The sequence below is a fragment of the Triturus cristatus genome, chromosome 10, assembly GCF_964204655.1.
Source record: "Triturus cristatus chromosome 10, aTriCri1.1, whole genome shotgun sequence".
Lineage (NCBI taxonomy): Eukaryota > Metazoa > Chordata > Amphibia > Caudata > Salamandridae > Triturus > Triturus cristatus.
Window position 1 is genome coordinate 922,720,348 of NC_140593.1, and position 72,089 is coordinate 922,792,436.

The window sequence follows — 72,089 nt, forward strand, 5'->3', positions numbered from 1 at the left end:
TGAAACCTATGGTTTTTTCAGTGAATATATACATATATATATATATTTCGGCACACTGCCTTTTTAAATTCTGGTGAGTAGTGTCAGTTTGTATTTCTTTTTTCAAGAAGTGCTGTTTAACTAACAAATCAATGAGGAGCTTTCAACTTGTGCATGATTTTAAAAGCACTCTTAAGTCTTTCAACATTATGAACTAATGCTCAAATTAGGCTCACTGTGATTGTGTATGCATATTGGCTCAGTTTGGGAGGGAAATGTAGTCCCCTTTCACTGACAAACAAACGTTGTCCAATGGGCAGGGGAATGTATTTGTAATTTATGCAGCATTCTATGACTAAAAGGGAATTGTTTTGACCTATACGGTGTCCTCCCTTGTGTCTGCACAATGCTAAACCTCTTTGAAGAGCTATAATGATAGCAAAAAAAATGTCAGGGATTGCTTTTATTCATTCCGGGTTGCCTTGGATGGTATCTTACCATTCCAGAGCTGTAATATTTTGCCAGGAGTGTTAAAAGGGTTTTGTCATTTTACAGCTCTACGTGGATGGCACTGCGCGAATCCTTTGCTTAAAGACTTGGCTGTTCAAATAGCAAAATACCTTGTCCTTTTCTATCTCGATGAGGATGGCACTGTGATAATCCTATGCTTAAAAACTTTGATAGAAAAGCAGACATTTGAAGTGAGCAAACTCAGAGTGTCATGGTGTTATAGGTTGCTCTATACATGTGTTGCTATCCTCCTAAACTTGGAACTTCCCACAGTTCCCTGTTTCTTTTTCGTATAATTTATGTGGCACTCTATGCCAGAAAGGGTATTGTTTTGAGATCTAAATGTACATGTATTGGTGGTAAAACATTTGGATTATTAATAAAATTAATATGCATATAGATATATATAAAAAACAGTGGCAGATGCCACTGTGCAGTTACAGTTAGGACCATTGTTCAATAAGAAATAGGTTTTTTGGTTTGCTGATATTGTTGGAGCATTTTTTGAATCTTCACAAGACTTTCAAAATAAAAATGGCTTCCACCTCAGCTCCTCCCCTGAAAGATTTAGTGTGATCCCTCAATTGATGGCTAAGAAAAAGGCAGGGATTCAAAAAGACAGTTTCTCCATGCAATATCCATAATGAGTTTCAAACAGGACTGGCTGCCAACACAATACCATGAGAGATGCCACATTTTGTTTTCTATAGTCCAGGGGACAGCCTTTAATAATTTATCTCCCCAAGCTGAGGTTTGGCCCTGAAGGGCCCTGCTGAAGGCCCATCAAGACCCAATGCAACGCTACCCAAGGGATAACATCCCCAGCACAGAGTTATGGTCCCTGCCTGCTCTTGAAGGGAAACAAAGCTCTGCTGTCTCTGGCAGGAGCCAAGACAAAAAGCTGCTCCCACCCAGTGAGCACACAGCAAATGTTGTCAGCTCATACGTGACCCCATAGGACAAGGGCTGCTTGCAAGGAAGCATTAGGCTCGCTGAGGGCCTTGGTGCTCCTGCCTCTGCCCCAACAATAATATAAATAGTGGGTGTACTGGGTGGGACCGGGCACCCAAAATGGAAAAAAGTGGCCAAAAACTAATAATAAATGAATGGTCGAAGATGTCATAAGTGATGTCATCAATTAAGTCATTGAACATGTCATGAGTGATGTAATAAGCAGTGCACTGTGATCGCATGAGTTATACTTACTTCAGGTAACTATAACTAGTGAATTTCAGTGTGTTTTTTAGTTTCAAATGTAATGTTTTAACAGATATTTTCATCTAACTATAACATCACTTTAACCTTTGTATTTTTCGGTGATTTTCTCTTTTTTTCAGCTAATGTAAGATATTATAACCTTTTCTAACTGTAACATAATTTTACCTTTTTTTTTTTTAAGTGAATCTCTACGGTTTTGTAACATAAATAATTATTTTATTAACACACCTAACTAGGCCTAAGGTGTGCAAGTCATGGGGTTGGCAGCAGGGCCTGGCTCTTGGGCAGGCCCTGCAACCAACCCACCTTGGGCTGTCAATCCCCACCATGCATTGCTCTTACCCTGCACCCTTTTCCCTGCAGACGACCAACCCACTGCCGCACATGGTCTTCACCTGAATGCGCCGTACAGCCCACAGGCAAGCAGGCCATGGCACCCCTACCCTGCCCCCTTATTTCTTATTTGTATTTGTTTTATATGACACAGGGTATGGGTTCCAGAGTCATAAAATGTTGGCCAATGCCTTCTGTTCATGTTTCAGTCAGCCAATCAGATTGCATGTGTTCAAGCTTTCAGTACCGTGGTACTCCATGGTAGTACAGTGAATGTACTGTGAACTGATATATCTATGCTATTCCACTTTATGCAAGTCCACTCTGTGACACTAAAGTTCAAGCTATTGTACTCCATGCCACTCCACTGTACGCCATCTCAGAGTACTTCACTGCACTATACAATATTTCAGTGTACACCACTCCACTCTACACCACTCTATTGCACGTCACGTACAGGGGGGGTGGTGTAGAGTGGAGTTGCATATGGTAGAATAGTGCACATTAGAGTAGCACACACTGAAATAGCATACAGTGGAGTAGCTTATAGTGGAATTGCATACACTGGAATGGTATACAGTAAAGTGGCAAAGATTGGAATAGCATACACAGGAGTGGCGTAGAGTCGAGTGGTATACAGTGGAGTAGCGTACAGTGGAATAGTTTATGGTAGATTGGAGTACAGTGGAGTGGAGGTAGAGTGGTGTGACATTAAGCCAAACAGTGTAATTTTCATTGGCATAGAGTGTAGTTGCATACAGTGGAACACTGTATAGTGGAGTGTCGTGGAGTGGAGTGGTGTACAGCGGAGTGGCTTAAAGTAGATAGGCATAAAGTGGAGTGGTGGCACACAGTGGAGTGTTGTAGAGTGTAGTGCCATATATTGCAATGGGATACAGTAGAATAGCGTTCAATGGAGTGGCATACACTGGAGTGGCATAGGATAGAGTAGTTTACAGGGAAATTATATTTAGTTGAGTGTGATTGACTGGATTGGCATACTTTGAGTGGGGTAGAGTGAAATTGCCTATAGTGGAGAGGGGTACTGCAGACTAGCGTAAGGTGGAGTGCCAGGAAGTGGAATAGCATATTGCCAAGTTGAGAAGAGTGGAGTTGCACACAGTGGAATAGCATAGATTGGAGTGGCGTACCGTACACTGCCATAGAGTGGAATAGCGTACAGTGAAGTAGCATACAGTTGAGTGGCATACACTGTAGTGCCATACAGCAGAGTATGGTAGCGTGGGAAAACATAGTGGACAGTGTATAGTGCATATGCATATAGTGAGATGGGATAGATTACATTGGCATACAGTTGAGTAGTGTACAGTGGAGTGACATAGACTAGAGTGGCGTACTGTTGATTATAGAACAGTGGAGTGGCATAGAGTGGAGTAGTATACAATGGGATAGTATATAGTGGAGTAGCATGCCAGGGAGTGGCGTGAAGTCGAGTGGAGTGGCATAGACTGGAGTGGTGTAGACTGGAGTGGTGTAGAGTGGAGTGGCATACAGTTGAATACTGCATAGTGTATGAGCATACAGGGGAGTTGTGTAGAGTGAAAAGTGGAGTGACATTCAGTAGAATAGTGTACATCAGAGTAGCATACATTGAAATAGCATACAATGGAGTCGCTTACAGTGGATTGGCATACAGCGCATGGCACACACTGGAGAAGAATATGGTAGAGTGGCATAGATTGGAATAGCAGACCCTGGAGTAGTGTAGGGTGCAGTGGTGCACAATGGAGTGCTGTAGGCTGGAGTGGGGCCCAGTGCTGTGGAGTATGGTACAGTGGAATAGCATGCAGTGGATTGGAGTACAGTGGATTGGGGTAGAATGGAATTGCATAGAATTGTATAGTGTAGAGTTCAGTGGCGTAGGGTGTAGTTGCGCACAGTGGAATACTGTATAGTGGAGTGGTGTAGAGTGGATTGAGGTACAATGGAGTGGCTTAGCGTGGGTTGACATAAAATGGACTGCCATAGAGTGGAATAGTGTACAGTGGAGTTTTGTAGAGTGGAGTGGCGCACAGTAGAACAGCACGCAGTGGAGAGGTGGAGAATGGAGTGTGTTAACATAACATGTATATTTGTAAAGTGCACATTCAACCAAGAGTATTTTGGCATTGAAAAACAGATGTTTATTGTTATCCAACTCAATGGTAATCATTTTATTGACCTCAGAATTATGTAATGCCGAGTGGATTCGCTGGGATTTGAACCTGTGACCATGAGGTCACACTCAGGTCACTACAGGGGTTGCATTAGTCCACTAAGCCACCAGACCTAGTAGTGTATAATAGCATATAGTGTAGTAGGGTAGAGTTCAGTGGTGTAGAGTGGAGTGGTGTACAGTGGAGTGTGGTACACTATAGTGACATACAGTAGAATTGTGTGGAGTGCAGCATCATAGAGTGGAGTGGTGTAGAGTGGAATAGTGTATAGTGGAGTGGCGTATAGTGAAGTGACATAGATTGGAGTGGCATAGAGTGGAATAATGTAGAGTAAAGTTGCGTACAGTGGAACAGCGTAGATTGGAGTAGCATAGAATGGAGTACCATACAGTGGAGTAGCGAACAGTGTAGTGCAATACAGTGGAGTGGCGTACATTGTATTGTATAGGTGGGAGTGGAGTGGCTTAGAGAGGAGCGGGGTACAGTGGAGTTACTTATAAAGAAATAGCATAGAGTAGAGAGGCAGCGAGTGGAAAAGCATCGAGTGAGATAGAATAGAGGGGGGTGTCATACAGTGGAATAGTGTAGAGTGGATTAGCATACAGTGTATTGTCATACAGAATAGTGGCGTAGACTGGAGTGTCGTACAGTGGAGCAGCATACAGTGGAATACTGTACAGTGGAGTGGTGTGCATTGAAGTGGGGTAGAATGAAATGCGGTAGAATAGACTGTCATACAGTGGAATAGTGTAGAGTGAAGTGGCGTAGAGTGGAGTGGCATAGATTAGAATGGTCACAGTGTAGTGGAGAACAGTGGACTTGTGTTAGAGGTGAGGGAGATAAAATGTAGTGGTATAAAGTAGAATTGCATAGACTGAAGTGGCGTCGATATGAGCAGCATACAGTGGTGTCGCAGACAGCAGAATAGCAAACACTGGTGTGGGCTAAAGTGAAGTGGCACAGAGTGGAATACTGAAGTGTGGAGTAGCATGTACTGGAGTAGTGTAGAGTCAAGTGGAGTGAGATACTGTGTAGTGGTGCATAGTGGAATAGCATAGAATGGAGTGGCATAGAGTGGAGTGGCGTAGATTATTGTCATGTAGAGTGGGGTGTTGTAGAGTGGAATACCGTATAGTGGAGATTTGTAGGGTGGAACAGGGTAGAATGTAGTGTGGTACACTGTAGTGATGTGCAGCATAATAGTGTACTGTGCAGTGGTGTACAGAGGAGGCTTGTAGAGTGGAGTAGCACACCATGGAGTGACGTACACTGGAGTAGCATACACCAGAGTGACATAGATTGGAATAGTGTACCATGGAGTGTAGTGGTGTACAGTGGTGTTGCATATAGTGGAGAAGAGTACAGTGCAGTACCATACAGTGGAATGGCAGGGAGTGGAGTAACTACAGGATAGTGAGCTAGAATGGAATGACATAGAGTAGAAAAGCATAGAGAATATTGGCTTAGATGGTAGTTATTTAGAGAAAAGTAGTGGATACTGAAGTGGCGAAGAGTGGAATGGGGTACAATAGAGTTGCATAGAGTTGAATAATGTACAGTTGAGTGGCACACAGTAGAATTGCATAGAGTGGAGTGGCATATAGTGGGGCAGCATAGAGTAGAGCAATGCACAGTGGAGAGAGGTACATTATAGTGGCATACAGTAGAATAGCATTGAGTGGAGCATCATAGAGTAGCGTGGCATAGAATGGAATATCGTATAGTGTTTTGGTGTAGAGTGGAGTGTCGTTTAGTGGAGTTGTGTACAGTGGATTGGCAGAGTGGAGAAATGTAGAGCGGAGTAGCATATAGTGGAGTAGCACAAAGTGGAGTGGCATAGAGCAGAGTAGTATAGTGTGGAGTGGCATCCAGTGGGGTGTCACAGAGTGGAGTGGGGTAGAGAGGCATAGAGTGAAGTGGGGTACAGTGGAGTGGTATACAAAGAAATGGCATATAGTAGAGAGGCATAAAGTTGAGTGGTATAAATTGAGATGAATGTATGTTCTTATCCCGCAGTCTTTTTCCCCGCAGGGAATCACAACACGGTCGTTACAACGACCGCGTTGTGATTCCGCATACCATTACTCCGCAAGTCGGAACAACGACTTGCGAGGGAGGGCGCTGGATGTTGGAATAGTATAAATTACAATTCCAACTCCAGTCTGTGCGGACAATAGGGAAGGTGTTGGATTTTAAATCCAACACCCCCCCACAAGTCGTTGTTCTGACTTGCGGAGTAATGGTATGCAGAATCACAACGCGGTCGTTGTAACAACCGCGTTGTGATTCCCTGCGGGGAAAAAGATTTTTGGTAAGCGTTGTTTACCATTGAGATAGCATAGAGTGGAGTTGTGTACAATTGAGTTGTGTACAATGGCATAGTATAGAGTGGATTGGCGTACAGTGTATTGGAATACAGTGTAGTGGCATAGATTGGAGTGTCGTACAGTGAAGCAGCATAGAGCGTAGTGGCATAGATTGGAGTGGTATACAGTGCAGTGGAGTAGAGTGCAGTATGGTAGAATAGACTAGTATAGAGTGGAATCACATTGAGTGGAGTGGGGTAGAGTGAAGTGGCATAGAGTAGAGTCGCATACAGTGTACTGGTGTAGAGTGGGCTGGCAAGTGCACCCTACTCTGTCCCAATACACAAAGTCCTGTCTGAGAGGTAATCCCACCTCCTTGTGACAGGAAACCTATTGTCCTGCCTTCCCCTGCGAGAGCTTGGCTCCGCACCAGGAGGGCAGATTCGTGCCTCTGGTAAGAGTAGCCATAGTTTGCTGTCTGGGTCTAGATTCCTGGTACTGGGAGCTCTGAGGGCCTCCCGGAGGAGCTTTACAATGCATGGAAACATTCCTCCAATACCGTTTACGGTGTTGGGGAATGCGGTGTTGGGGTATGATTCCAACATGTTTGATACCAAACATGACTGGGTTGGTTACAGCCAGTTTAGAGTTAGCCATTGCGTAAAGACGCTTGGCCCCTCTATATATCATAATGGCTGATGCACTTACAACCTGGCATAATGGGCTCTGTGGATTGTAGCGGTGTCCTGCTCATGTAGGGGCACCCTCACACTCACAACTGAGCACCCTGCTTTCAAGATTGAAAGGCTTGGATTAGGGGTTACTTATAAATTTTAAGTGCAGTGACCCCAGATATAAGAACACATATCTGTTGTAAGTGGTGCTAGCACCAGCTTACACAGGCTGCAATGGCAGGCCTGTAGTCATAATTGGAGCGGTCTCCCATGGGTGGCAAATACATGCTTCAATCCATGGGGACCCTGGTATACCTACGCCCTTTGTACCTTAGTACCACATAGTAGAGACTTAAAAAGGTACATCAGTAGCCAATCTGGGGGTACCTAAGTACTCACTATGTCAAATTTACGGAAGAAGTACAGAGACTTGGGTCCTAATTAGCAAGATCCCAGTCAAACTAGTCAGTAAAACATAATGACACCAGCAAAAATGTGTGGATGACCATGAAATCAGATTCTACTTTCCTACAAATGGTTTAGAGTATAATAGTGTAGAGTGGAGTGACGTAGAGTGGAGTGGTGTAGAGTGTAGTGTGGTGCTTAAAACAGATGTAGCATGAAAGTGTTTGTACAGATGTAGATGTAATGTGTCAAGAATGTGCATTATGAGGTGTAAATGGTAAAGTATTCTGTGAATAGTGTAAGTAGTGTTAAAGTTTTTAGTTTTTAAAAACTTAGTTGCAACTTGGGCCATGTTATTCCATGACAAGTTTGCATTATACCGCAGTACATTTGGTACAAGTAGATAAATAGTCAGACTCTCATTGGTTAATGGCTGTGTTTAGCAAAGGCAAAAGGCAGCCATGCAGTTTTTAGCACAGTTTGAGTTACTCTCTTAGATATGGGAGGGCAGTAGGTTTTATTGTTGTTCTCTACATAATACCACTTTATTCAAGTGTTAGTAGATAGAGAATTATATTTATAAATTTCTATATATCTTTACAGCAGTTTAGAGAGAACTGAACATTTTGTAAAAACAATTGTAAGTTGTGCGGGCATTTGTAGGTATTACCATAGACCGCTGTAGACCTTTCTGTGCATATTTAAATATGGTAAAAATGAAAGACACTGAAGTAGACTATATTTGTAAAATATAGTTTATTATAGTCGATTTTTTTTTTTTTACATTTACAAAACTTTATTTTGAGTACCACAGTACTCCAGAGGCAGTACCACGGTACTCTGAATAAAAAATAAAAAATATGGATACTTAAATATTTTTCCCTACCTATTATCACCTTAATAAAGTGGTAATCGGTTGGGAAACAATATCAAACTTAATATTTACCTACACCTGAATGTGTAACGTGGAACACAGCCAAAGTATCCCTAAAAACAACATGGCTGCCTTCAACTTTTGTAAATGTAGTCATTAGCCAATCATGTATTGCCTTGCCTTCGCTATGTACTGCGGTACTTTCAAGAGATACCACAACATTTTGTGAAAGCACTGCGACTACAGAGGTCATTAAGTTAAGGTTAAAATGCTTTATAACTTACAGCATATTTACAATACTTACCTGCACTACACCAAAGGTTCATATGCACACCATATTGTATAACCCTGCCAAATTTCATGCCGATCTCTTCAGCTGTTTTGCTACATCTGTCCAAAAAGTCCATTGAAAATGAATAGAGAAAAACGTGTTTGGTGACAGCGCCCCGCCCCCCTTTATTTTGCTCCCCTTAGGTGAATTACCACAAAAATATGTGTCCTCCATCAGTGTAGAAAAAGCAAGTTTAATTTGTTTGGTATGTAAATGTGGTATATAGTTTAATTCTTATTTTATTCCATTGTAATCTATTTAACTTCTTCCTTAATGGAGGGAAAACTTCGCTATTAATAAAATAGAACTGTTTGGCAAGATAATTCTATGGCTGTTGTAATGTCGTGCCTGTGACGTAACAGACACGCCACGTTGGGTCATGTGACCCGTGTTTAATAAAAAAGGTCTGCACGTACGTACGCCAGTCAGGTGAACGGCGAGTACGACCACTGACCAACAAAAGTGGCTCCTGTGTTCATTAGTGTGTCACAGCCCTTAGTGAAGGCCGAAGTGATTGCCCTCGTGAGGTCGCTTCATACACAATCCTCACAACACCACATTGGCGACGAGGGGTGGGTGTGCCCCGCGCTTGCACCGAGTGGTGACCGCGAGGGTGTCCTACCTGCCCTACGGTACTCGTGCCACGGTGCGCAAGTGCTTCTGGTGAGGACGGCACCGCACGCTGGGCCTGGCGAGGAGGTCAGCCGCCGGTGAAGTATCCCGACGTGAGTGAACTGCTCCGCTCCCCACCATGTTCCAGCACGCATCGGTGCACACGCGCGCACTCGCCCACGTGTGCTACACCCGGCATTACATCAGCTGGTTTCCCCGGCGCTGTGAGGCTCGCACATGAGAGAGAGCGTTGTGCAGCTTACAGAGCCCTGCAATGCACACAACACACTGAAACAAAACAAGAAAAAACGAAAGAGAAACACACAGGCACAGTAGAGGTCTGCATAGCAGTGACTGCTACAGCAAAAGGGCAGAGAATTAACTGCAGGTCGGGGGGCTCCGAATACTATTGAATCAGCCAAAGGAAAGACAGAATAGCAGGGTGGTAATGCCAGTGACCCCTGATAAATCAGTTTGGGAGAAGAAAAGCACCACAGACAACTGATCGCTGTGAAGCAGCAGGGGACTTAAACGGAAAGTCAAGTGAGGGGGGACAGCAACGCCAGCAGTCAGGTGAGTGCCCCCACCAGAGTGCCGCCACCACGCCACAGGCAACATAAACCACCGTCATTAGTCACTGCAGGACACCATGTCCACAATTCCCCCAATAGAACCTTTCATTGTAGAAGGCTCCACGTCTTCGCTCGCCCCTAAATGGAACGGCTGCTGATTTTCTTTGAAGCCACCAAGGTACACAGAGGTCAGAAAAGAGCTATGCTGCTACATCTCGGCGGTAAAGATATACACATCACCAAGACTCTCAATGAAGCCACGCCAAAGACCCACAACACCCTGATAAATGCTCTCAATGGCCATTTTGAGCCGGTGGCCAATCAGAACTATGAGCGGTTCATTTTCCGACAGGAGTGTCAACTCCCAGAGGAGTTCCTTGACACGTTCCACGCCCGTCTTAAGAACTTGGCGGTGACGTGTGGCGTCCGCGATGAGACGGAGGAGATTCGGGGACAGATCATCCAGGGTTGTGCATCTGCCAAGCTCCGTGAAAGAATCCTGGAGGAATCGGGAAAGCCCCTACAGGACATACTAACACTAGGGTACACAAAGGAACTATCTAAGGCTCGGGCGGCACACATGGAAGCGGCTCTCCAATCTCCAGTCAAGGCGGAACCAGTGAATGTCGTAGCGGCAAAACCGACAAATCGCTGGATGAGAAAAGACGTGGGCGCAGCACCCCAAGGGCAGATGAAGACATGTGGCTACTGCGGAGGACCACCCCACAGGGCAGCGGACTGTCCAGCAAATGGGAAAAGGTGCTCAGTGTGTGGGCGATTCAACCACTTCGAAAAAGTATGCAGAAAGCGATATCAGAAACCTCAGCAAGTGGTAAACATGGTCAAAAAAGGGCTCAGTGATATGGACGATGATGAGGACGAAGAACGAGTAGTCCACAAAGTACATATGATCGGAACTGCTACCTGGAAAGCGCGACGGCTACCTCAATGTCCTATCCAGATGGGCACTCAGGATGTGCTAGCGGTGGTGGACACTGGGGCTACCATCAACATTATGGCTTCTGCAATGTATGAAACTTTGCAGTCAGCACCCCCAATTAGTCACACAGGCATTGCAGTGTTTGCCTACGGTCAAGACTCACCCCTGAAGATGAGAGGCAAGTTTCAGACTCTGATAGCTTATGGGATTCGCTCAATCACTGCCAATGTATATGTCACTGAAGATGGACAGGGCATGCTCTTAGGATGCTGGGCCGCTGAGGACCCGGGGGTCGTCAAGTTTGCATTTGGAGTACACCAGGAGTCCGTGCATCACATATTAAAGGAATTTGCAAGTGTGTTTGAAGGAATTGGCAAATTCAAAGGCAAAGAGGTGCATTTATACATTGACCCCGCATTGACCCCACAGGCGGATAGCCTTCTATATACGTCCTCTGGTGGAGGAAGAACTAAAAAAGTTAGAAGCAGCAGGCATAATTGAGAAGGTCTCGGGGCCCACACTGTGGGTCTCCCCAATCGTTGTCACCAGAAAACCAAAGCAACCGGGTGCAGTGAGGATCTGCGTGGACATGAGGCTACCAAATGCCGCCATTAAGAGGGAACAACATATTACCCCGACTATAGAGGACCTCATTGGGGAAATGGCGGGAGCCTGTTGGTTCTCCAAATTAGACCTAAGGTCAGGGTATCACCAACTCGTACTGGACGACTCCTCTCATAATATAACCACCTTCTCAACTCATGTGGGCCTACGGTGATATAAACGCCTGAGTTTTGGGGTATCAAGCGTGGCGGAGGTATTCCAAAACACGATACATGAACTGATCATGGACATACCAGGAGTCATAAATGTCAGTGATGACATCATGGTGCATGCCAAAACAATACCAGAGCACAATGTCGGGCTAACTCAGGTGCTTCATCGTATTCAGGATGCTGGGCTGACACTTCACCGGGAGAAGTGCGACTTTTTAAAAACCAAACTACTGTTCTTTGGATATACTTTCTCGGCAGAAGGTGTAAATCCCGATCCAGAAAAGGTTTGTGACATCAAGGATGAGGTGGCCCCCACCAATGTAACGAAAGTCCGAAGCTTTCCCGGAATGGTAAACTATTGTGGGCGCTTCATTCGTGACCTCACCACACTCACCCAGCCATTGAGGGAACTCACGAAAGATTCCATGCCGTGGAAGTGGGACCAGGAACAAGCCAAAGCTTTCAAGGACATTAAAGAAGCGCTGTCAGAAGCAACAACCCTAGCGTTCTTCGATCTTAGGAAAGTGACTCAGATCGCTGTGGATGCTGGCCCCACAGGGTTGGGGGCTGTACTTCTACAACGACGAGGCCCGGAAGAAGACTGGGCCCCGTGGCTTTTGCCAGTAGGTCTCTCACAGACATGGAAGAAAGATACACGCAAATCGAAAAGGAAGCCATAGCAATACACTGGGGGTGCCGTCATTTTCATTTATATGTGTATGGCAAGCCCTTTGTTGTAGTCGCGACTGACCATAAACCTCTTGTCGCTCTCTTCTCCGGGACATCTTCCAAGCCGCCGCCTCTCATTGAGAAATGGATGTTGCAGCTTCAAAACTACAACTGCAGGGTGGAGTATCAGCCAGGGTCCCGGAATCCTGCGGATTACTTGTTGCGGCATCCCCGAGCTGCCACGGCTCAAGAACAGGAAGAGGCTGTGGACACGGAGGAGTACGTGAGGTGCGTCATGGCTCGATCCTGCCCTAGTCCTCTTTCCATGAATGACCTGAGAATTGAGACAGAGAAAGACGACTGTCTGCAACGGGCAAAGGTGGCATTGAGGCATGGACACTGGCATAGAGCCAAAGAGGAGTGGAAAATTCTGACTGTGGAGGCCCAGCGGATTATGGACAATTTATATCATGTTCGAGAAGAGCTTACAGAGGATTCCTCAGGGTGCCTATTGAGGGGACACCGGCTGGTGATTCCGACCACCCTTACGGACAGGGTTGTCCAGCTAGTTGTTCAGGGGATGGTCAAAACTAAGTCCAGACTCAGAACCAAGGTATGGTTTCCTCTCATGGACGAGCTGGTAGAGGCCACAGTTCGGTCTTGCCTGTCATGCCAAGTGACGGGGGATACTCCCCGCCCTGCTCCCATTATTACGGAACCCCGGCCATTGACGCCCTGGACATGTGTCAGTCTGGATTTCGGCAGCCTACCTGATGGCCGACACCTATTTGTACTTATTTATGACCATTCCAAATATCCGGAGGTCGAAATTGTGTCATCCCTCAGTGCTGCTGAGGTAATTCCCAAGCTCGAAAAAGGTAATGGCTACCCATGGCCTCATTCAGGAGTTGAGGACAGATAATGGACCCCCTTTTCAAGGGCAAGAGCTGATAGTGTACCTCAAATCATTGAACATTCGACACTGGAGGATCACCCCAAGATGGCCACAGGCCAATGGGGAAGTCGAAAGGTTCATGCGAACCTTGAACAAGGTAATAAGGATTGCGTCAGACGAAGGACAGTCCATAGAACTCGCGATCTTCTCATTCCTACGGAGTTACCATCAGACGCCCCACACCACCATGGGAGTGGCTCCGGCGCATTTGATCATGGGTAGAGTCGTTCATGATTCCATCCGCCATCACCCTCAGTGGCGCCCTGACGTTCCTGTTGATAGTCAAGTGGATGCTAGACGCTTCCAAGCTCACGCTCAGGCTAGTGAGAAACGACGTGCGAAAGCTAGATGGCTGGCCTGTGGGGATCTGGTGCTGCTCAGAAACCGGGTAATGAGTGGCAAATCCCACCTGCCCTATGAAAAGAGTCCCTGGAATATCGTGGGCGTCAAAGGTAAAGGATTACTGCCAGGCGAGGAGGAGAGAATGTGAATAGAAACATATCCTTCTTCAAGAAGTACCAGCCTCCGCTCTCACCGTCGGAGGCCAGATATGGCGATCCAGACTGGCAAGGAATGACACCCACAGCTCCCCGTAGGGACCTCAGTACTGGGTCAGAGTCCCCCAGTGGTCAGAATGGAGAACCGGAGGGTAATCCTGCTATGGAGTGTGATTCCAGAAATGACACCTCTGAAGATGAGACAGGCACCGCTGCCAACGGAACCGGTGTCCTGCCGGCTGATGGAGCTGTCTGAGAGGCTGAGGGACGCAGCCAGGTCCGGTATCGTCTGCGAGAGAATACTGAGCCCATTCGCCGGCTGAGGGACTACTTCACGTAAGACTGTTCTCATTTATGGGGTGAAATGTTAATTCTAGAGAGTTAATGGAGAAGGACGAACTTTGAACTGGTGGTGTTGAAATTAATATTGTCTCATTGGTTTTATGCTTTTTGGGGAGGAATGTAATGTCGTGCCTGTGACGTAACAAGCATGCCACGTTGGGTCATGCGACCCGTGTTTAATAAAAAAAGGTCTGCACATACTTACGCCAGTAAGGCGAACGGCGAGTATGGCCACAGACCAACAATAGCGGCTCCTGTGTTCATTAGTGTGTCACGGCCCTTAGTGAAGGCCGAAGTGATTGCCCCGTGAGGTTGCGCCATACGCGATCCTCACGACACCACAGCTGTATGGCTGCATTTAACCTATTTCAAGGTCAAGGGCAACAACACAGTGTCGAATATGTCATTTTATACTGAGACGTTTTGGGTTAATGGGTAGAAACAAAATATGTAACTATGCCTCCAAAAACAAGATAAATAAACATGTACTTAGTCTTTTTGATTGGTCTATTTATTAACAATAATGCTCCTCATTTCTGAGATAGAAAACCTTGACAACAGGAAAAAAATAATTTGTGTTCCCAATTGATTGATGAACACCAAGTCGAAGAGGCCCTAATGTTTCATTAAGAGCATGACAGAATTAAGAATTAAACTGTAACACTGACCACTCACTGTGCCTTGTTATTGGTTGTATTACTGGCAATTAACATCAGCATCAAATTGAAACAGCATACATTTAAACTTCTTATGTTTACTTGCAAAGTATTTGCCACCTGCAAAATTCTATATTTCTTTACTGCTTCTTTTTCACAGTGACCCATTACCATTACCATGGTATGCAAACATGCACTTGATTTCTGAGTAGGTGTGCAGTACATCCTCACATGCAACTCCTCTCTCTTCATAGTCATTGTAAAGATGGGGTTGATCACACACCGAGAAGGGACCCCATAATGTTCTAATACATGAAAAAAATATTTTCTTTACTCACTATTGTACCCGCCATCACTTGTGCTCATAAATAGTTCTTCCTTATCACTCTGGATGATGTATGTGTTCTAGAAGTTCAAAGTGTGTAATCCATTGGAATCAACATGTGCACCCACTAGGGGTGGGCGGAATTTGCGAAATCCACTTTCGCACATTATCGCGAAAATGTTTAAAATTATCGCAAACAAGCAGAAATATCGTGAAGATGCGGAAGTTTTTTTCCCGCATGTTCGCGAGATTTTCTGCATGGTTGCGGCTCGCCAACTTACCCATGTGGTTGCTCGCGGGCGCGGCAATCTTGTTTTCAGTTGTCTAGCGGTGCATGATCGCGAGAAGAAAGAAGTGATCGCGCGACGCATGACGTCACTGCGGGCGCGAACTGTCGCGAGACAGCGCAAATGGCTAAAAACAATACAGCATCTCATGGAGAACGCGACCGGATCGAAAAAACTTGTCGGCGAACGCAGGGATTCAGGTAAGGCGAACGCGCGCGCGCGAGAATGTATTATTTTACAGCGCGACCAAGAAACAAATTATCGCCAAGCTGCGGAATGCGGAAATTTTGACATTTTCACGCTCTCCGCGGAACGCGAAAATGTCAAATTATCGCAATTTCTGCGAACGGAATGAAATTTTCGTCCAGGCCTAGCACCCACCCACTGATGTGTGAGATGTCGAGGATGCTGAGGTTCTGGTGTCATGTGAGTTGACTTTTCATGGTGGTGGCCCATGTTGTGCTTAATGCGTAACTTAATGTGGCAGCTGGAATAGGAAGTCGTTTTCCCATTTGCTTTGTCTTAATCTCGCTGCCTTTCTCACCATCTATTTTATATAGGGGCATTATTCGAAGTGCATTTGAAGTGCTGCCTTGGTAGATCAAGGTGAAAGGTAAGGGTAAGTGCTGATGATGAAATAATTCCTCCTATGTGTCACACGATTTGTGTTTTATATTAAACCAACAGGTCACCTCTTAACCTCTTTTGAGTAGCTCTTGTTGTTCAGGAGGGGTTTCTTCATCTTCCTGCTATGAAAAGACTCCAGAATGTGGACTCGGGAAAATACATCCTCAGGAAGTATTGTTTTACTTTTCAGCCAATTTAGGGTCTTCTGCTGTCAGAAATTGCTGCTCCTTCTACTGGTAATGCATTCTTTCAAGGCTAGAGATTCACTTTGGCCTCCACTGCAGACCTACAGAGCTGGGTGAATATTTTGCTACAGTTCGCAATAAGTTGAAAAAAAACCAAAAGCAAGTCTGCCTTTTAGGACGCCACTGCGTCAAAACCTTACTCCTGCCTCATGGCAGGCGTAAGAGTGATGCAGTTCCATAGGCACAGGCCTACCTGATGCTTTGCTGGAGTTGCATCATGCTTGTGACCTAACTCGAGAAATGCGTGACTTTTGCGCCAACAGATACGTCAGGATTCCTGACGTATCTGTCATTCCTTGCAAAATAGAGCGCCGGACATGAAATACGGTGCATCGATTGTGTCACAAGGAGGGTGCACTGAAAACTGTTGCATTGTTGTTTTATCATAGCGATGCAACAGTTTTCATAAATGAGGCCCATGATCTTTAATGGAGTTACAGCTATTTCTAAATAGTTATGGCTCTGGAACAGGTAGACAATCTCCATATAGAGGCTTATTAGTTAAAGACACAATTTCAGAACACTGCAGGAGCCCCCTTTATGAACACCTTGTAAAAACTTTGTAAGTATTCCAAACAGAGGAAAGGTCAGTCTGGTTAATGACTGATTCCCATCATCACTGAGCCAACAGAAAAGACAGCATTGTAGACCAGTTTTAAGTGAAATAGCCTTACTTATTACTGGGTACCTCATATGTATTGAAAGTACATACACTAACAACCACAATTCTACTATACTTCAGACCAGTTGGTGTTAGGGATCATCAACTAGGTTATATGTCGTACAGAATGCCTCAAACATTTTTGGGCTTCAACCCAGCAGAATAATTTAGCTCAGGAGAGGTATTGTTAGAAATTGTGTTACTGGTTGACTGGGTGTGAGCCTGGTCAAGCAGCAACCACAATCCTAATCAGGGTAAGGCCCAAGCAAACCCCAAATGAACCTGTGCTCAACGCCCTGGTAGCATGACACAGGTAAAAACCAGGCTTATCTTAGAGGCATTGTGTAAAGTACTTGTGCAGCACTTCAAATAGTACAACAGTGAAAAAAGCCACACAAAAAGATGCCACAACAGGTTAGAAAAATGGAGAAAATTGAATAAATTAAATGAGACTAAAACAACAAAACTCAGAATAACCAGAGTTATACCTTTTTAAACAATAAAGTGTGTAACAGTGCCTAAAAGTGCTGGGCTGAGTCAAAGTCAAATGTTCAGGATGACAATGGTGGAGAGCAGGCTGGATACAGTCCCAAATTAGTCCCACTGAAATTTTACCTTCTCAAGTTTTATACCAAGTGTCCCTTTTGCATCGGATAGAATCATAAGGAGAGCATAGCAGACAGCGGTTGGTGTGTTGTGAAGAGCAGGCTGGGCATCACGGATGGGCAGGCTGGAGCTTCATGTTGGCGGTCCCCCCTGGGCAATTGATGCCTGCTGTGTGAAGTGACTAGCTGCTAGTGGCTCGCGTTGGTTTTCGGTGTGAGCGACGCTGTCTCAGTGCAAATAGGACCGTTTGCTGTCATGAAGAGCCCAAAAGCTTGACTTAAGAGCCTTTGAGAGACACCAAGGGTTCAAGACCTGTGAGGCACCACTTGGGGGTCAGGAACTTGCAGCAGCTAGATCCAGGAGCTGGTTGGGGAGCTTTTTAAGTCCCTGAGGATCAGATCAGGAGGCCAGAAAACTAGACCTTGGAGCCACTCTGAGCTCCTGGGTTCAAGGTGAAGTTGCTGGTCCAGTTCTTCTTCCCCAGGCAAGAGTGCAGAAGGCAGCATGGTAGCACAGCAGAACAGAAGCTCCTTCAGAGTAGCAATCCAGCAGAGTGGCAGTGTTTACAGAAGCATATCAGTCCTTCTTCCCGGCAGAGTATCCACAGGTTCAGACTTGTGGTGAAAAGTTGGTGTCTGAGCTCCTACTTTTACACCCTGGTGCCCTGGTTCTGGAAGATGAGAGAAACTTCTAGGCATTGGCTTTAAAGTGCATGTAATTTCCTGAATCCCCTGCCTGGCTCCAAATTGTCTGAAGTGACAATGCAGAGTCGTTAGGCCCTTTGTGTGAAGGCAGAGCACAGGCAATTCAGTTGTAAGTGGGGTTGTGCTCAGCTCTACCCCCTAATTCTGTCATCAGACGGCTCATTTAGGCACACCTAATCCCTCTATTGTGTGACTGTCTGGGAGGAATTCACGAAGTCTGTCAGTTATACCCAGGTATGTGACCCAGGCCAGACTATTGGCACAAAATAACAGAGCAGACAAATGGCAACTTTCTATGGCAGGATTTTTATAATTAATATCAAAAAGCTGACTTTACCATTACATTGGGATCTTCAACGTAATTCCAAAAAAAACAAACATGACATAGCTACCAGCTCCCTGTTGGAAAGTGCAGATTAATAAATATAATAAAGAATCCCCAATGTTATCCTATAGGAGGGGTAGCCCCCCCAGTAGTGAATTGTTTTTTTTAGGGGTTGTTCATTATCAGGACATGTAAAACCTATAAGTAGATGCCCAACTCTTTAATTACACAGCACTCTGCCCTATGGACAGACTAGGGCCTACTTTAGGGTGACGTGTATGCAATAATAGGGAAGTTGTTGGTAAGGGGACTTAAATGCCAAGTCAGCTTGGCAGTTTAAAACTGCATTCAGGCTGCAACGGCAGAACTGAGACATGGTTTAAAGTACTACTTAAGTGTGTGGCACAATAAGTGCTGAAGACCCACCAGTAGCATTTAGTTTACAGGCCCTGGGTATATGGTATACCACTCTACAAGGGACTTTCAAGTAAATTAAATATGCCAATTGGGTATAAGCCAATGTAACCATGTTTAAATGGGAATGAGTAACAGGACTTTAGCACTGGTTAGCAGTGATAAAGTGCACAGAGTCCTAAGACCACCCTAAAGCTGACAGGTCTAAACGCTATGCAGAGCTTAAATGGCATATAAGCAAGAATAAAATCAATGAGAACCAATTGAAATCAAATGAAACCCAAAGGAAGCATATGATGAATGATTGATGCTCTACCACAGTATTGAAGTACTGGGGCAAAAAACACATTAGACTCCAGGGATGGAAAGAAAAAAAAGTGAGAGTTGGTCGCCTGTCTGTCCTGTCATTGGTCTGTATGTCCCATCTTAAAGCCAAACGGAAGGGCTATCTTCTGCCCTGCGGGGTAGGGCTCAATTCACAGACAGGACAGCACACCACACTATTTCTTTTTTGGACACCAATCCTTGGTGTCTATTTGTTTTTTTTGTCCCTGGGCAGGAACGGACGAGATGAACACTTCAATTTTCCCCAAGAAGGGAGCAGAAATACAGTCTGCTTACCCTGGGATAGGGAGCTGCAATCCAATGCCAGGACGGAGGAGCCCAACAACACTTTCTGTTTTTCACTTTTTTCAAGATAGTCTCGCTGGCTTTCTGAGCCAGCCTCCTCGTAACCCTTGAATGGGCAGCTAAGGCATAGCACCTCAATCGGCTCATCCAGGGGGCTTAATTTCCAACAAACTACCATGAAAAATGTGAAAAACTTAATGTGATGGGTTATGGACCATCTTGGCCTCAGGCACTACACTGAGCACCAGCAGTATTTCTGTGCCATGTTTTATTGCTAATGCCCTACAAATATGGGTCAAAAACACTTTTTTTTCCATATTTGTGGGATTTAATTCTTGGGCATTTGCCACAGGTGGACCAAGGCTTACTATCCTACATTTCAGCAATTATATTGCTACAAACATTGTCCCATTTGGAAGTGGGCTTGACGCATATAATAGGAATGGAACAAAACTGTTACCATGTGAATAATATGGATAATACATTGAATTCACACAATCCAAGTTTTGTCTGGTTCCGGTTATGGGTGATAGGATCATTCACACAAATGATGTATCGTTTTATTGAGAATGTGATAACACTGCTGGTATGACTTTTGTCAATTCCCACATGTTATGGAACTTCAGAAAAATCTGTGATTTTTGCTGGGCATCGACTGCGAGAAAAACAATGAGATCCACTCAAGGCATGCCACACTTGAGGGGCCTGGTGCCTACTTTCCAGAATGTTCTACAGTTTCTTTTGTTTTTTTAAAAATTTATTTATGTTTGAAAGAAAAAACAATACAGTGATCTCAGCAGTGTGTACAATAGACTTCAGTGTGAGATATACATTACGACAATTCCGTTCCTTAGACCATGAATAACACATAAGCAAGGCTCCAGGCAGCAAGGACCCACCAAGCATCACAGCAATCCCACCCGTCCGAACCCCAACAGGAATACCTTAGAACAATGACCCTCCACTCGCTCCTCTATGCCACCCATAACTGTGACCTTCATATTTGCAATAGCCAATCCATGTGCAGCCCACGACTCCGGACCCGAAGCGAGGAGACCCACGGCGCTGTACCCACCCCATGGCCTCCCCGAATGCGCAACTCCACAGCGTATAACCTATCCAACCCCTGTGGGCACTATCCCCGAGCTGGAGTGTGATTGAGAGGGGCTCGGCAGATTTGCGATGTATGTTTTATATGGGCCCCAGATGTCTTTGGGACGGGCCACTGTGGGGAGGAGACTGGAGTAAATCTCGCTGTTCGTGTTGCAGAAAGCCATGGCCGTAAGCCATGCCTTAGCCGTGGGAGCTGTTCTATCTCCCCAACGCCTAGCAATTTCCCGCTTGGCTAACAGAAAGCCCAGAGACACAAGCCTCCGAACTATCTTGGGGAAATTTACAGTATAGCCCAGCAGCGCAACCTCAGGAGTGGAAACCAACGCAAGACCCAACATCTCCTCTAGAATTTTGTGCACCTGCGTCCAGTATGATTGCAATCTCGGACATGTCCATGTCATGTGTGCAAAGTCAGCATGAGGTGCAGTGCATTTCCAGCATGTCTGAGGCCGCGTGGGATCAATGGAATGGAGTCTATCCAGGGTCATGTAGCTGCGGCGGAGAAACTTATAGTGCAGAAGTTTATGACGACTATTGAGCGATATCATGTTAGTGACCTTGCAGCAAGCGGACCACTGTTCGTCCGTAATAGGCCTACCCAAGTCCGCCTCCCAAGCCGCCCTCAACTGGTCATCCGCGCAAGGAACCAGTGCAGCACATGTCCTGTACAGTTTAGAAATAATGTGTGCCCCTGTATCCTTGTCAATGAGGAGAGTGAGGGGTTCAAAGGAAGCCGGCTCGAGGGGGAATCCCTTAATTTCCGACCTAACCGTAAAGTAAAGCCGGTTGAGGATGAATTTGTCCATGAAAGTGGCCTCGCTGAATCGTGCCTCTTCCGATACCGAGAATATGTGCCCCCCCAGGTATAAATCCCCAATCTTGGTTAGGTTAAACTTCGTTAAAGTGCGTTGCACAAGTTTCTCGCCAGTGCCCGGCAACCAACCTGCATTGGGAAGCGCGAGAGAAGAGGAATATAGAAAGGGCTGGTCCAAGTAGCGCGAAAGTCTGTTCCAGGCCCAGCTGGTGGTGGACACCGTTTGAATATCCACTGGACTCCTGGGGACACTCTTGGGCAACACAGCCGACAAGCGACTCGGGAGAACAAAATCCGCCTCCGGAGGAAGAAATGGGATCCGTGCGTCAGGGTGGTACCAAGCATAGGTGTGTGCACACTGAGCGACCAGATAGTATAAATACAAATCCGGTACTCCAAAGCCGCCCCTGTCATGCGGAAGCGTGAGAATCTTCCAACGGATCTGGGGGTGTTTTCCGCCCCAGACCAGTCGAATCAAATGGGACCGTAGGGTGGCGAAAAAGGTTTGGGTGAGGGGAATGGGGATATTATTAAAAAGATACAAAAATTTAGGAAGCACTATCATTTTGATAATGGCGATTCTGGCCACCATGGAGAGCGGAAGCCGCAGCCACCCGTCCACCTGCGCCTCAAGCTTCGCAACCGCGCAGCCATAGTTGAGGCGGATAATTTCGTCCGTGCTCAGGTGTATATGTATGCCCAAATATCGTACCGAGTGGGAGCACCACTCCAGCGGAAACTCACACTGCCACGGGGAGGTGCTGCTAGTCAGCGGGAAAATTATAGACTTATGCCAGTTGACGCCCAACCCCGAATGGCTACCAAAGCGAAGAATTTCCTGTATCAGAGGGGCAAGGTTTGCCTGCGGCTCCCTGACATACAGTATGGTGTCATCCGCATAGAGGGAGACCAGCAAGGGTCCCGTCCGAAACTGGAGACCCCTGTGGAGATGCCGCTCCTGAAAGTGCCTGATTAGAGGGTCCATGGCAAGTATGAACAACAGTGGCGATAGCGGACAGCCCTGGCGCGTGCCGCGGGTAAGAGCGAATGGGTGGGACAGGGTGTTGTTAATACGCAGGCGTGCCGTGGGACGGCTATAGAGGAGCCACGTGGTGGCGATGAAGCCAGCAGGCATGCCCATTCGATGCATTACGGAAAGAAAAAAAGGCCATTCTAAGGAGTCGAAGGCTTTTTCGGTGTCGAGGAGAATAGCCGCCGCGGGTGTGTCAGGATTTATTCTGTGCAATACTGTGAATAGCGTCCGCAAATTTAATGATGTCGAACGATGGGGTATGAAGCCAGATTGGGCGGGCGCTATGATAAATTCCATCAATTGTGAAAGTCTGTTGGCCACTATTTTGGCAAGAATCTTATAAATCGATGTTTAATAGGGAGAGGGGCCTATATGATCCACACAACGCAGGGTCCTTGTTCGGTTTTGGGAGCAGAACTATGACCGCCTCACTAAGGGTAGGCGGGAGGGTCTCCAGCTGCAAGGCCTCCGCATACACCTCAATGAGCTTGGGCGCCAGGAGATCGGAAAAGGCCTTGTAAAAATCCCCGGATAAACCATCGAGGCCCGGGGCCAAGGAGCTCCGAAGTGCCTTAATCGCCCCTCGAACCTCAGTCACCGTTATGGGTTCCGCCATGAATTCCTGCATTCCCTTGTCAAGGAATACTAGCGCGATTTCCGATAAGTAGGCCTCCCGAGAAGCCGAGGCACCGCCCTGCCTGGTTGTGTATAATGCCGAGAAGTAGGCCAGGAACTCGTCCCGAATCTCGGCGGGCGTCGTGCGGAGTGTGCCGTCCTCGCCCCGAACCTCAGCTATATAGGACTTATTATACGGCGGTCGCAGAGCCTGCGCCAACGTGCGCCCCGGTCTGTCCCCCTCACCGTATCTGCGTGCGGTGTGGTATTTTCCTAGGTACAGGATCTCCCTGTCTGCGGCCTCCCGGTAGTCAGACAGGAGGCGCAGACGCCTAGTAAACACGTCGCCAGACGGAGCCCGCTTCGCCTCAGCGTCGACCGAGTCTAGCTGGACCTCCAGCTGAGCGATTGTCGTGCGCAACGCCTTTAGGACCCCAGCATGTTTAGCTATGCAAATCCCCCTAATGTATGCCTTAAACACCTCCCAAAGCACGGCCCAAGAGTCTACCGAACCGGTGTTAATCGTAAAATAGTCCTCAATCGCTTCGGAAACCTCGTGGACGAAGAGATCGTCTAGAAGCGCTCTCCCGGGGAATCGCCACTGTCGCTCAAAACCTTCGGGCCGTGGAACGTCCAAACATAGTAAGACTAGGGAAAGTCTTCAGCGTGCGAAACCAGGGGGACAGGCCCGGGGAAAGGAGCCAGTAGTCAATCCTGGTCCAAGTGTTGTGTTGACCCGAGAAGTGAGTGTAATCAGTGGTGCCTGGGTTAGGCCTGCGCCATATGTCCGTCAGGGAAAATTGGTGGCAGAGGTCTAAGAGAGCACGCCGCGCCCTAGGCTTAGAGTCAGTGGCCTCCGAGGTACTGTCCAACCCCACATCTAGCAATAGGTTGAAATCGCCGCCAATTAGGAGCCTAGCCGGTTCAAGGGTTGCGAGCTGGGCGGCAAGCGCATGGAAAAACTCTGGGGAATCAGTGTTAGGAGCATACACACACACAAGAATAATCCCGTGGCCCATCAACACCCCTCTCACTATGCAGTATCGCCCCTCTCTGTCCCCTAGAAACTGCTGGCAATGAAACGGGACTCTCTTATGAATCAACACTGCAGCACCCCTAGAATAATTACTGAAATTGGAAAAGTACCTGTGTGCGCCCCAGGATGCCGCAAAGCGGGCGTTGGTTGAGGAGTGCAAGTGTGTCTCTTGAATAAAGGCAATGTCCACTCGGTGCCGATTTAAATAATGTATCACCTGTTTGCATTTACGCTGGTTATTCAGGCCCCTAACGTTCCAAGACATTAACGATAGGTTGATGGGGTTTTCATTCAAACCTATTTGAGCCATTGAAACCGCAGAGCAAGCAGTAGGAGACAGAAATCAGTTGTATCATCATATATCAGCAAGTTCAACACACACCAATCAATGTTAATGAGATCAAAAGAACCTACCCCTACCCCCCTCCCCCCACCCAGCCAGATCACGAAAACGTGAGGCGAACCCAAACCTGCAAGCAAAAAGAACAGCTCCAAACAGCATCGCCAGTTGCAATCAAACAGTAACAAGCGGAGCATCATAACCAAAAGTAATCCCAGCGGTATCCACCAAAGGGGGGTGACAACGACCTGACATCAACCCAGCACTACATAACAGTTGTACAAAAAGTATTCCATAGTCCCCATGTAGCAAGAGTTTAGGAGGAATGAAGCTGGACGTAGGCGCCATCTCACCCAACCCCAGAGCCCGCAAACAGGTCCTGGCTGGCCGCTGATCCACTGCGTGGGGTAGACTGCCCACCCCCATCTCCCCAGGGAGGGCTTTTATGTGGCTTGTACGTGCGGCAGAATTCCTGCACCTCAGTAGGATTGTCAAAGAGTCTAACCTGGCCGTCAATCTCAACCCGCAGCCGGGCCGGGTAGAGCATGCCATACTTTAGGCCGAGATTGCGGAGCGCAGCCCTCGCCCCCACGTACTTCCGTCGGGCCTCCTGGACCATAGCAGTGAAATCAGGGTAGAACGAGAGTCTCGAGCCTTGCCAGGTTATATCACCTTTCTCCCTAGCCAGACGCAGGGCCGTGTCACGGTCCTGGAAGTTCATGATGCGGGTTATCAGCGGGCGAGGCGGGAGCCCCGGGTTAGGCCTCGGACCCAGGGAGCGGTGCGCCCTCTCAACCACAAAGCCAGGTGTGAAGGAGTCTCTCCCAAAAATGTCTGACAACAGTTTTTCCACAAATACGTCCAGGCGGCCCATAGCCGTGGACTCCAGGACCCCAGTAATTCGCACGTTATTGCGCCGACTGCGCGATTCCAAGTCCTCGTTCTTGATGGCCACCTCTTTCATGATGCGTTCCATTCTATCTATGCGCTTAGTTTCTTGCACAGCGCCATCCTCTATGGCTAAAATCCTGGCCTCTGCCTCAACCAAACGCTTGTCATGGGCCTGGATCTTAGCCCCCATTGTCTCCAGCGTTTTATCTAGAGCATCGAAGTGACCATCAATGGACCTGAACCCAGCTCTCATCTCCTGCAACCAGTCTGGGGATGGGGCACGAGCCGCCGGCCCGCCGGACGCGCCATCAGCATGCGCCGCCATGTCGGGGTGCCTCTCAGCCGGTTGCTCAGCAAGCTTTCCAAATGGCAGCGTTTTCTGCTTCGGGTCCTTGCGACCCATGCCCCCAAACGACCGACTGGACACCAGCCAGCTCCCCTCAGAGCAACTGTGGCCCCAAGTCGGTGCAGCGTCAGTTCAACAAGGCGGCCCAAACCACAATCGCTCTGAACAGCTCTTCGAATGGCTCAGCCCCTTCAGTGGCGCCAATCCTGCCCCGACTCCGCAGTACTCCGGGAAAGAACCGCAGTTGTGACCAGACCAAGCCGCACGGCGACATACCCAAGAACTGGACCAGGGAGCACCTGCACGGTGCCTCAGGACCCCGGCAGGGCAGGGGAGCAATCCACAATGTCACCTCCAGCCGCTGTGGCGCAGCAGCCTCCGCCTGGTGTTGGAGGGTAGGGTAGAGGAGGGCAGCCAGCACAGCACGCAGAGCACAGGACCCCCTCAGCGAAGGCCCGAAAGCAGGGGCAGAAGCAGCCCGGGCGCTCGGCCCAGACTGGAGGCCCCCCCGACCCCCCCACCGCCAACAGGCCGTCCCGCGTCCCTCCCAGCCCCCCCGCCCGAGTTAGCGAGGGGTCCGAGGGAGGAAGACGAGCGAGGCCGTACCCGCAGCGCCGGACCAACGCCGAGCACGAGGTCGGCCCCAGCGCGGGGAGCAAGGCAGACCCCCGCCCGACCGCACCCAGGAGCTCAAAACCCCCTCACAGCCCCCCCAAGGTACCTGCCTCCGCACCGGCCGCCGCCGCTCCTAACACCACTCCCGATTGCCGATCCAGGCCGCCATCTTGGAGCCTCAGGCCGCCGGGTCCAATCCCTCCGCTGGCTGCAGTCGAGTCACACGGGGCCCCATCGGCTGCACGTCGTGCTCCGGGGGGTCAGGGGGAGGAATGGCAGCGCCCCTCATCCAGCACCCGATTCAGCAGGCTGGGGACATCTGTGAATGTGCTGGGCCGACGGCGGAGCTTCAACGCCGCGCGGCCATCTCAGCCCGCGGCATGGCCACGCCCCAGAATGTTCTACAGTTGGTAGGATTCCCCTGGTGCTGGATGACCATGGACCCAAATCCAGCAGTGACCTACATTTCCAGAAAGATTGAAACTCCCAGGAAAAATCTTTATGTGTCCACTAGGTCTCTAGGGCCTTTTGTGTGTTGAGAGATAGGTTCATCCAAAAAGTGGTGATGTTCTTTTTATTTACAGAAGAGGGGGAACACAGATTAGTAATGGATTTGTTATCTATTCCAAAAATAAGTCTGTGTGCAGGAAAGAATACATGTTGCAAAACCCCTTTCTATCATCCGTTATTATGGGTAACCTCAGCCTCTGAGTCATAGGAATAACCACAGTTACTAAATTCAGATTCTTAGGCACATTCAAAACATGTATAGCTTTCCTTTAACACATTTTTTATTCATAATATTTTTCCTTATGAAGTGATATATGGCTGGTACACAATGAAAAATCATCATAAGGCTCTGGTTGATGGCTCATGTTTTCAGACAACCAACAAACACTATAAACCTCAGCGATCAGAAGAGTCTGGTAGACATAATGGTAGATTACTTTCAAAGCCTGCCATCAGGCCAAGCAAGTGTTGCTCTGCATGGGGCTTGTTATGCAGTCCTGATGTTCAGATATCTGTTTTGACAAATATGGAGCAGTTTTGGTCTAAAAGAAAAACAAACATACTGTTTTATTGTTTGGAGTCAATTTTCAAGGTGGTAAACCATCCTCTCAACAGATAAACATAGTCAAACCTCTCTGGCTAGTTTCCTCTTGTTATTGTGGTTCTCTTTGACACTTAGGGCCTGTTTACGAGTTTGGCGTATGGGTGACTCCATCACAAACCTGAAGGATATCCCATCCGCTATATTACGATTTCCATTATATCCAATGGAACATAATGGAATTACGGGCCCTAATTTAGCAGAAGAACTATGTGTAATAAAAAATCCTTTAAACAATGTTAGCAGAGCTCAATTTGTGGAATAGGGTGATCAAGGACTCGAGAGGTGTGTACCAGAACAGTTGGTACATACTAGTAAGTGGTATGGAGAATTATGGGCCATGGTTAAGATTACAGGAAAGAACTGAATGATGTCGCAGCGTTCCCATGTTGACGGCGTGCTGGAGCCAATATACTTAGTTTCATGAGGTATGGACAAAAGAGGTCATGATCTTGCATATGGGATGCTTTCAAGTTAAATGGACGGGCACAAGGCATGAACCCCTAATATTTCATGAGCTTGCACTGCTAAAGGAAAGTGAGGGAGAGTGATGTGTCTGTGGAGACAACGTGTAAAGCAGAGGTCCAGTGGACAGAGCACTGGAGCATTTTAAAGCATGTGTAGGTGAGGTTTGAGTTGGCTTGTTAGTGAATAGAGTACCGTGTTTCTCTACAAGGCCACAGAATGGATATGAAAGGTAGGGAGAGGTACCTGTAGGATGTAGACAATGGAGCATTTTGAAGTGAAAACTCCCATCCCTTTGCCCTACTCTTTTTCTAAGGTAAGTGTGACATCTAATGTGTGCCTATTTGAGTTCTGAGAGATTGGTTGGTGTAATTGCGAGCTCTAAAAAGTAAAAAGGCATTGGCCATTCATTAGCCAAAGCCTTCTATCGCTCTCTGTCCAACTACCAGTCACTTCCGCATTTGGCACTCCATTGAAGCTTAATTGCTGTAGTTAAAAGAATTAGCATACACAATCACTGTGAAAACTAGCATTGGCAAAGCCAACAGGTCTGTTGCTGGCTGGCAGTTTTATAAAACTCAGTTGTCCGCGAAACTGCCAGGTCTATCAAACAAAATAAAATACAAATGATTAAAAGCAAAAATAAATTTTGTGCTAAAAAAATATCTTTCCATAGTAGCTCCTGGTACTGAAAGGAACTACTGTGTCACTGACAGTGAAAGTCTTCAATGGCTTAAGTGGGGTGATCTTTTGCCCCATTAAAGGATGTCAGTGCACAAAAGCAGGCTTTATTCAATGGTGGTTTGGGTTTCCACCCACAGATGTTTAACCCTGACTCACCTACTGGAGTGCACCTTATTATCCTTGCAGACTATCCTATCTTCCTTTACTTAAAACATCATGCAACTGAGTCCAGGGCCCAACCATCATGTCCCTGCCAAACATTCAAGTACATATAAACAAAGCCCCAGGCAGTCTGAACGTTGCCGGCTTGTTATTATGCAGATTAAGTGAATCTAGCCTCCAGAAAGCAGGTCCATCTCAGACACTCATATCAATTGAATCTTCCTTCAAGAATGTCAGCATAAGCAGCCTGTGTTCGCTTGCAGCTCCATATACTATGGATTTCCCTTTATTTGTAATCCCCTTCTCAATTAAACCTCATATCTGTTTTCATCTTTGCTTTCCATTCATTATTTGGTAAAACAGCATCACCAATCGAAAGACACTTCTCTTGTATTCGTACTAACATTGTTGCATCACACACATTTCGCTTCTCCATGCCGTTAATCGGTGGTTCTTTAAGACCCAGACAAAGCCTGTTTAGCTATGTGTTACTTGACTAGATTATCGCAATCTATTCACTAAAACCTGATAACTGGGCAGTGGCATAGCTAGCCACTTTGCCGCCTGTGGCAGATGCCTGTAAGAGCAAGGGAGGGATAGGGGAGGCCACTGATCCCAAAACTCCTGCCATACCACACCCCCCTTGCTACGTTACTGTAACTGGGAGCTTAGTAATGGGCAAGCTAAGAAAATTGAAACCAGGTTCACTTCTTTTTCCCACCACCATTTGAATGTTTTAACAATTCCTATTACCTTTTAGAATAATAATAGAGATGGAAAATCAAATATTTGGGAAATAGTCTACATACCTCCAATGATTCCTGGGCTCAGTAAGTCTCTCCTCACACTAGAAAATACCCATCATATTTTAGCTCGCTATTTCCTTATTTGGATTTGATATTTGGATTTGATATTATGCGTCTGGTGTTGATTTCCCATGTTTCGTTGATCTGAAAAAAAGTACTTATCATGAAAAAAAGTATAATCTGTCCTGTATGCTGCGCTTAATCAAAAGTAAATGTTAATTTGTAACAACAGCTCCTAATGAAACTACTAATGCTATTGCCCTGAATTTTGTTGGAGGAAAGCTAAAAAAAGTAGTTCCCCTGTTGGCACTTGGAAAATTGATTCATGTTTTGTTCTGTAGGAATTATGATGTTGTTTACCTGTTGGTCTTGAGTTGTGTGTACTGATCTTTGCTCTGATTTTTATTTTGAATTTCTTTTGGTTTTTATATATGGTGACTTCATCACCTAGATGACTGATGACCTGAACAAATAAAATGTGATTTGAATATCATATTAATATGTGTATATACTGTTCAGCTTCATCCTGTTAAACTCAAAAAAGTTGGCCATTTTAAACACCATTTTTTTTACAAACTGTTATTTTTTTCCATTCCTTTGGAAGAAAGGAAAGAATAGTAATTAGGACATTTTTTAGTTATTCCTTGGATTTGGAAAATTGATTAACATTTTTAAAGGGATTTAATATGAAGTTGTTCACCTGATGTCTTTCGGATTTGCTCTTTGTTGAGAATATTGCTTTGCTTTCTTCAATGGAATTTTGTTTTTCTGGATGGTGAATTTTGAATTTAGAGGAAGAAGGCAAAAAGTAATGTGGACATTCATTATTTAAATGTTTAAACTGATTTTGTTTCAGAAGATACAATGGTTTTTAAAGTTTTTGTTATTGCAGTTTGTTTTGAAATAGTACATCTGCCCCGTTTTGTGTCCAGCACCTTCCCCGAGTTGGCTCTGACTGGAGTTTAGAATAGCAAATCTGCCCCCTTAAGTGTCCAGCACCTTCCTCAAGTAGGCATTAACTGAAGTTAGGAATAGTAAATCTGTCCCGTTTTGTGTCCAGCACCTTCCCCGAGTTGGCTCTGACAGGAGTATAGAATAGTAAATCTGCCCCTTCTATGTCCAGCACCTTCCCAAAACTTGGCTATGACTGGAGTTTAGAATGGTGAATCAGCCTCCTTCAGTGACAAGCACCGTCCCTGAGTTGGCTCTGACTGGAGTTTAGATTAGTTACTCTGCCTCCTTCAGTGACTAGCACCTTCCCTGAGTTGACTCTGCCTGGAATTTAGAATAGCAAATCTGGCCCTGATTTGGCCAGCATCTTCCTTGGGTAGACCTTGTCTGAAGTTAGGAATAGTAAATCTGCTCCCTTTCAGTGTCCAACACTATCCCCTATTAGGCTCTGACTGGAGTTAGAGTAGTAAATCTTCCCCCTTTAATGTCAAGCACCTTCACCAAGTTTGCCCTGACTGGGTCTTAGAATCGCAAATCTGCCCCATTCCACATCTAGCACCTTCCCAAGTGCACCGTGACTGGAGTTAAGAATATAAAATCGGCCCCCCTGTTTAATGTCCAGCACCATCCCTGAGTTGTCTCTGACTGAAAATTAGTATAGTAAATCTGCCCACTTCAGTGTCAAGCACCATCCCCGAGTACACCCTGGATGGATGCTGGAATAGTACATTTGCCTTGATTATTATTATTTATTAGAAGTATTTATTAAGCACATTGCTACCCATAACAGGCTTCCCAGCGCTAGCCACCCTTTCTGGACACCATGCCTATTACAATAAACAAGTCAGTGTTTTGTTGCTTTATAATGCTAGACAGGTTGTCATTCAGCCAAAGATTGAAAGGCAGAGAGTTCCACAGATTGGGAGCCAGATAGGCAAATGACCGGCCGCCACTTCTGGACCTTTTAACTCTTGGAACGGTGAGAAGACCTAGTGTTGCAGGGATTTTGCTCATGCACAGACCTATGCACAGGAAACCAGGACCTCAGTGAATTGTGGTGTACCATAAACTCACCTCAGTACCCAGAACCCCAATCCGACTAGCATCAGTGTCCCATTCGTTATCCGTATTCTCTCGGAGGTCCCAATGAATAGACAACCCAGAACAAGCGACTTAGAGTACTCTCAGGAATAGTGGGAATCAGAAATACCTGTTCGTTATTATTCTCATATCAGTCCACAACAAGTGTAATCAGAGACACGGTAAAGTTTAAAATGTTTATTTTATAAACTACGTGTCCTAAGATTCAGTACTTTGGCTAACATAAGAAGACACATGATTAAAATTAAAACCTTCAGCATTGTTACAATACCATAGAAAATGAAGGGAGAAATCATATTACAAATGACCGTGGAATACAACCACCCACCCTTCGCTAGTAAGCTAGTATTATTATACTAATAGAAGGTCTCTAGGCTTGAATGGGGAACCCCATACCGTAAAGATCAGCTTAGGTGAATCACATCACAGGATCAGCTTTGCTCTGCGCCTGGAAAAGTTCTTCTCCAGAATGTGTGTCTAATGAATGCAAACTGCAATATTAAAGGCTCTCGACTTTCAGATATTTGCAGCTGTGTGCGTGTTATGGCTAGAGCGTGGGCCGATCAACCTGAACTCAAAAACATACATTGTTTGGTGGCTCAGACTGTTTCTGCACACAATGTTCAGACCAAGGTTGCAGTGCACGTCTAGGGATGTGAACAGCAGACAGTTCTCATGTGAAGAAAAGGCAAGCAAGCAGTTTTCAAATAATAACGTGGACCTGCAGTGTCGTGTGCAAAAGCAGCAGAAGTGGCAAGATGGCGTTTCTAACGTCTAAGCCGCTTATGCTAACATAGCAATGTATGTATCTAAAACGCTGCCTTCACTACACCCTCCCTTGATCGGACCACAAACTAATAGGGATACAATTAAAAGAACGCAGAGTTCAAGTTCGACAGAGCGGAACCAAGTGCATGTATTGGAAATCCAAATAAAGGGGAGTGAAAGTTCGAAGAAAAAAAACGTTAAAAAAAACAACGTGAAGGGAAAAAAAGGAAATGGAAAAACTTAACATCTCGCAAAGGCTTCTGCGAGTCAAAATGTTGAAGAAAAAAGAGAGGAAAAAATGTGTTGGGTCGTACAAGGAAAGTTTGGACGACATCCAAGTTAATCCATCAATGTGTAAGCACAGTAAGTAGCGACAGCTTCCAAGAGGAAGTCATTGGAATGTTCTGTAAAAGTTTCCGCCATCCATGCTAACAAGGTAAACGAACATACATGTTCCTCGACAACTGGGCCCTCTAGCACAATCAGAGGACAACTGGCGTGTTCTTTAAGATAACTTCCTGCCAGGAAGTCATACGCTGCCGTACAGATGTCCCAATTCCCTAGGACTCCATGTGCCGCTCCACAGGCCATAATCCTGACACCAGAACAGTCCAACTCATGAGCCACTAAGGGACTCATCAGTCGATCATAATCCGGGGCACGTGATACCGAGTTTGACAAGCACAAATCCAGAGCCCATTCTAATGGACAATCTAGGCAATGAAAAACAGGTTGTATGCAAGTAAAGTAGGAAAACCGGAAGGACAATCCATAGGCTATGCTCAGGGTGGCCAGTGGTAATGTTCCATAGTATTCAAGCATCCGTTTACGAAGATGGAGCAGCCGGGACAGGCTGTCTTGTGACACAAATTGAGCAGCCATTGCGCAGTAAGCAGACCAACAACAGCACACCAGCCGTGAGGGCGAGAATCAACGGGAGCCCGCCAAAGACGCTGGAAAAAATAGAATGAAAAAATGCCGGTGTCACACCAAAAATAGTTTGGAAGGAAGTCACGAGGCCGGTGCCCACAATTTTGTAAAAATGCGCCAAGCCAGTTGTGGACGAGGCATTGAATATAGTTTGAATCAGGGCACCGAAATGCAGTGGGAGATCAGTATTTAAAAGCGCATGCACCTCTGTGCGGGTGTTCGCTACGTGAAGGACAAATGTTTCACGGGATGCAGTCAGAGCGACTCCTTTTTGAGACAATAAAGCCCTTATTCTACTCATCTTGTTGAACTCTGCTTTCAAGGTTGGAATGGAAGGCCAGATGGATACATCCAGCCGCCCATGCGGGGGTGGGAAAAGGACATTTTTACAGCAGACTACTCTCTGTGAAACGGTCACTATGTAGGGAATTCCCACTAGCATCCCGCAGCAAGCCTCGTTATTTAAAAGCAAATAACTACCGTTAGCTAGCAAAGTGAAAGACGGTGTAATAGCTGGTACTGGAATCCCTGTCAGGACGCATGCTAAATTAGGTGCATGGACATTGCACGTGCCATGTAATTGGATGTGCCTACAGACTGCAGAGTGATCAGGTGTGGAAGTGCATTCTTCACCCTTCAAATAAACTTCTTTACCTTCTCGCATGCACCTATATGTAAATGGGAGTGACCAAACTTCATGCAGGAAAGCAGTACCCAACGGTTCATATCTGCCTAGGGCATAATGTTTCATGCACAAACTGAATTTAAACAAAGGAAATGGTAACGTGATTAACCTGTGGATAAGCCACACAGCAGAGTTCAATTCGGCCACAGAGAAAGGTAAAGGTTCTAACTTTTCAATATGCAGTAATGAGTATGTGGCATCTTTCATGGACATGAATTGTTGTTTCGCAGTTACATTAAAGGGAAGGAATAAGGATGAAATGTTCATGTAGTCCCAGGGGACTTTCCCAGCCTTTAACATTTGCAAAGTCCATGCAAACTGCATTATAGAACGTAATTGATTTTGACCATGATACAAAACAGACATATCATCCTGCACTATATCAACAACAGATGAAACAATATTATCTAATGTGTAAATTCTGGAAGAAAGGGTGTTAATGCTATTAGCGATAACAGCTAGTACTTTTTCCAAATTGGCTTGATCAATGGCTCTCAATCTGGAAGCCGCTTCAATTTGAGATAATTTCCAAACTTCGTTATACTACTAAAAACAATAGAGTCCCTATTGATTTCTTACATGCAGGAGGAAGCAAAAGGCTCCTAGAGTACAGTTTGTTTAAATTCAAGTATCACCCTCTAGTTCAGATTGTATCATTAGAGAACAAGCAAGCAAAGGACCCCAAATATATAAAAGGTATTAAAAATGTATTGAAGATAAATGATAACAATTTTTAATATTGGCCACTTTATGTTTAGGAAGATGTCTTCCTCTCCCTCCTGTAATCGGTTACAATCTAAATTTCATTGACTTCTCATAATTGTCGAAAAGAAACAGACCGTACTTCTACTTGGTGTAGTCAATACAAGTGTTTAAAAACAATAAAACCAATACAATATCCAATCAGTACACAAAATGAAAATCAATACAGTTATACAGTTATTTTATTCTTGTCTGTAGGGTTGTTAAAAAGTGTCGACGCAGCATTTCGGTGATTTCTTTATTTTTAGCACCTTCTTCAGGACTAACAACATTAAACATAAAGAAATTCTTCAATTAGTTACCATTCATGAAATATTTTTTTTATTTATACTTATAAAACAATTGCTACTTTGTCTTGCTTCGTTCTCTGGGCCTAACATATTTCTGAGGTCTACATATTTTAATCTAGATTCTTCAGTATTATTTTCTTCGTGTATCAATGACTGCTCTTTCTATAATAGGAATTATCAGTTTTTCAACTGTCCTTATACCAGTCATTTGTTAGACTTCTAATTTTTATGCATTAAATTTATATTAAACAAATTTAGAGGACATAACTACTCATTTATCGCTGTTTTATATATAATAAAAACACAATACCTTTCTGTCTTTAGAGGTTCTCTCTTATTTGGGATAGCGTGTACGTAATATATCTGTGCTCCGCTACCACCGTATGTATCTTTCTCTGTTATTGATACAAAATTATATGGATCTGCTTAGTTGTTTATAGATTCTAGTCAGAAGTAATAAGATTCCCCTTGATATAGTTGGAGTACATACCTTGTATTCCTGTAATATCTATTTGAATTTGTTGGAGCCACCGATTGAATTCCTCTCAATTAATGGATTCTGTATTTTTGGATATATTAACTCTTCGACATCAGTCATCTATATATCTCTTCATTTATGTTCCTGTGTTTATTTTAAAGAAAATGGGGAAGAGCTTAATATAATTACTTATATTGTGAGTTTGCTCTACAATGCTCTAGATATATTTACCACTCCTTACCCTTAGTTCCTGGATACAGATCAGATTGCCCAAAGTTGGTTCTTCTTTCAAGATTCCCACTAGGTTCTTATCTGTGTTCTTGTCTGTGTGCGCTTTCTCAATTGGCGCTTTGGTACTTGAAGTAACAATGATTTCGTTTTGATATTGTCTGTGGGATTAATTTTACATCGCTGTTAGTCACTATAGACCTGATACCTCATCTGTGCTCTATTAGTTAACCTACTAGGCTACATTGGAGGCTATGTTCGAGCATTTTTAGTATAGATACTCGTCTTAAGTATATTCCACATTCCATAGTTATATTCTTAAATCAATCAATATCAATATGTACTTTATTCGGATAAAAACAGCATATCCATAAAAGTACAATTAAAAATACAAATATTTACAAATATCACATAGTAAAAATTAATCCGGATACATGGTATTGTGAATACGTACTGCCATTTTTAAAAAGGATCCAACTCGAAAGCATAATTAATCATTGTCAATAGCTAGCACGATCCCGTTAGCTATCTTGTAGTCAGTAACACATCGTGATTTAAAATACGGGATCAGAAATTTTTTAGTGAGTGGTAAGTAGAAGGAACAGAAAAATAAAAAATGTAGCATTGATTGTTTTAAATTGTGACTACATGGACAGAGGGAAAGATCAAGGTTTACAGAATAACCAGTGGGAAATGACAACAGATATTTCATAGTCTCTGACCTTAACCTGAAAAATAGGCCCCTTTCCCAACAGCCAACAGGTTTTAAAAGATATTTGGGCATAACTGGGATTACATGCTCTATTTGCATATATCTAGCGACTGAGGTTTTATTACGTTCAGCTGCTAGTCTTGTTTCTTTATAAGATTCATAGAGTAGTTTTTCCAAGGTTTTAATACTGGTAGGGCTGTGGACTAAAGGATTTGAGAAAAGGTGTTCCAAATTCAAGCTGTTTAGACTTTTGTGGACTCCTGCCAACCATGGTATAGCCATCCCTCTATCACATTTTAAACAGTCCAAAATAATTTCCCTAGTCAGTTGCGTGGCCGAGTTCTTCCAGATTCTTAGCCAAAACAATATCGGGCGAGCCTTAATAAAATCCTCTACATAAGGTAGATGAAGCTCGCTATGGCAAGCATATGTAGAGGAGAAAAATGGGGCACCCAAAATTTTACGACAGAACCTGTTCTCTTCGCACTGAATAGGTATACTGGTAGTGTTCCCCCATACCTCTGCACCGTATATGTAACAGTTGGTATGCATTGTAATCTGTATATTTTGATAATAGAAGGGACTATCTCTATATTTTTAGGCTTAGGAAGCCTAAGAATTGTGTTAATAGAGTTAGTGAATTTCCTTTTACAGTGAACGATATGGTCGTTCCATACACCGTTGAATGCAAATACCAGCCCAAGATACGGGAAAGTGCGAGTGCTTGATAATCGAGTGGAATTGGAAACAATTGACAGATTAAAATGCTTCTTGGACCCACATGACATTAAAAATGATTTCTTAAAATTAGTACATAGGTCCAATGTTGCCATAAATTCCACAAAGCCATGAACCAGGGCGCGCAAGGCTTTAGGGGTACGCCCCATTAACACAGCGTCATCAGCGTAGAGCAACGCAGGGATCTTATTGCCACTAATGTTTGGGACGCCCTCAGTTGTGAACAGTAGAGATTTAGTTAAGTCATTGATGTATAGTATGAATAAGAGGGGGGCCAGTACACAGCCCTGTCTGACCCCCCTTCCAATTTCAATGGGCTTAGAAATCTCTCCATTCCTACCTATGCGCACCCTGGCTCTTAAGTCTCTGTGCAGATATGCCAAGAAAGAGACTAGTGAGTCGTCTAGGCCAAGGTTTGAAAGGGTTTGCCTCAGCCGTGATCTATTTACAAAATCAAAGGCTGACGTAAGGTCCATAAATGCCAGATACATTGGTGTTTTCTTGGCTATAGTGTATTTACTAACAATCAGGTGGAGGTTTAGGCACTGTTCCACTGTGCCAACCTTACTCCTGAAACCCAACTAAGACGGATGCAAGACCTTATTATCCTCGGCCCACAGGTTAATCCTATTGAATATCACCCTGCCCAAAATTTTTAGGGTGTTGTCAATCAATGAGATTGGCCTATAACAACTCGGATTTGATCGGTCCCCCTTCTTAAAAATTGGGACTATAGTACTAAATGACCATGTATCAGGGATAGATGAGTTAGTAAGATTATTAAAAACATTCGTGAGGAGTGGTGCCCAGATATCGGGTTTGCTTTTAATGAGGTCGATTGGAAGACCGTCTGGTCCGGGGGCTTTACCCCCGAGACTTTGGGTTATTGCTTCTTCAACCTCAGATAATTCGATCTGTATCCCACTGGTATATATATATTCTTTTTCAAATTCATTAGCAATCGGGGCAGCATAGATCTTACTAAAATGGTCCTCCCAAAATTCACTCAAGATGTTACAGACAATTGGTGAGGAAGTGTTGCCCACAGATTTCAAATCTTTGACCGCCTTCCAAAAGTTCTTACCATTTTTTAACACGTTTGCCTGCATAAGATTTGCCCAGTAATTGTTAGTAAGCTCTTCCTTTCTACATTTAAGAGCTTTTTTGTAATTTCCTCTGAGTAATGATACAAGGGAAATTACTCTGGGTTTGCTTGCAAGGGCCTTTCTTAGCGCTCTATTAGCCATGGAGCAGTCCGCGTTAAACCAACCAGGATCAGGATTTAACACCCTTGTCGGTTTAGACAGTATTTTTTTAATGCCAGAGCATAACCCTGAAAAGGCATCAACTACCTTTGTATTACATAGGCAAAACGTTAAACAGGTATTAACCAGATTTGAGTGAGACTTTATCATTTTTTCAAATAGGGCATTATTATTAATGTTACGCCAAACAATTCTAAGTTTATCAGTAGATACCATCACATCTTGTGCACCAAGCGTACGATCGTACGCTGGGCGACATGAAAAACTTAGGGTGGTACTAATGGGGTTATGATCACCTTGTATTGTTGGGATTACCTCAGCCCTTAATACATAGCTTTCTAAGGAGGCGGTTACAAAAATAGAATCGATGGTAGAGGTGGAGCCTCGGCTTCTATAAGTTGGAATTATGGAGCCATCAGAAAGGGGGGCAGCTGCGATCTGCATAACATTCAAAAAATGATGTGAACTTAAAAGGTTCACTAGTTGTTCCCCTCTTTTACTCAGTGATACTTGGGTGACAAGTCGAATAACAGAAAAAGTGTCCCTTGGGATCTTGACATTAAAGTCACCACCCAAACATATACCCTTAATTTGGGCACCACAATTGTCAGATTGTAATTTTAAGATAAAATTAAACAACAAGGAAAAGTTCATATTGGGCACAGTTCTAAAATCATCATTATACAAATTGATCAAATAGATTGAGTCCCCCCTAGTGTAGAGAATTACTTGGAATTTATCACTGTTTGTAGGCAAAATTCTAAAACGGCCACCTGCCTTAATGTTAATCCAAATTGAAAGACCACCGGTAGGTCTACCTGATATAGGTGTGGGGGACAAGATGTTAAAGCATTCGAAGCCCTCCATATGCAACTCCTGGGTTGCCCACGTCTCCTAGAACATGACAGTATCCTGGTGATTAATTAATTCTTTCCAATGCGTTAAATTTAGCTTAGAAGCCAAACCGGCTATATTCCAACTCAATATTTTGAGTGTCTGATTGTCCTTCCTTATAGTTGGTGTATCCGGTATAAGAACTTGGGGGCTTACTTGGATTGGTGCTAAATTTATTACATCAGTCCTTACTTCCTTCGCTGCATGGGTGGGCAGTCAATCTTGACAATCCAAACCAGACAGCGAAGTGAATCTATTAAAAGTTGGGATAAAATTGTACATGTTGCAGGGTGGTGTTTCAAATGTAGGTTTATAAAAATAACCTAAGGGTAAAGCCCATATACTAGTATTATGATCATTCTGTTCCATCCGAGGTGTTAAAATAGTTTTTGCCACCGATTGTCTCCGAAAATAATGATTATGCAATCCCCCTTAATAACTTTGGGGGATATGCCCCAACCAACCCACTCGTCGTACCATAATGATATTCTCAAAAAGTGAGGGTCTAAATCTCCTGTGTTTGGTGAGCCAATCAACGCACTTACAGCGTAATTGCTCCCAAGACTCTGTCTGATCTTTTCTTAAGGGAGGAACACCTGCTAAAATTACAACATAAGGGCACGCCTCAGGGGGCAAATTTAACACCTCGTTGTTACCCTCAGTATGGTTTATGAGCCTTGAATTTATATCGGCCTCTTGCAGAGTTTTAGCCAAACTATCATTGTTATGTATGTTTATGGATACATTGGTGGTAGTTGTCATATTATTTATCAGAGTGCCATCAGAGGATTAAGTAGTGTGATCCAAAGGCCTATTAACGTCCCTAATACCCCTCGTATCAAAGCATGTGCGAATCTTATTGCAAGTCACACAGTCACTAGTTCCCTGAATTAGGTTGTGTGGCGCTTTAGTGCTTTGATGAGAGGTGGGTATACTGTTAATAGGGAGATTTGTAGTTTGCCTACTGGCAATAACAGGATCAGGTATCTTAACAGCGACTTGGGGTGCGACATTCACAGACTGCAGTACCGGGCTAGTTTGTTGAACAGTCAGGGAACTTCTTATGACAACGGGATATTGAGAAAACTTCATTCCTTTCCCTCGTATTTGTCCCTAATCTGATTTCCGGTTTGTTCAGAATGTTGTTAAACACGTGTAAAATTTAAAATGGATCATTACTGCATCTCTCAGGCACTTTTTGCATGACGGTATCTACACATAATGTAGCTCTTAAAGCTACCGCTTGCATAACTATATCCACACATAATGTAGCTCTTAAAGCTACCATGTTTTTTAATCATGGTGCAATTAGTTTCTACTGCTCTCGAGCACTTATTTACAGGGCAGTATTTCCACACATGACTTATAAAGCTACCGCAATAGAGTGCTCACTAATTTCGACTGGATTTTCCATGGACTTACCCGATAAGATTTCTGCGGCCTCCCTGCTCCAACGGATTTCCGGAAATGTTCTTGTGATGAACTTCCGGAGCACCGGGCTTTTTATATCATTTAGCATACCCGGTCCTGACGTCATTAATTCAATCACTCAAGTTATATAACTCCTCTTATGGAACTTTTTCTCATATCACTTTCAATTAGGGATATACTGTTCTTACAACTGGGTATTTAACTCGCTCGCGTAATTTCATATGTTTAATTTTTGTCACCATTATACAAAAGATGGGGGCCATCTTAAGACGGTGATAATATCCATCTGGTTAGTAGCGGTGTAAAAGGTAGCATCATATTAGGTATATTCAATGGGAGACATATGTATTACCCTTCACTTAAATTTTTTTTTATAGAATGATGTTGATGTTGACTTAAAGTCTTATTCTGTACAGAATTAGAATTTTACTTATACGGTCACTTAATGTCATGATAAATTGGGCGGCCATCTTTGAATGGTTATCGTTTACATCTTGTAACTGGGCATTGTTAAATATTTAACATAGGCAATGTTAGTATAAAGCGTTCATCTATTGATTAAAAGAAAAGAAAATTATCACTGACAAACATTTTGATGAAATCTTACCGAGTTATAGTTATACTCATTGGTCCATTTAGCAACATAATGTATTTTGCGGCCATCTTTAGATGGTTATCGTTATCACTTTATAGCGAGCTATATAGTGATTCTATATTGTTTGAAAATGGTTTTTATAAAATATAAGAAGACACTATTTATGGTTAGGGTAACTTTAGAAGGTTATCGTTATCACCTTATCACATGCCATTTAGTGATTCTCCATGGTTTGAAATCGATTTTTATAAAATCTAAGAAAATACTATTTATGGTTAGGGTAAGGAGATAACAAGATGTATATGTTTCTTGTTCCTAATCATAGGTCTACATTATGTATAATTTGAAATCACAGAGTTATTGAACAATTTCAGATTTTAACTTGTTACTTCATTTTTGGGAAGATAAGATGAAAGCAAAGCCGCCCGGGTAGAAACGGCTAAAATCATTATTATTTAAGTGGTTTTTAAGTTTATTATACTCAGCTAAGTCTCTCCCATTCTTCTTTGTTGTTCAGCCCAGTTTTATAGGTGTTGAATCGGGACATGTAGAATTGTTCACGTTTCTTCCTCTTTATTTCATGATTCCCGCCACGTGCGTTTACTTGTGTGATCTCTATTCCACACCTTTTGAGATCTTCCACAGTGTGGTTATGCTCAATCCAGTGTTCTACCAAAGGTGCCGTTTTTTTCTTAGTCCTAATGGCTGATTTGTGTTCTGTTATCCTAGTCCTTATTTCACGTGACGTTTCACCAATATAACCTTTGTTGCATGGACATATTATCAGGTAGATAATGTCTTTGGTCCTACAGTTGACTCTTTAATTTATGTGAGATTCCCAAATATGTAATCTCCTTGCCTTTAATCATGTTGTTGCAATTCTTGCAAGAATTGCATGGGAAACAGCATACACCCATCTTTTGGACCTGCCACCCACAGGACCGTTAACAAAATCGTTCAAATCTATTTTGTCATTTAATTTAGATAAAAGAAGTTTAACAGATGCCAAGGTGGAATGTTGCAGCCAGTTCTGACATAACTTCCCTACAGAGTAGGTAGTAACTGAGTGGGAGATTCAAAGTGGGGGTCTATGCGAACCTGCGTATACCCCGGTTGCAGACCCAGAAAACAATACTGACAGTAATCTGAGCTCGTCTGCCACGTTAACGTCCTTCAGGATCTAATTTGGAAATATTGATGGATGTATTAGTGATGTATGACTGCAACGCATCAAGGGACAGATTTGTATGATTATCCCAATTTCAATAAGCACCCAGATCCGGAATAGAGGGAGAATTCAATTTTTTAGAGGTAGCCAATCCAAAGAAGGTGGTCTGAAAAATAGTTATATTAAAAAATAATATGTGGTTTGGGATGAGGCAGGCATGATGCAAAGCTTCTGTTCCTTGTACCTGCCATGTTTTAGAACCCCAAACTGATTTAAGATCAATAGTAGCTTTCCACAGATCATAACCCCTGACCGCCAAATCATCCATAAAGGATTTGGAATACAATAATTTAGTGTCTGTCAGCCTAACCTTTGAGGCTGACTCCGCTGCCACTTTAAAATAAAAAGCGTCAGGTTCCGAAACACTGAAATCAGTAAAATATGCAAATTTGTTCACCAGTGTGTTGGAGCTGCCTTGCATTGGCGTCGGACAATGTTCCCATTGCGTATAATTTACAAAATTTCGAAAAGTATTGGCCTTATGTAGGAAATGATTGCCATAATGTTGATAGCAAAACAGTTCCCCATAATTAGCAGTGTCTAAATACAAATCTTCAGCATCAAATGCGGCATAATATTTCAAATCAGAAAATAATGCCTCTATGGCCTGAACATCCCAATCATCAGAGCGGATGTTTTGTTTTACAACATCACCCATAGAAACACGAAGAACATTCGGAACATTAATAACCTCAGTGGGTCCATGAATTGGAAATTTAACAGCATCCCACACAATCCCATCTAACACAGGCCAGGCAGTAATATTCACATAAGTCTGGTCCCTCTTCATAATTTGTGATGAGGAATGGGGGGCCAAAGTTCCATCAATTAGTCTAATTGTACATCTTTCTTTTAGTTAGTGTCCATTTACAAGACAAAAAAATACCACCACAATTCCAATGGACTTAAACAAAAAGATACATATGAGCATCAGCCAAATGTAAGTCCAAGGGGGAATCAAAAAATGTCTTTTAAACCAAACAGCAAAAATAGAAACTTTTGATGGAGCTCTGGAAGTCATAGAGTTAGTGTCAAAGGAGAAACGTGACTGGTTAACTGCGGTAGATTGTAAAACAGGCAATGACACTTCTGTGGGATAAGCATACTCAGTATCTTCAGACGGACCACCAGCCGGTGGTGGCAGACAAAGGATCAGCAACTGTAAGCATCTCGATGGCAATATCAGGCAAGGTGGTAGGAGTCGGAGCCAAAACAGAATTTCTCAGCATCGCAGGGCAAGAAACCGCTGGAGTCATACTAAGAAGAATCGGCCACTCGCTGTAGTTTGACATTGTCAATGGAGATGTACCTGTTATCCTTGCGACCAGGAAGTGGAGGTAAAATGACTGTTCTTGTACCCTGCACGCCAAGCACTGGAACCGGGGCACGATAAGAGAGGCCAAACTCCTTCTTGTTCTCCACCTTCTCACGGACCAGGTCTCCAACTCGAGTTAGCCAGCCGACTACCAGAATCTGAAGCGCAGCATCAGATGTGGAGGGCAAGTGTTCTTTTGCGAGACTGTCTCTGGTCACTTGTAGACTCTGTAATACAGTACAGTGATCATCTACGTCAAAGGGTGCGGCAGACGCCGCCATGTCTAGACCATAAAGGTCCGGGACAAACATTTTTATGCCAAAGAGCATCATGTATGGGATCCGCCCACCCAGAGACCTTCTAGGGAGATTATTAAGTGCACGTTGTACGTTATACAGATGGGCTAACCAGTTCCGGCCAGTGCCTAAAACCCTGGCTGTCAAGGATTGCTTTAAGTCACGGTTCATTCGCTGTTGTAATTGAGTAACAGTAGCTGACATGCCGGCGTGGGCAGAGGCCATACCCTCCTGTGCCGCTGTTATCAAGGACGGTCTGCAGTCCGCGTTGGGAGTCAATCTGTCACCAACATCGTTAATTCTCACATACGGGACGTTATCAGGACTTAAGTGATAATGGTACCGAGAAGGGAAACCTCTCGGGTAATTACTTCCCTTCTCTGTAGCAGCAATAGCTGCCAAGATGTCATCATCGATCTTACTTTTGGATCTTGTATCTGCTGCTACTAGATATGTCGCCACTGCTGTTTTCGCTGCCTCATCAGCTAAGCTGTTGCCGACAGCGTGGACACCAACTCGCTGGTGAGCAAGAGTGTGAATTACATTCACAAGAGGCAGATGCTGTTTAAGTTCTGCCACTCGAACCCAAAGTATTTTATGCTTAATTGTGCTACCTTTGGAGTCATGATATTCATTCTGAGACCAAAAGAATAGATTGTCGTTGAAAGACTGAACACAGTAAAACGAGTCACTCACTATAAGAGTAGTAACCCGAGGATCAGCAAACTCCAGTGCAAGCACCAGAGCACGGAGCTCTGCCAACTGTGCGGTACAATCACCCAATGACTGTGTATGCACGACATCAGATTTGAATTCTCCATTCACGAAAGTACCCGCCACAATTGAGCAGGCTGCTGAATAGGCGTGCTTCGATTCCGTCGCCGGTTGCACCGAACCGTCAGTGTAAATGACACAATGGTAATCTTCAAGCAGGCGCAAAGACAGAGGAGCTGGATGAACGAATTCATACTGCAAGTACTCCTGAGTCTGCAATGAGGCATCAAAGATATAGGTGACATCTGGTGATGTCAAAGAAGTGGCCCATTGTATCCAACGCGGATGCAAAGCTTTAGAATTAGGTACACTGGCTTTTGTCACTGCCTATAGAGCAGGATATGGTGTAATCACCAAAATGCATTTTCCTTGCGACAGCGCTCGTTCTTTAAGAATCGCCATCTGCACCGCATTCAAAATATTTTCGACTGTGGAAAAGTGCAGTTCAGCCGAAGTGTACAGGTGTGATTTGTAGGCAATGGGGACGGTGTCGCCCTCATTGAACGTTAAGTACGTGAAACCCACTGCGCCCGGCACAATTCTTATTACCAGGTTAGTGTGGTTATCACGTGTCAGTAAGTATTTCGAAGCAAGAAGATCAGCCTGTAAAAATTGCAAAATAGCTGAATGTTCTGGCAGCCAGCTCGATTTGGAAAAAGTAGGTTGTACCAAGGCATATAGCGGCTTGATACGCTGGGCATAATCGGGAATGTAAGTGCGACCGAAATTCAGAAAGCCCAGCAAAGACTGCAATTTTTTCAGTGTCCTAGGAGCACGCAAGCATGCGCACTTCTCCAGAAAGTGAGGAGCTAATCCTCGACCTTCATTGGTGAGCTCTTAGCCCAAAAACAACACTGTATACTCTGCAATGTGAGACTTCGCAAAGTTAAATTTGTAACCGAAGTCTGCAAACATAACAGTGATTCGATCAACGCGACACAGATGCGGCCACAACTCGTCGTCCGTGAGATAGATATCATCAACATACGAGTACGCATCAGGGTCAATGCTCTCTAACAGAGAGACAACACATGCTGCAAAGATGCCAGGGCTGTTTTTATAGCCCATGGCCAATCTCTTAAACTGTTTTGTTTGCCACCAGAAGTAAACCCTGTCCACTGACTACTAATAGAGGACAGGTTATGGCTATAAAAGCCATTGGATCTGTCTGGTCTTAAACCTTTTTCTCACAAGACTATCAACAAGGGCAGAACTGTGGGTATTCTCTACAGCACATGTCCGACAATGAGAGTTCAAATGCCGGTAACCCAAAACTAGGCGGTACGTCTCATCAGGCTTCGTTACAGTGAATAAAGGATTATTCATTGGTGACACACAGGTTTCAATAACACCCTGATATTCCAATTGCTCAAGGATTTCTGCAACGTGAGATCTAGCTTCGCGGCGCATGGGATATTGGGGCTGTGGCTGGGGCATAGACCGTAAAGGAATCTCATGGCTTGAAGACAATTTATCCCACCCAACCTGAGTACGGTACAACTCCGGAGCAAGCATCTGAGCCCACTTTTCGGCAAGCCTTTCAGCGTGCTCCTGTGGCACAGTGTGCGCAAAGGACAGGAGGATTACCTCCTCCCCTCTTGGAGCATCCAAAATGAAAGCCGGGGGCCAGTCCTCCTCTGCTAAGAGAATGTCATATGAAGAGGTCAGATTATCCCAAAAAATCCCTTGTATTGTACGTTGTATGTCACCTTCAATTAAGAGGACTATGTCATATAGTCTGTCAGGGGGAGCCACTCTGGTATCAGCAGTTTCTACAGTAATGAACGTGTCAGTTGCTGTCGCCTCCAGCTATCTACGCAGTGCTTGCCGCACTACTGAAACCTCCGCTGTGCTTTCGAGCAGTGTTAGTGCCCATGTCAAGTTCCGAAGCTGCGTTCTCACTATCTGTGGCATACCTCGCTGTTAACGCAGCAACTTTCTTCTTCTGAAATGGGGGACATTGACGTGCAAACACGTCCTTGTTGGGCACCCCGACCTTTGCCACGTTCTCCGCCACCGGACTGTGAGACCGATGTTTGCTGTGAAGAACGAGGAGAACGTTGTTCAGTAACCTGAAATCTATCAGGTGACCTAATACTAGTGCGGTTGCGCAAATCGTATGTGCGTTCACCAGTCACCTGTACTAGAGACGCAGGACAAGACCCCTGTTTCTGCTGCTGCTTCTCCTGTTTCTTGGTTCGCCAATTTTGTTTAGGAAAAGTTGGATGATCGTCTTTGACAGACGAACTCACCTTAGTTTGCTGTATTAAGTCTGGAATGACAATAGTTGGCTTAATCCCTAAACTACTGCGGCCAATAGTTCTATAAACTTCCGCAATAATTTTAGGCAACTCTCGGGGCTTGTCGAGCTCATCAACACAGGCTAAGCCATTAGCCACTTGAAATTGTACCGCATCTCCCTTGAGATTACCAAGGACGAGAGTGGCAACTACGTCGAACACACTGACACGCCGCATTCCCAACTCGACTGCCGCCTCCGGACCGTGTTTATCTTGAACACGTTTGATGACGGAGGGAAGCACGGCCATAGATGGGGTGCCGAAGCACTTTGAGTAGACCGCTGCAAAAACCTTACCCCAGTTGTCACAATCGGACACCTCCGGGGCTAAGTCTTTCTGCAAACTAATGGTGAGGATCCTGTGTTTCTCCACAGGAGTAGAGTGCGGAAATGCTGCTTCCAGCTGGTCAAATTTCTCAGCAAGCCAATAAGGCAAATTGTCCTTATTTTGGGGGCGCTTGCCCATAACCGAATTAACCATGACGGGACTAATAACAACCCCGGCCTGGCAAGCTGGCTGTCCCCCAACAGCAGGTGCCCCCACCTGCACGTTGCGCGAAACGTATTGCACTAAAGCCCTATACACAGTAATTAGGGCTGTTTGGAGGACACGCAACTCATCCACCGCAACATTCAAATAATGAGGATGAGGCGTAAATCTGTCCAGCACCGGCCAAGTGGCCCCTGGAATTGACAAAGGGCCCAGTCTAACCGGTGTAACCGTATGGGGAAGGGCGCCGTTAAACCAAATGCGATGCTGCCAAGCTGAAATAGGAATTTCTTGCGTCCTATATGGCGTGTAGTTTTCTGGGAGCCGTGTGGGAGTATAGGAGTGAAACGTATCATCATCCGCATTTACTGCCGGCATCGTCACCCAAGAGTAAAACAACTCAAAGGGGTAGGACGGATCGGCACTCACCACAAAAATAACAGCCATCCCATCGTCCGTCACCCCAAACTGCGTCAAATGACGCTGCAGAGGTGTATGTCTATGCGCTGCAATATCGACCGTCATAAGGACACAGAGAAGAACAACAATGGATATTACAGTAGCACAAAGGTTCAGAAATATAAAAACCTTTTTAATTATCAAGCTTGAGGGAACCTATCGCACAAACAGGTAGGTTAAAACTGACACTCCCGCTATCCGGAAACAAGAGTGAGGGCGCCGTGGAATAATATAAGCACTACTAAGGTGTTTCAAATCAGTAGACCAAACGTTAGGTGCGCCATGTTGCAGGGATTCTGCTCATGCACAGAACTATGTGCAGGAAACCAGGACCTCAGTGAATTGTGGTGCACCAAAAACTCACCTCAGTACCCAGAACCCCAATCCGACTAGCATCAGTGTCCCATTGGTTATCCGTATTCTCTCGGAGGTCCCAATGTATAGACAACCCAGAACAAGCGACTTAGAGTACTCTCAGGAATGGTGGGAATCAGAAATACCTGTTTGTTATTATTCTCATATCAGTCCACAACAAGTGTAATCAGAGACACGGTAAAGTTTAAAATGTTTATTTTATAAACTACGTGTCCTAAGATGCAGTACTTTGGCTAACATAAGCAGACAAATGATTAAAATTAAAACCATCAGCATTGTTACAATACCATAGAAAATGAAGGGAGAAATCATATTACAAATGACCGTGGAATACAACCACCCTCCCTTCGCTAGTAAGCTAATATTATTATACTAATAGAAGGTCTCTAGGCTTGAATGGGGAACCCCATACCATAAAGATCAGCTTAGGTGAATCACATCACAGGATCAGCTTTGCTCTGCGCCTGGAAAAGTTCTTCTCCAGAATGTGTGTCTAATGCATGCAAATTGCAATATTAAAGGCTCTCGACTTTCAGATATTTGCAGCTGTGTGCGTGTTATGGCTAGAGCGTGGGCCGATCAACCTGAACTCAAAAACATACATTGTTTGGTGGCTCAGACTGTTTCTGCACACAATGTTCAGACCAAGGTCGCAGTGCACGTCAGGGATGTGAACAGCAGACAGTTCTCATGTGAAGAAAAGGCAAGCAAGCAACTTTCAAATAATAACATGTACCTGCAGTGTCGTGTGCAAAAGCAGCAGAAGTGGCAAGATGGCGTTTCTAACGTCTAAGGCACTTATGCTAACATAGCAATGTATGTATCTAAAACGCTGCCTTCACTACACTCGGGGGATATTCTCAAGAACGTGTGATAATCATCGCAAATTTAGCTTTACGCAACTCTTCACATCGCAGTCTATCGGGGAAAATAACTCTGTGGCAACGTGGTATTCTCAACCCTGTGGTACCATGCGATAGGCTCACGATAATGCGTCAAATGTCCATGATAAAGTCAAAGCGACGCTGCAAAAATGCAAAAAACGAACGCAAAAAAAGCTGCAATGAGGCAAATCGCGATACAAAAATCAGTGAAAACCAGGCCTGTAAATCCTATGCGTCATGCGGGAAAATGCACCATAAAAGTTGAGAAAAAACACAGACAAAATCCAAACAACAGCGAAGCACAATGAAGGTAGCCGGAGCAAGTGCAGAGGACAACCAGAATCCCACAAGCACCCCGGAGGACCAGCCTGGGACTTCGGGGTCAGGGAAGAGCAAGGACAAGAAGAGTAGGAAAAAGCAGTTCAGTCCGCAGGAAAACAGGATCCTGATCACAGAGGTGATAGAACACCATCAACTACTGCTCGTCACCTCCACTGTGTCACTGGGAACTAAAAATGGAAAATGGCAGACCATCGTGGACAAGGTGAATGCAGTCGGAGTGCTGAAGAGGTCAATGGAAGAGGTCAAGAGGCGCTGGAATGATGTTAAGCGCAAAACCAAGCAGAAACTCGCAAACAACAAGAAGGCAGCAATGCAGACTGGAGGTGGGAGTCCTGCGCCACAGGAGGAGCTGGACGAGATGGAAGAAATCGTGACCACAGTCATCAGTTGGGAGACGGTGGCAGAAGTTGGGGGCTCAGACACTTCTCAACATGACCAGACACAACAGCAACAGGGTGATTAATGACCAGGGACTCGGGGGATGGGGGGAGATGGGCACAATGGCACACATGCACAAGTAAGCATAGCACATCTACGGACAAACCATGCCCCAGACCCCCAACTCCCTCCAAGAGACCAATGCACCCAAGTATGCAACATGTCAGCACTGAATGAGCACAGAAGCCAGAGGCACATGCATGTAAGGGATAAGGGGCAGCCAAATAAGAGCTGCAGGGACGACTCCCCCAAAAAGCGGCACAAACACATCACATGTAGAGCACATCAACATTGACAACGATGTGGCACAATCCGCAACACGTCCACAACAGAACAGAGGACACAACTGGTGCCGCATGTGTGCAGAAAATGGTCAATCACATATGGCATCGCAGGGAAATCTGACCTGACAATGTACAAGTACAAACACAAATCCGTCATGTTGTTGAAATGTCCACTGTCCTGCATCATATCGGCAGCACCCCACAAACAGTCACAATGTACACTTTCATTTAGCCTGAATGTAAACATGTACAATGCGTCAACATATGCAGTGAACAGTGTTAAACTGCATCTCCCCTTCACATTGCAGGGAGAAATCAAACACCTCCTGCAGAGCAGTCCCAACCTCTCTTCTCTGATGACGAAGAGGACCACCACCACTTCGACTCCGACTCCCTCCAACAGCTCGTGGAGTGCCTCCGCACCCCACCTCCAGGAGAAGGGCAGCCCAGCTGCTACGAGGAGAACCCACCCCCTGCACAGAACACACAGCAGGCAACACCCACCACCACGGCTGCCTCCCAGGACCCCCACGAAGAAACACATGGCCTTCCAATGCCATGTGTTGGGGTGCCAGGAGCAGCTGGCTGAACAGGTGCGGGTGGGGTTCGACCACATGGCAGCCAAACTAGACTCCATATGTGAGTGTCTAAGTCCCATCAGGGACCACTCACAGTCCTAACAGACACCAACAGTCTACTCCATGCTATCCAACGAACCATGGCTGAGATCGCTAGAGTCTTGACTCTGCGACAAGAACGACTGTCCAGTGAGAGTGCCTCCAGCGAACTTGCCCCGGAGGCTCATGGAGAACATGGAGCGGATGCAGGCAGAAAGAGCGGCTGCCACGGCTGCACACCAACAAGAGGTAGCTGTGTCCCTCAATGCCATAAAGACCTTCCTCATGGCATTGCTGCCACATGTCCTGGCACTGATGCATGCTGCTGCTACCACTATGTCTACATCTCCGGCCCCTGAGGTGTCACTGCCACACAGTGCTGGGGAAAGCACACACCCACCCACATGTGAGGCACATGCAACAGCAGAGGACGTAGATGCGGATGAATCTGCCTCCGTGGTCAGAAGGACGCAGTAGCATTCATCTCCGCTATATGGCCTGTTCCTGCTTGGTTCTGCCCTCTGCATCATCACCTTCCACTGTCCCCCAATGCACTCTGCAACACTCACTTTAGACCTCGACATGGACTGCCATATTCTGTTTTGTCACCACTGACACAGCTATCAGACTACGGACTGAACTCCTCCTCTTCTGATGTACTTGTTATTCCCTGAAGGACTCTGGCTGGCCCTACACAGGCCATTAATGTGAAGTGGGGTTACTTTGCATGGCCCTGTATTGCTCCGGCTTCACAACTCCACTGATTGTGCAATAAACATTTGTGGTCCCACCGATGTGTAATACCTATGATCTTTCAAGTGTGGGAGTATGGATGAATGTCAGGTCAGTGATTGCCCCTTATATCCATGTAGCTCATGTTGAGGGACTTGGGTCACGGGTGACACATTGCCGATTGCGGCACGGGTGGCGCCGACACCACAGCGTGGACACATGCATTAGTTACTTCCTTGTCCAGCCCAGGATGGAACCACACCCAGCGCTCCGGGGTCATTGTTCACACCCTTACACTGGACTGGCATATGCCAGGCCAGCCCACTCGGCTTATGCTCACAAGGGAGGACAACAACTCTACATGTCCCAGCTCTTCCCTGTTGCGATCTGCTGCTCACAGGTCTAGTTGTTAGCATGCCACAGCCAGTCCCTCACAGCTGGTTTACACCCACACCACACCCATCCAGCACAGCTGTCACAGGACATGTGACCCTGCCAATACAAAGGGCCTGGCACACGTCCTGGATGCCATTTCCACTCTGTAAGTGGGTGTCTCCATGTGGTTCTCATTTCTGCTTGAGGGCCTGGGGCCCAGCCACCTCACATTGCCCAGTGCCGGGGGTGACATGATGGCGTCTGCACTAAAAGACCTAATCATACAGGGTCCATGGCTTGCGGTGCACAGACTTGGTGGCACCGGATACACTGCGGCAGGCACAGGCAACCCGCCAAGGGACGGTGTCTTTCAGTGCACTGAGGTAGGGCACCTTAAGTGCTGAGCGGGTGTGAAGCCTGCGATGATGCTCCGTCCTGGCGGTCCAGACTGGTGAGGATTAGTTTGCACCCTGCTTGACCGCAGTGTAGGCCTGAGCCAGCGGGCAGTGCGGGCCTCTTGCCACGTGGACTTGCCTAGGGGTTCACAGAGTTAGTGGCACCTATAGGGCTGAGCGGGTGTGCAGCCTGTGATGATGCTGTGTGCACTGATATGGTCTCTGCCATTGCGTGATCAAGACCCAGACTCAAATGTGTGACCTGTAGGACAACGGGGCTGCATGGTCTTGGGCCCCAGGCTTGATGCTCCCACCGGCACGTGGTGTGCCCTCTTGGAGACATGACGGTGTTGGAAGGTGAGCAGTGAGGCTTGGTTAAGCTGAGGTGGGCAATCACCGCTCTGTGGAGGAAGGGGCTGGGGTGCGGCAGCGTGTGTGCGCAGGGGCGGGCAAGCAATGGTGGACTCTGCCATTCATGTCTCTGTGAACTGTTGCAGATGAGAGACCTGGGGGACTGCAGTGTATACCAGCACGTGGTTGGAGACACACCGGTGGCAGTAGGTGAGCAGTGTGGCCTGGTTCGGCGGTATCAGCACTCTCTCTCCCCTTCTCTCTCCCTCTCTCTCCCTTTCTCTCTCCCTTTCTCCCTCTTTCTCTCTCCCTCTCTCCCTTTCTCTCTCCCTTTCTCCCTCTCTCTCTCCCTCTCTCCCTCTCTCTCTCCCTTTCTCTCCCCCTCTTTCTCTCTCCCTTTCTCTCTCCCTTTCTCTCTCCCTTTCTCTCTCCCTTTCTCTCTCACTCTCTATCTCCCTTTCTCTCTCCCTCTCTCTCTCTCTCTCTCGCTTCCTCTCTCTCTCTGTCCTTTGATGTGCGCATGACACACATTCTTGTCTTGGTTTTTGTCTTGCAGGCTGTGACTTACAGATCGTCCAGTGAAGACCTGCCATGACTTTGCCAAATTTTTGATTTGAGTTTGTTTTTAATAAACGATTTACGTTGCATTTGAATTTGGTTGTATGCTTCTCCGTTGTCTGTCCACAATGGAATGTTCTTTTTGGTCAATGTGCAACATCATGCCAATTGCTTGGTACATGTTTACGTAGGGTTGATGTGAGATGTCCGGGGGGAAGTGCTGGGGGTAGGGCATGGGGGGGTTGCGGGCCTGGGGTAATAGCGGTTGGTGTTGTGGCCCTCAAGGGTGTCCGAACTGCAGGATCAGTGACTCCATGGCATCTGTTGGTCTTCAGGTTGGGCTGTGGGCTGGGCTCTCTTTGATGGTGCAGTTTGTCATCCGACTTTAGCCCAGGTCAGAGCAGGTGTTAGTTTTCTACTGCTAACGCACCTTATCGCATGCTTTGTGATCTCATCGTCGATCTGGCTGGTCATTGAGAATGTTGTGGAGTGGTGTTGTCGCGAGCTTTTGCACGGGAACGCCTACTCTGCATCTCATTAGCGTTAGTTGCCGGGGTCATCTGTGGCGATGTTTTCTGCGACTGCTATCGCTGATAAACTGGTGATATGGGCTGTTAGCACCAGCTTGTGAGCGGTGCAATAGATTTATCGTGACTTGGGCTGCGCTAAAGTGCTGTTAACTCGGCGATAGCTCCTTGAGAATATGTCCCCTAGCTTGTCAGATTTAAGATTTCTATTTGCCTGGTAGGGTTTGATAAAATGATTAAGAATCTGTGGACTAGATCCATGTTTTGCACCGAGAGCCATACATAGTGCCTTGAATTGTACTCTTCTGCATATTGGCAGTCAGTGCATTGGGGCCAGTGCTGGGAGAGCTGCCTGGAATCGAGGTACGCCAATAACAGTTGGGCTGCCATGTTCTGGATAATTTTCAGCATGTTGGTCACTGAAATAGGGCTGCCTAAAAACAGAGAGTTACCATAATCAAGGCATAATAACATAAGTCCATGTACCACAACTCTTCGTAGCTCCAAAGGGAGCCATTTGATGGTTTTCCTCAAAGCTCTAAGCAGACTGAAGCAGGTGGCTACTAATCTTTTCGCTTGCAGAACCATGGAAAGCCGGCTGTCCAGCCAGACTTTTCACCTCTGATCAGGGGAAGGGTGATCACCCAAGGATGGAGGCCATGTAAGCTGGTCCCCTAAAGATGGGTTATTTCCAAACACCATTACCTCTTTTTTCTCCCCATTTAACTTGAGGCAACTCTCTAACACCCACTTGGTGACTCGCTCTCAGCAGCTGTTAAGTTTGTGGGAAATTGGCTCACCATTACGAGAGAGAGCGAGACAACTATCTTGTTGTCATCAGCGTAAGAGAGCATAGTGAAACCAAAAGATCATATAATGTCCGATAGTGGATAGGCAAATACATTAAAAAGCGTGGGGCTGAGGGAAGATCCTTGTGGCAAATCGATTTTAAATGATGTATGCTGTAGTAAAATGGTCCTTCACTAACTTGAAATCTGCTATTGGTTACAAATTATGCTAGCCATTTTAAAGCAATGCCTGTGATGCCAATCTTTTTCCAGTTTGCAAAGGAGAACAGAGTGTGATACAGTATCAAAGGCTGTGCTTAAGTCCAACAGGATATGAAAAGCTGACCCACTCTGATGTTAGGATTGCTTTAGGTCTTCTGTGGCCATTGCAGTTTCTGTACTATGACTCTGAATGAAACCTGTTTGTATGGGGTTAAAAATGTTGTTTACTTCCAAAAAATCTTCAATATATCTATTACTCGCTTTCTCCAGAATTTCACTAATGCCTGGAAGGAGTAAAATAGGTCTCTTATTATATATCTGTTCTGGGTCTAAAAATGTTTTCATGAGCTATGGGCGTTTAATAGCATGCTTCTATGCATCCAGGACCACCCCACTATCCAGGGATGCGTAATAGATATATGCCATAGCTGTAACAATGGCATCCCCTCCTTTCAGGAGGATATCTAATGGGGCAGGGTACAGCGGGGAGCCCAATTTGATCAGCCCAGCAATTTCAAGGATTTATTTTTTTCCCATTGGAGGAAACATTTCATGTTTAGAATTTTCTTGATTGACAATGGTGCTTGCAGAATTCATATTGTCACATTCCACTACGTTCGACAAAGCATTGTAAATAAGACTGACTTTACCTAAAAAAAATAATTCACAATCGTATAGAGTTCCTTAGAGGAGTTCTCAGCCTGACTGATCCTGTTAGCAAAATTATTCAGCCAAGCTCTCCATAAAGCGTATTGATATGCTTTCAGTGCCTGTCTATAGGTCTGTTTATCAATATCACTATAGTGGTCTCTCCACTTCCTTTCAGATCTCTTACATGCTTTCTATAATTAAATCAGCTCTGTAGAGAACCAGTGGTATTGAAAGCAGGATCTGCGCTTCTTGTTTATTCTTAAAGGAACAAACCTATCTAGGCTAGAGTTAATCCAATTAGTAAATGCTAGATATGAAGTTGTGACATCTCCATCTAGCTCAGGGGCCGAATTCCACAAGGACAATTCCTAGTCCTGTCAGTCCGATTTGGAACATTGCCGGGTCAGCCTCTTATCCAATTTATTCAGAAAATGTGTTCCTGATTTTAAGATGGCAAAATGGGTTAAAAAGTGATCAGACCAACTGACTGGCAAAGGGGACTCTGTTCTTAATTTGTGAATATTTGAAAAAATAGTGTCCGATATGTGGCCTTTATTGTGTGCAGGGGACTCCATTTGTTGGGGCAGTTGGAGAGTTGATAAGTCCAGAAGGAGATTCATGCCTGATGTGCAGCCCTTGCCTTCCGAAGGTAAATTGAAATTGCCCAATAGCGTGAAATGTGATGTTTCAAGGCTATGGTAAGCTATGATATCTAATGCAACAAAGGCAAATTCTGAGGCTGGTCCAAGAGGGTGATAGACAAGCATGCCTGAAAAAATATAAGTGGATGAACATGTGATTCAAATGACCATTCTTTCACATCCTGGAACTTGCCCATGAGAGGATCTACATTCACAATTTTTTTTTAGAAATGATAGCCACGTCTCATCCAATCTTGTGAGCCCTATCATTTCTAAAAATTAAATAGCCAGGGGGAAGGGCTGTAGCTAAATCAGGGTGAAAGTCCTTCTTAAGCCAGGTTTCCATCAGGAAAATGGCTTTAAGCTGTTGTTCCTCTAGAAGGATGAAAAGTTCTAGTTTATATTTGGGGAGGGATCTACAATTTATTGAAAACAGTTTACATTCATGAACTGGTTCCATGGTAGCATTATTTGGCTCTCCCCATCTATTGGGGCTGGGTGGTTTCAGAATGTGATGGCATATTGGAGCAAGTGAGATCCAGTGAGGCATGGCAAGTTTGTTTGAACCCCTCATAAGGCCTTTCAATGCCTCAGTGGAATTACAAATCCTCCTTGGATTTAGAGAGGTGGGGTCCTGGCCCTTGGCCCTTGTGGGTTGTTGGGTACTTTTCAGCACCTTTGCCAAGTTTTCTGATTTGAGGGAATTTACTTAAAAGGGAAAAAACGGTTTTAAATGCTGTGGCTAATCCTGTTAAAAGGAAGAAAATGTTGTTAATTTTTAACATCACGTCATAGTGTTGAGGAAAGATAAAATTGGTTGTTATATCCCTGTTTGAACTTGGAAAATTGATTGACGTTTCTTTCTGCATGAATTGTGAAATAGTTTACCTCTTGGTCTTGATTCTTGAGTATGGCTCTTTGATCTGATTTTTATATGGAATTTTTGAAGGGAATTTCTTTTGATTATTTTGTATGCTAACTATATCACCTAGATGGCTGTTGGTCTGAAAAAAATGGATCACTGACACAATATCAAGGTAAACAATATTGTTTGGCACAAATATTGTGTAAATAATAACTAAATATTGTGCCCCTATCCTTATGATGATAAGTACGAAAATATCATAAAAAATGTATTTGCCAATAATAGCATTAAACAATTTACAAAAATATAGATTTTTCAATAAAGATTTTAAAGTCCTAAATGTTAAATGTTTCAATTTATAACTTGAATATAATGTAAATTAAATACATTTCACTAATATTTAATACTATATTTAAGGATAGCATTTTACATGCATATAAATATCCCTTTTGCACTTGGTACATGAAGAGTTTGGCACCAAATGTTTATCAATATAGTGAACAGAGGCAGCCTGTATGATGACAGTAATATTCAAACATGGCGGCTCCAGTAACACGGATTGTCTGGTACCTTGTAGTCACATTTGTATCCCCACATTACAAGGGATTTTAAATTCTGGGATATAATGTATTCACACTAATACAATACCCTGACTTTGAAATAATACAAAAATAATTGTCGGCGGAGTTGCTGTTTTAGGGATGGCACTTTATATGCACACAAGTGGTTATTAATGCAACGAATGTGTTGTTTGCATGTGAACAGCCACATTCAAACATGGTGGCTCTAGTAACATGGTCTGTGGGGGCAGTTGAATCACATTTGAATTCCTATATTATACGTATTCAACTTTTGTGCTACCATGTGTCTGCACTTAAATAACTCCCAGACTGTTGAATTAAAAGTTATTTTGGTACAGGGATATACAATGACTAATAATGCTGCGTGTGACAACCAATTTTTATTAATATGTACATATAACTGGACTCTATCAATCATGCACATGTGGAATAGCTCCCTGACCCAATTTTGGTTGAATGTCGGAATGCGATTTTAATGGCATATGGTTACATTTTTGTCTTATACAAAGGCATATTAATTTCCCCCTCCATCGTACCTAGCTCAACTACACCAGGAATATCATTCTTAGTACTAGCTACACAGAGTGGTCACTAGAGCTAAATCTTGATGATGTTATTAATACAATACATAAATGAGATAGTGTGTGTCAATATAAATATGTTCATATGGTACTAGGGTTAATATGCACTGTACTATTATCGAATTACTTAAAGTGATAGTTTGGACAAGGGTGAAATTGCCTCAATCCTTATTAGGGACAAAACCACTAATCACTATGAATTTTATTGCAACACAGTCCATGTTATTTGTTATTTTTTTAAACATATTTTTATTAACATTTATGGTTTTTCCGCATTTACACTGCACATTATTTGTAACAACAACATTTCAATGTAGTGTTCATTTATCATACTAGATACTATTACACATTACAACGGCAATCCTGGGGTAGGACGTATCAACAGTAATCTTCTATTCGAGACTAGTATCAGCTTATCCTTGCTTGCACAATATCCCTCTGCCCCAGTAAATGACTATCATAATCCCAGTCTAACGCTGCTTCCACACCCTGTCTCGCTGGGCAACTCTGTTTTTCATGCCCAGATCGGGCAGCGTCCTCAGTCATCATTCACTCAACCTATTGGACTTAAGCACACACTCCAGTAATATGAGAATTTAACCAAAGAAACAAAAAAGGAAGGGAACAAAGAGAACATGGCATGCTAAGGGGGTACAAAGGGTGCACCTGTTTCTGGGAGTGCAGTCATGTGATGCAACAGCTATGCAATATATGCTGTACCTTGCTTGTGTCATCCAAAGAGGGGAGGGGGTAGGGGGTGAGGGGAAGGGGAGTAGAAAAAGAGGAGACGATGAGCCCCCATTCCACAGGGCTTGATCCCACATCCACTACTCATGATTTCCCAGGACCGGCGTCACCCGGCCCTACTCCAAGGGGGGGGGGAGGCTGGGTATTGTCAAGTCTTCTACCACCAGGCCCACCCGTGCAGACAAGGGCAAATCATTCGCTGCCACTCACCTCCTCTACACTGGCATTACTGGTTTGCTCCGGGTTTTCCCAGTTCACCAGCACTTCTTTCCATAAATCTGTAATCAGTCTTCTCCTGATGCCCCTCGCCTCCTCTCAACTAAAAGCTCTGGCCTTCGCTCCCGCCCAACTGATAACCTCACTGTCCCAACTAGCTACCTGTGGTCCAGTAGCGGATTTCTACATCAGAGCAATCCATCTCTTAGCTAAGCTCAAAGACAGGTCTATAAATCGATTCCCCACTTTCCGCTTAGGAGGACGTGGGAAAAGCTTCAATAAACATACCTCCACAGACAGCGCCAGGTCCCTCCCCAATGCAGCTTTGATCCTGGCCAAAATTCCCTCCCAGTACAATCGTACTACGCCTCAACTCCATGTCATGTGTATGAAACTGGCATCCACATAGGCACACCTTGGGCATTTCCACATCTCACCCCCGTATGTAACATTTAATCTATGAGGTGTCATATACACCATATGTATATAGTTGAATTGCGTGTATTTAAGTCTGGTGTTCTGTGAAATGTTCTTGTGAGATCTCAGTACCTTACCCCATTCACTATATGTAAATTCCCTGTCTATTGCTCTTTACCACTTACTCCGGAGATTTGTCATGCTTCATGGTACCATTTCACTTGGTGCACCGCCGTTCCCAATATATTCAATGCATGTAATACCAGGTGAGTCGCAGGCTCATCCCCCCCTCTTCCCCATAACTGTCCAAAGGTGCAAACTAAAGCTTCATACTCCAGAAACCGACCGGGAGAGAGAAGGCATCCATTACGTCTGTAAACGGGACTAGCGAGCCAACTTGATTGCAGTCACCCACCGAATCTATACCCGCCTCTGTCCACACCTGCAGCTGGCCCGCCGTAAACACCGTCAGTTGGTCCCCATGAGGGAGCCCAACCAATGATAGCGTTGGGGGAGTACCACGGGATCCCACCCAACATGCGCACGCAGCGTTTCCAGGTTTGTATGGCTGTAAGCTGCAACTCAGACTTGTATGGAACACCGAGCGCCGGTCTCAACAATTTGGACAGCAAGAAAGTTGGGTCACAGTCAGGTTCCATTAGCCAGGTCCCCTCCAAATTCACACCCACCATCCACTGCGCCAGCCATTGCAACTGGACAACCAGCATATACAGCTCAAAATCTGACATCCCCAGGCTTCCCTGTTCCATCGGGGGCTGTAACGTCTGTAGAGAAACCCAGCGTCTATCATCCCCCCAGATCAGGTCCCTCACCAGGGCATTCAGAGGACCGAACCATCTCTGGGGCATCAGGGTCGGCAAATTAACAAAGTACAGAAATCTCTGCAGCATAATCATCTTCAGTAAAGAAACTCTCGCCATGATAGGCAGCTGAAAAGTGCACCAGAAATGCATGCATGTTCTGAGAGACCATAATGCTCTGTCCAGGTTCCCACTCCTCAGATCGTCCAGGGAATGAAAGACCTGTATCCCAAGATATTTAAATGAGTGTCAGCTGGTAAGCACACTGGCTGAGGCGTTGGACCAACTAAAGGGAACAAGTCGGTCTTTTTCTTGTTAACATTCAAGCCCAACAACGCCTCAAAGCGCTACAGGAGTGTAAGCGCTGTTACTGTACCAGGCGCTACCGCCTGCAGGTACACCAATAGATCATCAGCATACAATGAGATCGTATGGATCTGCCCGTCTAGTTTAATACCCAGGCCTGCCCCACCTTGTCAAATTAATTCTGCAAGGAGTTCGATCGCCAGTGCAAACAATAGGGGTAAAAGGGGGCACCCCTGCCGAGTCCCCCGCTGTATATGATATTGGGAGGATACTGATTTACCGACCTTGATCCTTGCAGTTGGTGAGGTATACAGCAGTTGAACCCACTTCACCCACCCCTCCCCGAGGCTCAGCCACAGCATAGTCTCAAAAAGATACTACCAGCCAACCGTGTCAAAAGCCTTTTCCAGGTCAACTGACAGCGCAGCCACCGACGGCAGGGATCTCGTCTCCTCATGGAACAAAACATAATACAGCCTGTACAGGTTGTAGGAGGTATTCAATCAATCAATCAAATTCTTTATTTCGGCCAATTAGGCCATAAAAGATACGAAAACAGTATCATTAAAATGCATCCACATTAATATAAGAACATGATAATACATAAAACCATCATAGTATAAAAAGAATTTCTGATTGCAAGAGGCGTTAAGATTCATAGCCAAAAGGATCAGTCTTTAAGATATTTTGACCTTAACTGCCACATGGCCATTAAAAATTTAGCAACTGCAAATACTATGTGGGGTGCTGTGCTCGTTTTCAATATTCTAAGCGAGTGGAGATAGCTCCTTAAGCCCAAATTTCTGCATAGAGGAGCTAACCAGTATTTTCTGGGTCGATTGTATGCAGGGCAGAAAAACATAATATGGGATTCTTCCTCATCATGAATGCAACAACCTGGGCAAATTTTATCCGTCCTTTTTGCCCAGTTGTAAGTAAATATTTTAATGGGAAGTGTCCCTAGCCTCCATTGGATAAACAATTTTCTAGCTAGTATGGGGAAAATGATGTCCATAAACCCTTCGAATTGGTATAAATCCTTAAAATCCAAAAATCTAGCAGTCAAAATACCTTTATTGGTGGCAGAAACAAGGGAGGCAAAACTTTTCTCCCTATAAATACCCACAAGGCGTTTGCGTGGCACCCTGAAGCAGCCTTGTTCAGGGGAATCCCATAATTCGTGAAGACCTAGTCGGTAAAGTTCTTTCTTTATAAAAACCAGCCACGGCATTTTATCACAGAGATTATAATTCATGACATGGGCGAGCTCTTACCTGTAATGTTCGAGCTCAGCAGTGGACCAAAGCCTATGCCAGAATCTCAGTGGCATTAATTCCAGGTCTTCTCTTATGGAGGGTAGACCCAAGTCTAATCTTAGGGGGAGAAGGGGTGTGCCACGAGGAAGGGCCAAAAGGCGCCTTATGAAATTGTTCTCTACTTTTACAATTCCTAAACCCGCTTTGTACCCCCAAAGTTCTCCACCATAGGATGCGGCGGCTTTTGCTTGCGTCTTATACATCTCAACTGCCGGACTAATGGGTTTGTATGTAGAGGAATTTGCCACTTTCAGAATTCCCCCTGACAGTTGAGAAAGCTTGAGCCGGCTTCTAGTCACCTGAGGTTCCCAAGATAAATTCTCATGGAGAGTTACCCCCAGATACTGGAAGGTATTCACCCTCTCCAATCTTTCAGTGCTCAGAGAAGGATTAGGTCTGGTTTTAGATGATGGATTAAATATCATAAACTTGGTCTTTCCTGTATTAATTTCTAGACCATGTTGCTTGCAGAAAAGGCCAAATCCATCTAGGATCCGTTGGATCCCCATCGGAGATTTTGACAGCAGGAGGGTGTCATCCGCAAACATGATGGCGGGTACCCTCCTGCTGCCCAAACAGGGGGCATCATTGTCGACAACAGTGTCAAGATGTGCTATGACTCTGTTAACATAAAGGCAGAACAGGGTAGGTGCAAGGACACAGCCCTGCCTGACCCCTCTGAGGACCGGGAATTTTGATGATAGTGCTCCCAACCTCCCATGCCTGACCTGTGCATAATTATTCTCATGTAGCCTGATAATGGCATTTAATATGTGGGTCGGAACGCCTAACTCCTTTAAAGTCTGCCATAATTTTTTCCTGGGAACTAGGTCGAATGCTGACCTCAGGTCCACGAACACCATGTACAGCCTTCCCCTCTCGATGGTTACAGTTTTCCAATAAAGGAGAACGAGGCGGAAGATCTGGTCCATGGTGGACGTTTTTTTCCTGAAGCCAGCCTGGAGAGGACTAAGAATTTTATTGTCCTCCATCCACTCCGAGAGGTGGTTCAAGAGGAGGCGAGAATATAATTTTTGAGGGACATCTATGAGACTTATTGGCCTGTAGTTGGCTGGGAGAAGAGGGGAGCCCTTTTTAAAAATAGGAACTATCTCCGCCCCCAGCCAAGTACAGGGGATCTCCATCCCACCCAGAATAGAATTAAAAAGTATGAGGAAATAAGGACCCCAAATGTCTGGATGGAGACGAAAAAGGTCGCCAGGCAGCCTATCAAGACCCGGTGCCTTGCCCTTCGCCAAACCCCCGATTGCGTTAACCACCTCAACAAGAGTGAATTCCAGTTCAGATGTAGGGTCATGGACAATTGTAGGAGCCACATACCCCTCATCATCACATCGAAACGGTTCTTGATAAAGCTGTCCAAAATGGGCCTCCCATATAGATGCTGCAATGTTTGACTCCACTGCGGCTTTGGGTTCTGCCGTGCCGGCATTTACCAGAGACCAAAATTTTCTCATATCCCTTGTTTCAAGTGCAAATATGAGATCCTGCCATCTGTTCCAATCCCATTCTGACCGTGCCACTGCCATAGCTCTCCTGTAGTTTCGTCTAAGCTCAGAAATTTTAGTTTTATCCAAACCTATTTTGAGTGTATATATTAATTCTGTCTTAATCTTTCTACAGGATGAATTATACCATGTTGGGGTACGTGTTTTATTTTTCCTCTGCGGTAACACTGGGTAGAAAACCTCACCCAGTGCACCCACTAGGTCGTCATGGATTAAGGCCAACTTCTCGTTAAAATGCAGATCTTTAGGCTGCATAATTAGCAAATCCAGTTCTTGTAGCTTTGGGAGTGCTATCCTGTAGATGTTACTTATAGACTCCTCTGAGTTCTCCAGTTTCCCCCACTTGACCCTGCGTCTGTTTGAGCTAAGTACCAGGTTCCCAGGATCATGACCAAGCTCAGCAGAGGAAGATCGCACAGCAGCCACAGGATGCACCATCTCCATTATAAGTGCATTGTGGTCACTGTCCGATCTAACAGTGACTTTAAAGTCCAAGACCTTTGGCCATAGGCTAATATCTACAAAAATATAGTCCAACCTGGATTCATGGTTCTTCCTGTTAAACGTGCATGCAGAAGGGGTATCAGAGATAGTGCGTCCGTTACATGCCCTTAGAGAGAAATTTAGTGTTAGGGACATGATTTGCACAGCCAAGGGGGACCAGGATTTAGCGTATGGGGATTGGCAGGGGGGGACACCCCAGAGATCATCTTCTGCCGTAAGTGCACCTTCCTTTAAGCCTTCCAAGGGCTCAAAGTGGCAGTTAAAATCACCGCCCAGCACTATCTTATAGTTGATAGGAAGGGATTCTAGAAAGCGTGCAAGATCATCTAGTAATGGGATTCCATAGTAATACCAATGGGGCGGGAGTACACATTAAGGACTGCTAATTTGGAACCATTAGGCCACTTGAGTAGAACACACTGTATGTCCGGCGAGAGAGTCGGTAGACTCTCCGCATTACACCCAATGTGACTAGCTACCCAAATCGCCAGTCCTCCAGATGGCCTCCCCCTGCCAGACCAAATTGCAGTTACTTCAAAGACTGCATAACCCGCTCTGGACAAGGGTTCCCTAGCCCAAGTCTCCTGAAAGAGACAAATATCACTGTTACTTACTAAAGAGTCCCAGTCACTCGTATCTATTTTATTGGTAATGCCAGCGACATTCCAAGAAAGGACCTTCAAGACGTTATCAGGCACTTCTAATCCACATTCGCCATTTTCCTCCGTTATAACATCTATAGTTGGGGATGGAGGTGCATGCGATGATGTTTCGAGGGTCAATGGAGAATTAGTAGAAACATTAGGAGTGGGTGAGGTAATCGAACTTTGGTTATTGTTAGAAAAGGTAGACGGACCGGGAGGGCCGGCCGGGGTCAGGGGGAGAGGTCTCCGGGGAGAGCCGTCTCCAGCGATCGTACAGACAAGTAACTTCCCCCCCCACAGACAGATATCACACACGGATAAGGTTCAGTGTTCTTTATAAGCACTTATTTAAGATACGGTTGAATGGTACAAGGAGGTCTGGACTCAGGGGTCCCCTCGATTAGAGTCTCGCAAGGTAGGGAAGGGGGTAGCGGGACAGTCTATTTACCAATCAGGTAGTTCGGATGAGATGATGATGAGCTCACAATCCTCGAGCTTGGTGGTTAGGTGGTACGGTCCGCGGCAGCGCCAGCAGGTCCCGGTGCGGGTGGTCGATACAACGGGCCGCGGCAGCGCCAGCAGGTCCCCGGAAGATGTACGGTCCGCGGCAGCGCCAGCAGGTCCCGGTGCGGATGGTCGTTACAACGGGCCGCGGCAGCGCCAGCAGGTCCCAGGAAGATGAAGGTTGCAGAAGGCCGCGGCAGCGCCAGCAGGTCCCGGTGAGGATGGTCGTTACAACGGGCCGCGGCAGCGCCAGCAGGTCCCAGGAAGATGAATGTTGCAGAAGGCCGCGGCAGCGCCAGCAGGCAGGACGATGGTTCACAAGAGCGGCTACGGCAGCGCCAGTAGACCGTCAAGGTTGAGTTCACTCGGTGTCTCTCGACTCCAGGATACAACTGCCTTCCTGCTCCGGAGCTGCCTCAGTTATAGGGCTGGTGCCCTTTGATGTCCGGACCCTCACACTTGGAGGTCGGAGGGTCCGGGATGAAGGTGTCCAGACACCCAGCAGGGGGTGGAGCCAGTGCCTGGGGGAGCTGGGGGCGATCGGCACCTGGTGGGGGAGAGCCCTTGACACTTCGTTCTCCCATTGACCTGCCAAGTGGTCCGCTCACCTCCTGGGTGGATGGTGGTGTCGGGATGTCGGGGCCGGCCAGGCCCGGGGTTAGGGTCGAGGTGAGGCCATGCGGCCGCATGGTGCAGGGCCCAAGAGGGCGGCTTGACCCGGCCGGGGAAGCCGGTGGGGCTGGACCCCGTGATGAGTAGGGGTCCGAGGGCAGAGGGTCCGTCGGGAGACGGAGTACGGGTGCTTGTCGCGGGGATATGCCAGGTGGGCCGGAGTTCGGGCCCTGTCGTGCGGGGAGGGAGCAAGCCGTCTGTGAGGCCTGTCCAACAGTTATTATTATTGTTGTTAGGGCCCTGTGCTCTCTTGGGTGAATGGATTGCTAGACCCTGGGGGTTAGTAGATGACAAAGACTCCCATTGTAATACGCGGGATTCTCGAAGGGTGGTCTCTATTTTGGCACTTACAGGCTTTTGTCGCAGATAGCGTCAATCTACCTGTTCAAGGCAGCTATATCTATTGGGATGTATGTAGTTGGCATAATTGGGAGGAACATTGCGACTGGACCTAAGTCTGTGTCTGGATCCATCAACGTCAGGACCAACCCTGGACCAACCGTCATCATTATTCAAATTTAGATTACTACTATTAGGATAAAAATATGACAGATGGGCCACTTCACTGGATGTCAATCCTGTATTACCAGACCAGTTACAAATGTATGGCACAATGTTAGGGCTCCTAAAATTTACAATTATGCAATCCCCAACATTATTCTTATCAGTATGACCAATCCATGGGACCCTTCTTACAAAGAGAATTTTGCCATCAAGGCTAGATGGTAGTGGCCTGTGAGTATTTAGCCAACTAGTGACCTTATTATGCAGGGAGTCGTACGATTCCACCGCGTTTCCACGTAGCATAGGGACCCCCTTCAAGACAACTGAATATACTGCCGCCTCTGGGGGGAGATGTACCACTTTGCACCAATTTTGGGAACTAGCTTGCCTAGCTGGAGGGTGGATTACATTATTTATTACTTTCTCCTCAGCCAGTGTATATAACGGCCCGGCTGAGCTCAACTTACTAGGGTTTGCGGTCAGAGGTTGTTGTTGGCTGCACAGTGTTGTTGGGGGGAGATTTTACCAAGGGAGCTATAGTAGTATTATCTATTTGGGTAGGTATAGGTAATTGAGAAGACGAGATGACAGGGTTTGCGGGCAAATTGGATGTACCAACAAAGTTCCCAACTACGCCATGTTCGGCCGTTCTTCGGCTTAAAGCTAAACCCAAAAGTCCCTTGCGCAGATCCATTAAACAAATTTCCATATTGGCCAAACGTTCTTCCAGGGGTATAAGCAGTTCCCTCAGTAGAGTACGGAGGGCCAAAAGAGTGACCTCCTCCCCCTCAGCTGAATTGTGGTGGCTTGGAAGAGTTTTAGCCGGAATTTGATGGTGCAATACACCCGTTCTACATGATGGCTTTGACCCTTTGCTCACTAATTCCTTTTGGATTCCCTTGGGCCTGGAGCTGGATTTAGCAACTTTGACATGTTTGCCCCCCGTTGAGTGGGCCCTAGTTGGATTTTTCGGAATTGCTCCCTCCCTCTCACCCTGGGCGTGTTGTTTCAACTCCCCATTACTACATGCTTTCTGTGTAGGAGCCGTCCCTTCGGCAGAGGGCTGGGGTATTGAGGCCTTACAGGGCGATGGAGGCAATATACTGAGCTCAGCATTTCCTGAATTATCACAATCAACGAAAGAAATGGCAGAGCAATTTGTTGCAGGTGTAATTGGTATTCCATCCATACCATTTCCCCCCCTACTACTAAAGATGTACAATCTAGAGACTTATCAGGAGTCATAGCACGTGCAAGAGGACCCAAGGAAGATCTCCTCACCCAGTCAATTTCTTGAGAGATTCGCCTTTCCAAGATGGTGATCTCATCGACAAGGAGGGAACCAGCTTTGGCAAAGTACGTGTCAAGAGTTCCATTCGTCCTCCCTGTCGCTAAGGCGCTCTTACTCCGGGTTTGTCTGGTTGACATGCTTACACACAGGTCCAGGTGTAGCGAGGGCGACAGACAGCTCAAAGGGGCCCAGGCCCTTGGTCGCCCTTGCTCGAACGGCCTCAACCGGCCCGCTCTTTGCCCGGTCTTCGCCCCGGGCTACGTCCCGCGCGCGTCCCGCTGGCGCGTGTGGGCGGGACCCTTGATATAGGTGGAAAGTGGGAGGACCGGGAGAAAGGAGGCGGGCCAGGAAGAGGATGCAGGTGTGCAGGGTAAACTGAGCAGCAAGCACCCTGGTCCTCGCAGTCCCGGCGATTCTAGCCTCTGTGACGGCCTCCCAGTTCAGCGCAGCGTCCCCTTCGCACAAGTAGCTCAAACAGGCAAGGGACCGAGTCCACAGCGTCCCACGATCAAGGCAGCGAGCGGCGCCCGCGGAGCGGGGGCCGCGAGAGGTGAAGTAGTAGATGGAGGCGGGGCCAGGAAGAGGATGCATGTGTGCAGGGTAAACTGAGCAGCAAGCACCCTGGTCCTCGCAGTCCCGGCGATTCTAGCCTCTGTGACGGCCTCCCAGCTCAGCGCAGCGTCCCCTTCGCACAAGTAGCTCAAACAGGCAAGGGACCGAGTCCACAGCGTCCCACGATCAAGGCAGCGAGCGGTATTATGTGAGGGAATAAAGCCGTTCTGATCCATATGAATAATGGTGTGCATATGCAGGAGTAACTGGACCACCAGTATTTTACTAAGGACCTTGAAATCGAGATTGAGCATCGAGAGTGGTCTATAATCTGTTACTGGGGCGTGAACCTCCCTAGATTTAGGTAGAGGTATTACCAGCGCGCACTGGGTCCATTCAGGGAGGGCACCCTGGTGTAGAGATTTTGCATATAGGGTCAACAGTCTGGGCGCCAATTAATCCACATAAAATCGTAAAACTCCGCTGGAAGTCCATCTTGACCGAGTGTCTTCCCCTTTGCCATGGCCACAATAGCAGCCCTAACCTCATGTAGAGTCACTGGGCTCCCCAAGTCCTTCTGCACCTGCTCTTGCAGAGTGTGCAATGGCAGCTCCTTCAGAAATTCCTGAATGTCGGAGTGAAAGACCGGCACGGGACTAGAATATATCTTCTCGTAGAAAGTTCTAAACTGTTTATTAACCCCATCAGGGTCATGAAGCAACTCCCCGGTGTCTGTCTGAACCTGCATGATCGTTGCTCCCCTGTTTTCGGGCTTAATCAACCACGCTAACAGGCGGCCGGCTCTTTCCTCCTCCCTCTGCATCCTGTCAAGATTTTCTCGATAACTATGGCACCTCAACTGTTTTAGTGCTTCGCTGTATCTAGCGTGGGCCTCTTGCAAATGCCCAGCAGAGTTAGCCTCCAACCCATGAGCATTGTCAAGTTGCCGGATCTGAGATTCCATATCTAATAATTCTTGCTTAGTTTCCGCTGCATACTGATTGACTGGCCAAGGCAGTGGCCACGCGCAAAAGTCTATGTTAATTAACTGATATGACTAGGATTAGAAATAAAATGCAGCATTGCTACGCTATATATACTTACTTTTCATCTATGTTTGCATCAGGTTCAGAGGCCAACATGAGCTAAAACTATTCATTTACTGAATCAGAACATTCCCGTTTTAAACATGAAGACTTCTATTTGATTAATTAAGGTATGTTTGGGCAAACCAGTGATATATAAATATTGTAAGTACATCTAATCATATGAAAATAGAGTATTGAGACAATACTAGTTATACCTTTTCTAGGACCCTTTGGACTATGTAAAGTGAACAGATGACTGAGAAATATCTCTGAGAAAGGATAAATGTTAAACTGTTGGGAAAATAATAAGGGTTATAGGTCTTTTTAAGGCTTGTACCTAATATCAGTGAAACTTGTTCTTAATTAAATACAAATAATTTTTATGTAAATAGAGGAATAGGAAATAATCTCAAGAAAAATGTATTTAGGTTACTTTGTTGGGAAAATGTACATAGGAATGCATCTCTGGGTTATGTTTTGCACATCTGTGAAATACGTTTAGATAAGTACACCTTGTGTTGTAATATTACTTAGGAGCAGTATGCTCTGTGTTTTAAGCTTATTGTGTAAATATGTTTTTGAAAAAAGTGTCTATGTTATCTGTGTCTTGTAGCCCTGCAGAAGTCTTGAGAGAAGGGATGAAATGCATTGGCTATGTTGGTGTGAATATGTTGCATATTCTTAATAAATAATTTTTCATCACACGACAAGCCTGAACGACTTTGAATGAATTTGTGAAATATGGGTGTAAATTACTTCAAAATTCAAAGTTGCAAGTGATTAATTTTGTTTTGACCAGAAAAGACAATATTTGGTGAAACAATTAATAGTGAGTGCTGATCTATTTGGTATACATATATTTAACACTCATAAACCTTTTAGAAACAGTCACAGTCACTGGATGATGTCATTAGTGATGTCATTTGAGATATCATCAGTCATGTTATCAGTCATGTCAATGACCATGTCATGAGTGTTGTAATATGTGACGTCATAAGCAGTGCATTGCGGGAGTGCGAGTTATAGTTAGCTCAGCTAACTATAACAGCTGCATTTCTCTGGTTTTGTACAAGTGAAATGGCAGCCTAACTATAATTTTCCTGTAAGCACTGTTTTTTTCTGTGAACATATATACATAATATATATATATATATATAGATAGATAGATAGATAGATAGATAGATAGATAGATAGATAGATAGATAGATAGATAGATAGATAGATAGATAGATAGATAGATAGATAGATAGATAGATAGATAGATAGATAGATAGATAGATAGATAGATAGATAGATAGATAGATAGATAGATAGATAGATAGATAGATAGATAGATAGATAGATAGATAGATAGATAGATAGACTACTGGCGGTCGCCAGTAGGTAGTTATAGTTAGGACCATGTTTCTATAGTGAAAGCGTTTTTTGACTTGCCTATGTCTTTGGCGCCAGTTGCCAAAACTTCACAAAATTATCTCAAAAATGTGCCCTGGTGATTTTGTTTGAGCATGGAAAATGTCAAGGCGATCCGTCAAGTGGGGGCCAAGAAAAGGGGGGGCCACAAAACATGTGTTTCTCAAGTTAATTCTTATAGGAATGTTAGACTCTACTACAGCCCAAACCGCTCAATGGAATTACACCAAATTTGGCAGAACGAAGGCTGCTGATCTGCAATGAGACCTTTTTGTAAATTTGTGTAAATCCATTCAGTAGTTTTGGATATATTAAAGAAGATTTAAATGTGTATATATAGAGACACAACCCTCCCGATATCCTGCTGAGATCTGATTGGCTACTAACACTTCAACCAGGAAGTGTTGGCAGCCACCTTGGGACATGGCTTCACCTAAGTCCAACAAAAGACAAAAAAAGTTTTTAAAAAAACAGAAAAGGGAGCAGGGGAGGAATACCCTGACCTTTTAGCTCTGGTCATGGCTAAAAAGCACTTTAAAAAATGTACTACAGAAATGCAACGGAGCTGCGAATCTGTGGCAAAAAAACAAGCACAGGCTCCTGTGCTTATTTTGAATACAGCTCCTGGTGGGCTAGTGCCTGGGGGCATGTGGGCTTTTTCAGAAAAAGGAGAGGACAAGGTGCACCTCTCTTAGGGCTTAGTATTTTCCCAGGAACCACCACTCCGAGGCTTATTATTGTATTACGGGGGCAGGAGGTGTGTTTGCAGAATGCTGGGCAATGGGGGTCCTCCAATTAAATCCCAGCGTCCTGCTGTGTGGGACATACTGGTGGCAACAGGAGGGGTTCTTGGCTCCCAAGCACCCTCAGCACCCAATGGGACTTCATCCCCCGGCCAGTAGTGTGCCAGGAGGCATGTCTGCAGAGTGGTGGAGAAGGGGGACAGGGCCTCTGCTGAGCTGTCAGTGATCCTGCTGTGTGGGACTTA